The following is a 72,089-nucleotide window of genomic DNA, read 5'->3' as shown; positions in this document are numbered from 1 at the left end:
GGAGGCTTAGAGGTGAAGGCTGTGGGAGGGCGCCCGGGGGGTTTGATAAGCTGGGCCAACATCTGGAAGTTGGCGTGGTCGGCCTTTTGTTTTCGACGTTCTTTTTCCTCCTCCTGATTATGAAAAACCTTGAAGGCTTCTGACAGGATTTCAGTCTGAGGGGTTGCAGGACCTGCTCTAATTTTTTAAGTTTAGTTTTAATGTCGGGGTAGGATTGGGCCAGGAAATAGGTCATAAGGACATGCCGACCGTCTTCTGAGTTGGGGTCTAAGTTAGTGTATTGTTGAAAGGCCCGAGTTAATCTATTGAGGAACTTGGAGGGAGTTTCCTCCTTTTTTTGGACAATTTCTTGAATTTTTTGGAAATCGACGACCTTGCGAGCTGATTTTTTGAGGCCAATTATTAAGCAAGAGGCAAAACGGTCTCGAGCCTGGATTCCCTGGGCTGTGTTATAATCCCAATTAGGTTCCTGTTCTGGGACTGCTTGGGGGCCTGGCGGGTGATTCGGATTGGTACGATGGGTGTCAGTGGCATGGGTTTGGGCTGTATCCCAGACCCCGCGGCGTTCCTCGGGGAGGAGGGTATTGGCTAGGAGCATGAAGATGTCATGATGTGTGAGGCTGTAGGCCTGCAGGATCCATTGGAATTCTTTAATGTAGGTGGTAGGGTCGGTAGAGAAAGAGCCTAGTCTTTTTTCTAATTCTGTAAGGTCAGCTAGGGAAAAGGGAACATGGACCCTAACTACTCCTTCAGCCCCAGCTACCTCGCGTAGTGGGGCGATTGTTAAAGGGGTGGGGGGTGGTCCTCCGGAACGGGTGAAAGGGGGGCTTAGTGGGTCAGGAGTAGGGGAGAGTAAAGGCGGAGGAGGGGATGGTGCAGGAGGTGCAGAAGGTGACGTGGATGACGGGGGAGGAGGAGTGGGCACTGGAGGCACTGGGGGAGGAGGAGGTAGGTAGGGTGGGGGTTGATCAAGAGGGTCGAAGGTGGAAGAATCGAGGGGTGACTGTGAAGATGGTTTACAGGCTAAAAGGACTTGAGAGGGAGCACAGGAGGAGCAGAGGGTGGGGTTCTGAGCCAAGAGGCAAAAAGCCTCGATGTAAGGGATCTCCTTCCATTTTTTTAGGCGCTGGCAGTAGTTAAAGAGGTCTCGCAATTTGGTGAGGAGTTTGGGCTTAATATCCAGCCTGAGGGAAAGGTTGGTGAGGTGTTTTTCAGAAGGCATTGAAGTGGAGAGTTCCCTAGGGAGGAGGAGGAAGCGTCCATTCTGGTCTCTTAATGGGAATTTAGACAGAAATCGGACAGAGATTAGTGATAAGACAGATCCTTCGCCAGTTGGGAAAGGCGGGATCCTAGAGGGCGTCCCCAGTAGGTCACGTCAGTCCCGGCAGGTTCAGGTACGAACCAGGAAGAGAGAAGGGAGGTGTGGGTCGTCACTCAGACCTTCACTTCTCTAGGGCAAAAGCCCGGTGCCTGAAGGAATCTAGCACTAGGAATTTCTGGTCAGGTCCTGGACCCGGGAAGTGGAGAGAAGAGAGTGGTGGACAGGAGGGTGAAAGAGAGAAGGAGAGAACAGAATGGGGCTTTTAACCTCCAAAAATGAAAGTAAAAGTTTACCGGGGCTTTGAAACCTGTTATAGTTTGGGAATTTATGGTGGTCGTGAAGACCCTGGTGGGGTGGGTGTGGGTGTTAGGGGCTACCTGACGATCACGGCTAGACTCCCTGTGGTAGCCTGAAAAAGGGCTGGTGCCCTTTAGGAAAGGGGGCTTACCTAATGATGAGCCGGTGGTGAGCGGAAGGAACCAGCGCCGAAAAGAATGGACGAGGGTGGATCGTCAGTGGTGAGCGGTGGAAGGGAGGCCGGTCCTGGCAGGACGGAGTTCCCGAGGGGCGACTCGAAAAGTGCTGCTGCTGCGATTTGAAAAGTGTTGCCGCTGGAGGGAGCCCCGAGGGGCGACTTGGAAAGTGTTTCCACTGCGATCCGAAAAGTGTTGCTGCTCGAGGGAGCCCCGAGGGGTGACCCGGAAAGTGTTACCGCTGCAATCCGAAAAGTGTTGCAGCTTGAGGGGAACTCTGTCCCAGGTTTCGGCACCAAATGAAAAGGACCAGTCGACACCAGTTGACGATCCACCGGAGAGAGCTCGTTTATTAGGCAGCACACACACATATATATAGGGCTTTAAGGGAAAGCTGATTGGTTTAAAATACAATCCCTATTTAGCATACCACATGGGGCTTGGGGGGATCTGATTGGCGTGCGAGTCGTGCCGGTGGGAAGGAGAATGTGGAAGAGAAGGGCAACCAGCGCCATGATGGGGTGCGGCCAAGAAGGGCTTATGTGATCAGGGTGTGATCCTTTGGGGCATCTGGGTTCTTACAACTTGGAGTGAAATAAAAAGGATAATTTAGAGGACTGCTCACATAAAAGTTTCTGAAAATCACTACCAATTCTGAAATCCACAGAGAGTGAGTTAAGTTGGGAGTCCTGAGAGGCTTGTTACTCCTAGCCCTGCAAGCTCCCCTTTTTTGTACTTTTTCCACTCATACTTTCCCAGGCATCCAGAATTTTATCTCTTTATTCTTATTATCAAGGACCTTACTAGGGCTAGGAGTTCAATGTGATTGATTTGAAGGCAACTTATCTAGATCAGCTAAATAATGATCCAATGCATGTATGCAGGCATGGTCACAACCACGGCCAAAATTATTGTCTTCTCCACTGAGGTAAAGAGGCAATCCAAATATGTAAGGGAGATAGCTCAGAGAGCAACCAGTAGAATAAAATCAGACAGATGAAGGACATCTTCGATTTAAACAGTGGAATTGATGAAGTGTAAATTATGCTTGATCTTACAAGAGTTTTAGAATTCTGGCAGAGAGACTGGTGATGAATTAGTGATGGGTACATAGAAAACAGAATAGATGAGGCAATAATCAATGCCAGGAAAAACTCACAACCATTTATTAGACTATGCTTTTGCTAACAAAAGTGAAACATTTATCTTCTTTTCCCTGCCCTAACCCTTTCAGAACTCAGAAATCCTTTTGAGTATTCTTATTTTCATGGCAATATGGTGATTTGCATAAGTTCAGTAAGAATCTTCCCACCTTGTTAACAGGATAATTTTTAACACGGATTATGCCATCAAGGCCTTGCCTGAACTGTCATATTTAAAATGGTAGTCATTTACTGAGATATGACCTGATATGTTTAAGGACCTAGGTTGACTTTTAGAGCCAATGCTTACAAAGCCCCCTTGGGAAAACGATACCTGGCTTATATGCTCTTATAGGTAAACAAGGATGGCCACTTCCTGGCACTTTTAAGAAACTTGGCATATTTTGGGTACTTTGAGAAGAGAAGAATTCACACAAATTTGTGAGTATTGCTGATGAAATCTAATGGCAAGTTCTTGGCTTGGTTTCCAAGAAGATTTTAAAAGTCCAGTCAGAGATTCCTTATAGAAACGTCCAGTGAAGCAAACTTAAAAAGGCCTATATAGAAAGTTATTCTTTTCCGTGTATCTATGTAAATAATCAGGCCAAATCTAATGAGACCAGGCTGTATTCAATAATCTTGTGGTCAAGAATGACCCTTCCTTGAGTTATCTTTGATCAGAAGGAGGTGTGGCAGTAAATGTAAGATAAATTTTTTGTGTTTCAATGGAAAACTATAACATGTTTGCTTTGGTTTCCTAGGGATGCTGTAACAAAGTACCACACTATAGGCGTTTATTCTCTCACTGTCTGGAGGCCAGAAGTCTGAAATCAAGGTGTCAGCAGGCCATGCTCCCTGTGAGACTGAGAAAGATTCCTTTCTGCCTCTGTAGCTTCAGGTGGTTGCCAGCAACCCTTGGTTAGATACATCACTCCAATCTCTGCCCATCAACAGGTGGTCTTCTCCTCTGAGTGTGTGTGTGTACCCTGTATGTCCCTGCAAGTATTTGTGTTCAAATTTCCCTCTTATTCTAAGGACAATAGTCATTGGATTAAAGCCCACCCTAACCCACTATAACCTTACCTAAATTTGATTACATCTGCAAAGACCCTGTTTTAGACTAAATCACATCCCCCACCAAATTCTTATGTTGAAGCCTTAAACACCATTGGGGCTATATTTGGAGAAAGGATGTAATTAAGGTTAAAAGAGGTCATAATGGTGGGGCCTTGATCTGATGGTATTACTAGATGTTTAAGAAGAGATACCAGAGAAAGGACATGTGAGGATACAGTGAGAAAGCAAAATCTGCAAGTCACCGGGAGAGACTTCACTAGAAATTAAACTCTGCTGGGCCTTAATCTTGGACTCTCCAGAACTGTAAAAAATAAATTTTAAGCTACCCTCTCTGTTGTATTTTGTTATGAGAAGACCAGTACAGACCCTATTTCCAAATAGGGTGACATTCACAGGTACCAGAGTTTAGGATTTGAACATATCTTTTTGGGCACACAATTCAACACATAGCATCCTTCAGGAACATCAGATTCAGATCCTATTCATTGTCTTTAAACTAGTTTGCATGGCTTTGAAAATTGTAGATAGCAGTTGGATGTAAAAACTCTGTCTTGTCTGGTAAAGATATAACTGACTTCTTCTCCCACTGTGGAAAAACCAGTCTGTTGCCTACCTGTAAATTGCCCTGGATCCTGTCACCTTGTACAATCTTACCAAGTTTTCAGTTCTTCCAGTTTCCTTCAGTATCTGGCTTCAACCTCCCGACCAATGTTTCCAATTTCTCTCTCCCTTCTGACTTGGCTCCACTGAGAACTCAGCCTGGCTGCCCAGATCGCTGTCAGGGCTCGAGGCTATCTTGAAGCTGGCCTTTCCCCGGGCTGTAAATAAGCCCTGAGAGCAGAAGCTCAACAATGTGATGAGTCTGGAAGGACTCCTCACTGCTGCAAACTGTGCACGGGCCGGATCCCTCCCTGGACAAGTCGCTGTGTGGGCCACCTAGGCAGTCTGGTGAAACGTGGGCCATACAGAAAAAGCAACCAAGACTGTGGACAACATCACCAGAGCACTGGCATCTTCACTTGAAGAGACTCTGCAGCCAGTGCTGTGTAGTCAAAATATTTCCATCCACCAACCTTTTACAATCCGCTGGGCTGGATACCCTCAGAGTTCAACTTTCAGCTCTTTATTTTCTTACAACACTTCATAGTAATATGTCTTGTTTTACTGCAGACACCCCTCTCTTGAGAAGTCTGATTTGTAGGATTCTAAAACCATTGACCTCTGCCAGTGTGTTTCCACTGGTCCACTAGGGACAGTACTGAGGAAACACTGGCTCTGGGGACTGTTTCACTCCCTTGTCCCCTACTTCACATTCCCCTCATCCTTGAGTTGTTCAGGGACAGCCTCTCTGAGCCTGTATTGAACCTGAGGAGGGATGGACATGGCTGACCATACTTGACACTTGTGTGACCTCAGGCTGGCTCGACTAGGATGCTGGCCTCAACTGTATGTGAATTTCCCTCACCGTAAAACGTTTTTTGCTCTGTCTCAGGTACAGGCCTCTGTCCAGGTAGTTAAATGAAGATAAATATTCCCTGCCTTGACATTCCTGTGGTTGCAATATTTGACAGTTCCTTAAGTGCCAAGACCCTTCAGCAGTGTTTGGTGTTTCTCTTCCCATGACCATCCATCCCACAGCCTCTGCCTATAAAAGTTTGGCTCACCCTCCTCTTCCAGGAGAGGCTCCGCTTCAGGCTCTGAGCATCTCTCGGTTGCAATAATCCTTCCTAATGAAGTCTTCCCTTACTAACGTCCAGACGTGCATTTGTGTGTCTTTGACAGTACATGCAACTAAGAGTTCTCTTCCTAAGCTTGTAAGGTCTGTTGGGATGGAGGGGGGCAGGTGCTGGGAGAGGGGTGTCATGGGATGAATGTGTTAAATAACTTTCCAGGGCCTCAGGGCTAATAATTAGTTGGTACAGGATTTTCAACTAGATATATATGTCTCCAAAGCCCATCTCTTCTCAATATATCATGGTGCAGAAAGAGGAAGGAAGGAAGGAAGAGAAGGGGGACCTCTTTCTCTGGGCCATATGGTCTGCAGCCTCCCTGTAGTCTGCGTGAGCCCTGTCCTTGAGGTTCTGAGCAGCCAGCCTCACTGAGTTTGAAGCCATGAGTCTCTCCCATGAGTGACAATAGATTAACAATACCCCCTGTGTGAGTAGGCAGCAGGAGTCAGAAACCACAGCAGTAGTATTTTAACATTTTAATGTAAAGGATACTAACTAAATATGGAAGAATCACAGGCAAGTAAATAAATAAAAGAAAACACTGGGGTATTCAGGAAGTAGCAGTTGCAGGAAGCAGATACCGCTCTCAGGACTGGTAGAACACAGCCGGGGGTGGGGTGGGGGCAGGGGGTTGCATTATTAAAAGTCAGAAGCTTAGAGAAGCCTGGTAGAACAGCAGCCCAGGCCTCTGAGGAGGGCTGGCAGGTGCTGAAGTCTTTGAGGTTGGCCACGGGGCAGGTCTGCCAGTACTGGAAAAACTGCACACTGGTCCAGAAAGGTTCTCTCCTGAAGCAGGGAGAAAGGACTGCTGGGTCTGGCTCACAGCCTCAGAAGCATGTCCCTGCCCTTCCCTCCAGTTGGCCAGTGTTCCTCTGGTGCCCCCGTTGGAAGGGCCTGACAGGCAGCCAGCTGGCCACACAGCATGTGGCATGTAGAGTCCCAGCTCCCATGTCATAGCGCAGAGTAGGGAAAGGTGGGTGGGAGGCTGAGAAGTAAGACTGATAACAGGCACACCCTGTGTTGGTAGACAGCGGCTGGTGCTTCAGTCACCTGTGCTGTGCGGCAAACCATTCCCAGGGTGTAGCGAGTGGCCTCACACCGCTTGTCCTTCTCATGGTCTCTGAAGGCAGCTGGGGCAGTTCTGCTGGCCTAGCCTGGGGTCACTCATGTGGCTGACTGGGACACATGTGGCCTCATGCACACATGTAAACATCGGTGCTGCCATTGGTGAGGCCCTTGATGTTCCTCCTGTGGCCTCCCATCCTCCTGCGGGCCACCCTGGGCTTCTACACAGAACATGGAGGTCCACATGCTAGGAGGTCCCAACTAGACACCACAAGGACTCTGAGGCCTCCAGCCCAGCGTCACATGTCCCTCCCACAGTGTCCTGGCAGGGAAAGCTGGCCATAGGCCACCCCATCTGCAGGGGACAGAGAAGGAGCTTCCACCACCTACTGGGGAGGAGTGGCGACATCCCCTCGCAAGGAGCTCCAGACACAGGAGGGTGACTCTCTCGGAGCCACTCCCACAGCAGAGACCCCTTCTTTCCCACAGGTGTGGCTCATGTGGAGCTCAGGACTCAAGGAAAGAGCATCCCCTTTCCTGACTTAATGCTGTCAAGGATGCCCAGAACTGCTCCATCCAGCTCTCAGGATGTCCCCCTGCAGCAACCAGGGTCTTTCCTGCAGCTCCATCTTGTGGGACCTCCCACCTCCGTGGTGCAGTGGCTGCTGTGTGACACCTGTGAGGTGGTGCTGCTTACCAAGGATTGCGTCCAGTACATCTGGTCATGACTCACAGACCTTTGCTGTCTGAGGGCAATGGTCACCTCCATTTCCTGAGCACTTACTATACGTCTGGCTCGCGGCCAAACAGCTGATCAACTCACCCCCGCCTGCTGGACCTTCCCAGTGTTAGCACTGAGGGTCCTGATCCAGGCAGCCCTCATCCCCGGGCACAGCGGATGGTACCGATGGAGAGAAGAGCTATGGCCCCAGAGACTGACAGAGGCAGTGCTCGGCCCTTACTGCGGGTTAGTTTCGTTCCTTACTTTCTGAACTACAGTTTCCTCCCTTTGTAACATGAAGAGAACCATGCTGAACAGGTAGGTCGGCATGAAGACCAGAAGAGATGCTGCATCTAGGGACTGTTGCAGGGCCTGGGTTGTCATGAGCTCAGTTATTGTGGGGAGGGCTGAGGAAGGCTGTGTCCCCTGCAAACTCTCAGCACAGGTGCTCCGATGCTATTCGCACAGGGCATGGTAGTGAGGGGGGACACTCTTCACCCCTGGTTCCTAGAGCTGGGTGTCCTTGTCCTGGGGACACAGGGCCACATGGTGGGCTCTGATGGAACACACACCCTTCCTCATGATCATGGCCTGGGTCCTTGCAGGGAGCTGCTCTGGCTGGTGCTTCAGCACCACCTTCTGTGGCTGTCCCAGTGCTCACAAAGCGGCCACTGGTTCACAGGGGGCCCACGTGCCTCCTTCCATGTGAAGTGGAGTCCTTGGCCAGAGGCTACGTTGTGTGGATCCAACGCCTGTGGGTCAGGCATTCCATAAGCCCCTGGACAGTGCTGCTGGCTGAGGCTCTGTGGGTAATGCAGACAAATCCATAGTTACCTTTCCCTGTGAAGATGACCCACCAGCCCTTCCAGTGCAGACAACCAACCCCCATGTGGCCAGTTGCACTCCTCCAGAAACACTGGTCTCTCTTCCTGCAGGTGGGCATTCAGAGTAGGTGACAGCCAGATCAGCCTGGCGAGTGCACAGCAAGCTGGTGGCCTGTGCACAGCCTCCCTCTCTGCCACCCAAGCTCACTGCTCTTTGTGCCAGGTACAGGGAGGCTGGTAGTGAAAACTCAGTAACGTCCACTGGCTCGGTCACCTGCCTACTCAGTAGTTCAGTGCCTCATCCATGATGGAGGAGTTGTGCTGGGCGTGAACATGCTGTGCAAGCATCTTCACATTTTGTGCCACTTCTGCTTCCAGCCAGCCAGGCCACTGGCCAGGAACTGGTGTGCGTTGCATCTCCACTTGCTTTGACTTCTGCAGAGTGTAGGTGATCAGGTGCAGTCTTGTTTACAGGCTGCTCCTGAGTGTGGCTTTAAGCAGCCACTGGCCATGTTGGCTTGTGCCCACATTCAGAGATGAATCACTCATGAACCAAGCTGGGCTTGTCCTCGTGCTCCAGCTAGTGTAGAGGATCCTCTCCCCATGCCCACCTCACAGGGGGCCACAGGTGCATGCTGGGAAGGGTGGCCAATGCACCCGTGGTGATCGACAGCGTGGGGACCTTCTCATGCAGCTTACTCATGAATGCTGAGGATGAGCTTCAGCCAGGCCCTGAGATCCTAAAGACATGAGAGGCCGAAGAGACCCCCCTCACCCTCTGTAATCCAGGAAATGGCTGCTGAGAGGAAGCCTCTTCCCCTGGGAATTAGATGTGACTCCTGGACATGCTTCCTCCACATGGGATAAAGCCAGACTCAGATCTTTCAAATCCCCCTCTCTGTCTCGTAAGTGGTTAGATGAGCTATTAGTCACCTTGGTCAATCAGAACAAAATGCTTGACCAATCTCTGAACTGACAGACTTTAGTTAAGCTCCTGTCCTCCCCCAGGACCCTGGACTTTGGCCCACCCTCAGATGGAGTAGGCATCTGAATGCAGAATGGCCTCCCTTAACTTCTTCCAAACATCAGTTGGCTGAAAAGAGACAGTGCAGAGTCCCCATCCCAGCCTGGTTCTTTCTAGCCCTGTTGTTCCCCTGTAACATAACAGCCCTTCTTGGCTGACCTGTGAGGCACTTGGTAATCTCAGGTCCAGGCTTCTCCATGCTGCAACAGTCCTGCTCCCCTTCTGCCAGTAATCCCTTTGAGAAGAGGCTGTCCTTACCTAAGCTGGATTGCTCTTAACTGGATAGTGCCCTCTGGTTCTGTGCAGCCCTGATCTTGAATGTACCATCTCCAGCTTATGAAGGGATGCTGTGGGGCCCATCCGCTGGGACTTGGTGAGCGTGACAGGCCCGACCCACAGTGTTCACTTCCAGATGCGCGGTCACAAGCAGCCTGTAGTCAGGTGTTCCTTCCTCACTAAGGACAGTTTTCCCATAGGGAAGAATCCCCTGCCGCAGGGGCACGGCAGTGCTCCAAACCCCAGATGCTGTGCTGTGATTCTCCCACTTCATCAGATCCACTACTGACACCCCCGCCACAATGGAGTCTGTAGATGCTTTGGTCTATCACGTGACTGAGATGAGGAGTGTTAACATAATTTTGGGGCAAAACTGTCACTAATTATTGATTTCTCCACACAAACACAAATAAGGCCATTGTTCCGATCAAGAGATATAAAGAGCATATTCTCCAATTCAGTACCTCATGCCATGTGCCGAGGCAGTACTGATCAGCTCCAGCAACAACAGTGTGTCTGGAGCAGCAGCGGCCATCAGGGTGGCTACTTGGTTGAGCTAGAGGTGGTCTGCAGTCCTCCCTCAGGACACATCCTGCTTCTGAAGAGGCTGCACTGTGGAGCTGAAAGAAAGCATATAAGGACCACCCCCATGAGTTCCACCCAGCTGCAAGCATAAGGTCCTTAAAAGTGGCACTAATCTCAGCCATCCCACTGCAGTTCCACCCCTGCAAACATGCAACACTGTTATTGATTGGCTATCTAGGTTGGGGGGATGCAAGTCAGCAGCTTCCACTTGACACTCTTACTTCATAGGCCAAGGGCCCAATGTGGGGGCCACTCCGATTGCCAAGTAGATAAACAGTTATACATCCAGGGACTGGGAAAGGATCACTGGATGAGTCAGCAACATTTAGGTGGAATTTATTCAGGACTCTAGTTATTTCATAGCCCCATAAGCTTCCACTCTAATGGGGACCATGATGATACTTTGGGTCTTTCGGAATCAATGTCAGCTTAGACTCATGTCCAAAAGTCCTCAAAATGTCTAGATCAGGGGTCAGCAAACTTTTCCTATAAAGTGCTAGAGAGTGAACATTTTAGACTTTGCACACCGTAAGGTCTTGGCTGCAACTATGGACCCTGCAACTGTAGTGTAAAGGCCTCCATACACATTATGTAAATGAATGAATGTGGCTATGCTCAAATAAAACTTTATTCACAATAACAGGTGTCCAGCTCAATTTGGCCTGGAGGTTGTAGTTTGCTGGCCCTTGGTCCAGGTATTCTCTTTTCCAAGTGTACAATCACACAAGTAAATGGCCCTAAGTTCCTTGTGAAGAAGGGCTGGGTATGTACAGTACATCTTGAACACTGCAGGGGTTCAGAGTTCCTCTGTGATGAAAAAACAAATAAACCAAGCAAACCACCATGGACATATTTCTGAAAATTGTGACACCTTCTCAAGAAGAGCCTCAGGCAGCTCCTCCAGGAGGTATTCCAAAATAAGGCACTGCTATCATTGGAGATGACAGCTCCATGGGTGATATTGCCCCAGAGGACTTTCCAGAGGGATAAGTGTGGAGGCAAAGACAGTGATATTGATAATCCTGGCCCTGTGTAAGCCTACATTAATGTGTGTGTTTATGTTTTAGTTTTCAATAAAAAAGCTTAAAAAGTAAAAAAAAAAAAAAAAGAAAGAAAAATTTTAAAAATAGAAAAAAGCCTACAGAATAATAATATAAAGCAAGAAAATATTTTTGTACAGCCATACAATGTGTTTCTGTTTTAAGCCAAGTGTTATTACAAAACAGTCAAAAATTTGAAAAAGAATTGTTTATAAAGTAAAAAAGTTACATACAGTAAGCTAAGTTTAATTTATTATTGAAGAAAGAAAAATATTTTGCATAAGCTTAGTGTAGCCTAAGTGTACGGTGTTTATAGAGTCCACTGTGTGCACAGTAATGTCTGAGGCCCTCATGTTCACTCACCACTCACTCACTGACTTGCCCAGAGCAACTCCCAGTCCTGCAAACTCCATTCGTGGTAAGTGCCCTATACAGGTGTGCCATTTTCTACCTTTTATACCATATTTCTCTGTATGTCTTCTATATTTACATATGCTTGATTATAAAAACACTTACCATTGTATTACAATTGCCTACTGTGTTCCCTGGTATCCAAGGATGCTTTCTAATGCTGACCACAAGCTAACTGAACAGACACCTCAGAAACCACACCCAACAAATAATGGTCTTTACAAAAATTTCTCAAAAATTCACTAAACAAACAGCTAGAACCCATTGGAAACCAGCACAACAAATCCTGAAAAGGGAAATAATCTTATTTCCAGAGTTACAACATTGTAATACTTAAATGTCCACTTTTCAACAAAAGATTACAAAGCATGCAAAGGAACAAGTAAGTAGTGTCCATTCTTAAGAGAAATACACAAAAAGTGCCCCTGAAGGGTGCAGACATTAGACTTTCAGGGCACAGACTTTAAACTCTTAAATATGCTCAAAGATCTAGCAGAAATAATTGACAGAGAACCAAAGGAAATCAGGAATACAATCTCAAAATAAATAGAGAATATCAATAAAAATAGAAAAACATGAAAAAGAAAACAAATAAAAATTCTTGCACTTACAAGTACAATACTTGTACTCATGTCAGCAGCACATATATTAAAATTGGAACAATACAGAGAAGATTAGCATGGCCCCTGTGCAAGGATGACACGCAAATTTGTGAAGCATTCCATGGTTTTCAAAGAGACAATCTTAAAAGCAGCAAGAGAAAAGCACCATCACTTAGAAGGGAGCCCTCATCATACTAACAGCAGACTTCTCAACTGAAACTCTACAGGCAAAAAGAACATGGGATGACATATTCAAAATACTAAACAAAAAAACCTGCCAGCCAAGAATACTATACACAGCAAAGGCTCTCCTTCAGAAAGGAGGGTGAAATAGTATATTTCCCAGACAAAAACTGTGGGAGACCCTCACCACATGACTAACGCTGCAAGAAATTCTCAATAATCACTATCATGACTATACAAGTAAGAATAAAATCACTACTAAAACACAAATGCAAATAAGACAGATAAAAGACACTAAATCCTACCACCATAAAAACACCCAACAAACATTGAAGATCAATAGTCAAAGGAGAAGAAAGGAACTAAAGATACTTAAAATATCTAAAAGAAATGCAATAAAATGCCAGAAATAAGACAGTATCTCTCAGTAACAACTCTTAATGTAAATGGATTAAATTCCCCAATCAAAAGACACAGACTGATGGATCAGATCAAAAAACTACACCCAACTAAATGCTGTTTATGAGAGACTCATCTCACTGGAAAAGATGCACACAGACTAATACCGAAGGGATAGAAGAAGATATACCATGCAAATGGAAACCAAAAATGAGCAGGAGTAGCTAATCTTATATCAGATAAAATAGATTTTAAATGAAAAACCATAAACAGACACAAAGAAGGCCACTATATAATTATAAAGGGACCTATCCAGCAAGAAGAAATAATAACCATAAATATATATGCACCCAACACTGGAGCACTCAGAAATATAAAGCAAAGACTATTAGACCGAAAGAAAGAGACAGACCCAAATACAACAATAGTAGGGGACCTGAACACCCCTCTCTCTTCACTTGGCAGATGATCCAGGCAACAAATCAACAAAAACACACAGAATTTAAACCATACTTTAGGCCAATTGGACCTGGCAGGTATCTACAGAACATTTCACCCAACAACTACAGAATACACATTCTTCTCATCAGCACACAGAACATTCTCCAAGATAGACCACATACTGAGTCAGAAATTAAGTCTCAATAACTTTAAAAAAATCAAAATCATCTCAAGTAACTTTTTAGACAACAGTGGATTAACATGAGAAATTAATAACAAGTGAAACTCAGGAAATTATACAAATGCATGGAAATTAAACAACAGGCTCCTGAATGAACTATAGGCCCAAGAAGAAATGAAACAGGAAATCAAAAAATTCTAGAAAACAATGAAAATAAAAAGATATCATATCAAAACCTGTGGGATACTGCAAAAGCAGTACTAAATGGGAAGTTTGTAGCAATAAATGCCTACATCAAAAAAATTAGAAAGATTTCAAGTAAATGATCTAACCCTACACCTAAAAGAACTGAAAAAACAACAATCCAATTCCAAAGTTAGTAGACAGAAAGAAATAATTAAGATTAGAGCAGAACTAAACGATATGGAGACCCCCAAAATGACATGAAAGATCAATAATACAAAAAGTTGTTTTTTTGAGATGAACAAAATAGACAAACCATTAGCTAGGTTAACAACAACAAAAAAAAAAAAAAGAGAGAGAGAGAGAGAAAACCCAAATTAAAAAATCAGAAGTGAAAAAGGAGACATTACAGCTGATACCACAGACATACAAAAAATCATTACGGTCTATTATGAACAACTACATGCTAACAAATTTGAAAACCTGGAGGAAATGGGTAAATTTCTGGACACATACAAACTACCAAGACGGAACCAAGAAGAAATAGAAAACCTGAATAGAACAATAACAAGCAATGAGATTGAAGCAGCAATCAGCAGTCTCCCTATGAAGAAAAACCCAGGATTGGATGGCTTTACTGCTGAATTCTACCAGACTATAAAGAGGAATTAATACCAATCCTCTTCAAACTATTCCAAAAAAATTGAAGCATAGGCCACTCTCCCAAATTCATTCTATGAGGCTAGTGTTACCTTGATACCAAAACCATACAAAGAGAAAACAAAAAAGAAAACTACAGACCAATATCTCTGATGAAGGTTGATGCAAAAATCCTCAATAAAATATCTACAATTACAATACAGCAACATGTCAAAAAATTATACACCATGATCAAGCAGGATTCATCCCAGAGATGTAAGGATGGTTCAACATACACAAGTCAATAAATGTGGTACACCACCTCAACAAAGTCAAGGATAAAAACCATATGATTATCTCGATAGATGCAGAAAAAGCATTCACCAAAATTCAACATTGTTTCATGATAAAGACCCTCAGCAAATTAGATATAGAAAGAAAGTATCTCAACACAATAAAAGTCATCTGTGACAAGCCCTCTGCCAATGTCATTCTGAATGAGGAAAAACTTAAAGCTTTTCCTTTATGAACAGGAACAAGATAAGGATGTCAACTCTCACCACTTCTATTTAAGATAGTAGTGGAGGTACTAGCTAGAGCAATCAAGCAAGAGAATAAATAATGGCCATCCAGATTGGAAAAGATAAAGTCAAACTGTCCCTATCTATGGATGACATGATCCTATATATAGAAAAATGTATAGACTCTACCAGAAAACTCTTAGAGCTGATTAATAATTTCAATAATGTTGCAGGTTACAAAAATCAATGCTCTCAAATCAGTTGCATTTATATTCTCTGATAATGAACAAACAGAAAGAGAGATTAAGAAAGTAAGCCCATTTACAACAGTTGCAAAAAAAAAACAAAAACAAAAAACAAAAAAACCTAGGAATCAATTTAACCAAGGATATGAAAGATCTCTACAATGAGAACTACAAAACACTACTGAAAAAAGTTAAAGGGGACACACAAAAGTGGAAAGACATTCCATGCTCTTTCATGGAATGTCAACACTGTGAAATGTCAACACTGGGAAGAATCAACACTGTGAAAATATCCATACTACCCAAGGCAATCTATAGATTCAATGCAATCCCCATCAAAATACCAACGACATTCTTCACAGAAATTGAAAAAACAATCCTAACATTTGTATGGAACAACAAAAAGACCCTGAATAGCCAAAGCAATCCTGAGCCAATGTAAATAATTTTTTTTTTTTAAAAAGCTGGAGACATGCATGACACTACCCAATTTTCAATTATATTACAAAGCTATAGTAACCAAAAACAGTACAGTACCAGCATAAAAATAAAAACTCAGACCAGTGGATCAGAATAGAGAACCCAGAAATCAACCCACAGACTTACAGAAAACTGATCATTGAGAAAGGCAACAAAAGCATACATTGGGGAAAAGACTGCCTCTTCAATAAATGGTGTTGGAAAAACTGTACATCCATATGCAGAAGAATGAAACTAGACCTGCACCTCTCACCATATACCAAAATCAACTCAAAATGGATTAAAAACTTAAGTATGAAACCTGAAATCATAAAACTACTAAGGGAAAGTAAAGGGAAAACATTCCAGGAAGTAGGACTGGGCAAAGACTCTATGAATCAGAGCCCGAGATCACAAGCAACAAAATAAAAAATAAATAAATGGCATTATATTAAACAAAAAGCTTCTGCACAGAAAATGAAACAATCAAAAGTGTGAAACAACAATCTATGGAATGGGAGAAAATATTTGAAAACTGTACATCCAACAAGGGATTAATATCCAGAATATACAAGGAACTCAAACAATTACACAGTAAAAAAACAAATAACCCAATTAAAAAATGGTCAAAGGAGCTGAATAGAGATTTTTCAAAGGAAAACATACACATGGCCAATAGTTGCTTAAGAAAATGCTCAACATCACTAATCATCAGGGAAATGCAAATTAAAACCACATTGAGATATCATCTCTCCCCAGTTGTACTGGGCATAATCAAGAAGATAGAAAATAACAAATGCTGGTGAGGTTGTAGAGAGACAGAAATGTGCCTACACTGTTGGTAGGACTGTAATTTAGTACAACCATTATGGAAAACAGTCTGCAGGTTTCTCAAACAACTATAGATAGATCCACCATAGGATCCAGCAATCCCACTTCTAGGTATTTACCCAAAGAAGTGGAAATCATCATGTTGAAGGGATACCTGCACTCCCATGTTCATTGCAGCCCTATTTACAATAGCCAAGATATGGAACCAGCTGAAATGTCCATCAATGAATGACTGGATAAGGGAAATGTGGTATATATACACCATAGAATACTACTCTGCTATAAAAAGAAAAATGAAATTCTGCCATTCACAGCAACATGAATGAGTCTGGAGAAAATTTTGTTAAGTGAAATAAGCCAGGCACAGACAGAAAAATATTGCATGTCCTCAACTCATGAAGTGGGAGCAAAGAGAGTAAGAAGAAGGAAAGAAAGGCTACAGTGGTGTGTTGGACTTGCATAGGGAGAGAGCATACCTACGGCTGTGGGGGGTTGGGGTTGGAGAGAAGGAGGCAGGTCTAGGATTAACTGGGTGTCAGAAATGGGGAAGAGCAATTTTTGGTAATGGGCATGCTTATAGTATTGATCTAATCATCACATCTTGGGCACAGGTGGTGATGGTCAGCTTTGAACCCCATGAATATGCATAATCAATAAAAAATGTATAATACTAAAATTAAAATTTTGCCAAAGGTTTCCAGTGATAGATGTGAGATGTAAGAAGAATCAGTGAACTTGAAGATAGGTCAATTAAAATCACCCACTATGAGACGAAAAAAAGAAAACGAATGAAGAAAAATTCCTGAAGTCTAAAGGACTTGTAGGACAAATTAAGCAGTCCAGCATAACATAATAGGAGTCCTGCAAGAGGATGAGAGAGAAAGGAGACAAAAGAATATTTAAAGAAGTAATGGTAAAGAACTTCCCGAATTTTCTAAAAGACATGTGTCTACACATCCGTAAAGCTCAATGAACTACAAAAACAATAAAAACATAGAGATCCACAGTAAGACACATTGTAATCAAACAGACCTGTGGAATACTCTCTAGGATGGACCATATATTAGCTCAAACAAATGTCTCAATGAATTTAAAAGGCTGAAATCAGCCTGAGTCTTCAAACTCAGTGGAATAAAACTAGAAGTCAATAAATGAAGGAATACTGGCAAATTCATAAATATGTGGAAATTAATCAACACACTCTTGAACAACCAATGTGTGAAAGAAGAAATAACAGAGAAAATTAGAGAGTACTTTGAGACAAATAACAACAAATACAACATAAGAAAAACCTTATGGGATACAGTGAATACTGAGCCCAAATCCATCAAATTAATAATCTAATTTTACATTTAAGTGAACAAAAAATAAATAAATAAAAGGAAGAAGGAGAAGAACAACAACTACCCCAAGCCAGGAAAGGAATGAAATAACAATGTGATGAATGAAATAAGAATAGAAAACAATGGAGGGAAATCAGTGATGCCAAAGGTTGGTTCTTATCAAAAGGTCAACTAAATTGATAAACCATTAGCTAGATTGACTAATAAAAAAAGAAGACAAATTATTATAATCAGAAATAAAAGTGGGGCCATTGCTACTGATTTTAGAGAAATAAAAAGAATTATTAGATAATAATGTGAACAATTATACACCAACAATTAGATAACCTAGATAAAATGGACAAATTCCTAGAAACACACAATCTACCAAAACTGACTCAAGAAGAAATAGAAAACCTGAATTTATTTGTAACAATTAAGACTGAAACTGTAATCAGAAACCACCTTCCAACGAAGAAAAGGCTGGGGTCAGATAGCTTTACTGGTGAATTCAACCAAACATATAAGTAGGAATTAACATCAAGTGTTCCCAAACTCTTTGAAAAAATATAAGAAGAGGTAACTGTTCCTAACTCATCATGTGGGGCCAGCATCCATTTATGATTAAAAAAACTGTCAACAAAATAAGTACAGAAAGAACTCATGTCAACTCAATAAAGGCCATGTTATGAAAAGCCCACAGTTAACATCATAATCTATGAGGGAAATTGAAAGCTATTCTTCTGAGATCCAGTACAAAGCAATTCTATTTAACATAGCACTGGAAGTCTAGCCAGAGCAATTAGACAAGAAAAAGAAAAAAAGACATCATAATCAGAAAGAAAGAAGTAAAATTAAATCTGTTTGCAGATAACATAATCATACATGTAGAAAACCCTAAAGATAGCACCAGGAAAAAAAAATGTTAGAACTAACTTAGTAAAGTTACAGGATAAAAAGTCAGCATTCAAAATCAGTTCTGTTTGTATACACAAACAATCTCAAAAAAGTTAAGAAAATAATCCTATTTACCATACCAATAAAAAGAATAAAATACGTAGGAATCAAAGAGGTGTCTACTTTTACACTGAAAACCATAAAATATTAATGAAAGAAAATGAAGGAGACACAAATAAATGGAAAGATATTCCAAATTTATACAATGGAAGAATCAATATTGTCAAAATGTCTACACTATGCAAAGTGATCCACAGGTTCAATGCAGTACCTATCAAAATGCCCATTTCGGGCTGAGCCCATGGCGCACTCGGGAGAGTGCGGCGCTGGGAACGCAGCGACGCTCTCGCCGCGGGTTCGGATCCTATATAGGACTGGCCGGTGCACTCACTGGCTGAGTGCCGGTCACGAAAAAGACAAAAAAAAAAAAAAAAAAAAAAAAAAAAAAAAAATGCCCATTTCATTCTTTACAGGAATAGCAAAAACTATCCCAAAATTCATATGGGACCACAAAAGACTCCAAATAGCCAAAGCTGTCTTGAACAAAAAGAACAAAGCTTGAGGCATAACGCTGCCTGATTTCAAAATGTACTACAAAGGTACAGCAATCAAGACAGTATGGTACTGACATAAAAAGGGACATATAGACCAATGGAACAGAATAGAGAACCCGGAAATAAATCGACGCATCTGTTATTAAGCAATCTTTGACAAGAGTGCCAAGAACACACACAGGGAAAGAAATGCCTCTTCGATAAGTGGAGTTAGAAAAACTGTATATACAATTGGACCCTTATCTCACACCACATGCAAAAATAACTCAAATGAATTAAATGTTTAATATAAGACCCCAAACCATAAAGCTGGTAGAAAAAAATGTAGGGGAGAAGATTCTTGACATTGGCGTCGGCAATGATTTTTGAATATGACACCAAAAGCACATGCAAGAAAAGTGAAAATAGACATGTGGGATCGAACTAAACTACAAAGCTTCTGCACAACAGAAAAAATAATCAACAGAGTGAAACAGCAACTTGTAGGATGGAAGAAAAGATTTATAAGCCATATATCTCATAAAGTGTTATGCAAAATATAGGTTTGGCTGGTTAGCCCAGTTGGTCAGAATGCCATGTTATAACTCCAAGGTCAAGGTTTTGGATCCCCTTACTGGCCATTTGCCAAAAATATTTATATATGTATAATATACAGAGAACTCGTACAACTCTATAGCAAAAACAAAACCAAACAAAAAAGGCAATCTAATCAAAATTGTCAAAGAACCTAAATAAACAATTCTCAACAAAGGCATAGAAATGGCCAACAGGTATGTCAAAAGGTGTTCAAAATCACTAATCATTAGGTGTCTTAGTCTGTGCTGCTATAATAAGATATTTGAGACTGGGTAATCTATAAAGAAGGGACAAAAAGGAAAAGAGAATGCTCCCCTCTACGTCTAGTCCTTTCACAAGGCTGCTAATCCCATTCATGAGGATGGAGCCCTCATGACTTCATCACTTCCCAAAGGCCACACCTTTTAACAGTGTCACATTGGGGATTAAGTTTCAACATGAATTTTGGAGGGGACACCATCATTCAAACCACAGCATTAAGGAAATGCAAGTCAAAATCACGATGAGATATTACTTCACATCTGTTAGCATGGCTATTATCAAAAAGAAAAAAGGTAAATGCTGATAAGGACGTAGAGAAAAGAGAACCATTGTACACTGTTAGAGGGAATGTAAATTATGGGAAAGAATATGGAGGTTCCTCAGAAAATTGAAAATAGAACTATCTTATGTTCCAGCAATTACACTTCTGGATATATTTCAAAAGAAATGAAATCAGTATTTTGAAGTAATATCTATACTCCCAGTTCATTGCACAATACAAAGGTATGAAAACAGCTTAAATGTTTGCCAGTGGATGAGTGTATAAAGATATAGATATATAAAATGAAATATTATCCAGGCTTAAAAAAGGAAATCTTGCCATTCACAACACCATGGATGAACTTGGAAGACATTATGCTAAGTGAAATAAGCCAGATACAAAAAGCCATATACTGCATGATCTCGTTTATATGTGGACTTTAAAACACTCAAGTTCACAGAAGCAGAGATTAAAATGATGATTGCCAGGGCTAGGGGAAGGGGAAAATGGGGAGATGCTATGCAAAGGATACAAAATATCAGTTACACTTACTTACTTTCATGAATAAGTTCTGGAGACCTGAAGTACAGCAAGGTAACTATAACCAATAATACTGTATTGTACAAGTATTATTGTAATACAGTACTATATTGTATTACTAATATTGTACTGCACTGTAATAATACCTAAAATTTGATAATATGTAAGTTTTCTCGCCACATAAAAATAAAAAGAAAAGAAAGAAAATGATAACTGTGATATAATGGGTATGGTCATTAACTTTACTGTGGTGTCTATTTCACAGTGCATACATATATTAAAACATCATATTTTACACCTTAAATATACATAATTTTTGTCAACTACAACTTAATAAACCTGAAAAATGGATTAAAGACTTAAACTTAAGATAAAAGTATAAAACACCTGGAAGAAAACATAGGCGAAAAGCCTCATGACATTGGACTTGGCAATGATTTCTTGGATACGACACTAAAAGCACATGAAACTACAGCAAAAATAGCAAATGGGACTACATCAAGTCTAAAATCTTCAGTCCATCAAAGGGCATTTTCAACACAGTGAAAAGACAATTTATGGAATGGGAGAAAATATTTGTAAATCACATATCTGATAAGGAGGTAATATCTAAAAAATATAAAGAAGCCTTACAACTTCACGACAACCTCAAAAAAATTAGATATAGAACTACCATATGATCCAGCAATCACACTTCTGGGTATATAGCCAAAATAATTGAAAGCAGGATCTCAAAGAGACATTTGCACACTAATTAACATAGTAGTATTAGTTGCAAAAACCAAGAGGTGGAAGCAACCCAAATGTTCATCAAGGGATGAATGGATAAACAAAATGTGGTATAAATAATTAATAGAGTATTATTTAGTCTTAAAAACAAAGAAAATCCCATCACATGCTACAATATTGATGAATCTTGAGGATGTTAAGTGAAATAAGCCTATCACATATAGATAAACACTGTATGATTCCACTTATATGACATATTTAAAGTGGACAAGTTCATAGAAACAGATATTGTAGGTTTTATACAAATATTGTATGTTTCCACTTATGTGAAATATCCAGAATAGTTCGATTCCATAGGGACATAAGCAGATTGGTGTTTACCAGCAGCTGCAGGGAGGAGGGAATCAGGAGTGGCAGCATAACAGGAAAGGGATTTTCTTGTAGGGTGATAGAATGTTCTGGAACTAGATGCTTTGTGCAACATTGTAGAAAGTGCTAAATGTCATCAAATGGCACACTTAAAATGTTTGCTGCCAAGTTATGTGAATTTCAGTTTTTAAACCTTAATTTTTATTTTAAGTCTTAATTTAGGAGCTGGGTGGTTAGCTCAGTTGGTTAGAGTGTGGTGCTGATAACACCAAGGGAGTGTTTCATCCCTGTACCGGCCAGCTGCCAAAAAAAAAGAAAAGAAAAGAAATGAAAAACTTAATTTAAATTTAAAAAGCTTTTTACATTTAAAAAAGTTTTAATTTTTTAGGGAATTTAAAAATTAAAAGGAAAAGATGACATGATATATCCTGAAAAAGGTAAACAGGATCTCAACAAAAGTACATATTGTCCCTTGCAAACTCTATTTTTTTCTTTCCTCATAGTTTGTCCAAAATTCACTTTACCCCGAAGCTTATTGAGAAGTTAAAAAATAAACAAGCCCAATGTCATACCCATGTATGTATTTTTCTAACCAAACGGTGTCCAGTTGATCAATGGTAATGATCTGCAGAGGTCATGAAGGGAAGGGGCATTGGAAGCTCCGGGTGGGATGAGTAAGAGAAATGACACATGTCCAGTTGTGTCAAGAATATCACATTGCATACTCTGTTTCCCAGAAGTGTAAATTCCACAGGCAATAATAACTCTAGATAGATTTTTTTCCTAAAACTCAATTACATCATAAAATGTTTCCTAATATTTATAAGTGAAAAAAAAAAATGACTGATATGGAACAAAGAGCCTACTCTTCATGTGACAAAAAAAAAGGTAAAATATACTTATTACTTGGCATGGTTAAGATAATGGAATGTTCTCAATGTTCAATTACAAATGTTTCGAGCTGTTTATCTATGTGTATCCTGTTTTGTTTCAGTAAATTTGCTATGACTGAAAAATGTATCATGTGACACTACCCTCAATAGGGACAGGTTTGCATACGGTGTTGACAGACAATACTATCAGTAGGGACAATCTTGCATATATTATACATTTGGAGCTAAGAGAAAAGTCAATTTGAAATTGTCTATTTCTCAATTATTTGTAGATTTCTGCAGATTACAGTCATAAATCTAGATAGTACTAGACAAATCCATAAATTAAGTCTCTAAGTGTCAAACACATTCACAAAGGTTCAAGAAAAATTAACATTTTTATTAAATTTACAAAATTAACATTGTTTATATAATTTATTTGATTGACAGAATAAATTGAGAGAATATTAAATTATTCTCCAAACCATTACACAACTATTAAAACTAAAGCTTGAGGAATCTATGAGAAAAAAACCAAGTTTCCAAAACTGACGTATTAGAGATGCAATAAATTAGCAATTCTCAAAAACTAATTAATGTAGTCAATTTTGAAGATCCTATTTCCATTGCCTTCAGGAAAAGATTCCATCATTCTCTTTTTCTAATCTTCTAGTCCTTCATACCTTAGCCCTTCCTGTACACCATTAACTGAGCACAAATCAAGAGTTGAGGAAGATGAAGAATTCTCATTGTGTTTCAAGGTTAATCCGTTGAAGTCACTTTATTTTTTATTTTTTTGGAAGCTGGCCAGTATGGGGATCCAAACCCTTGACCTTGGTGTTACAAGGCTGTGATCTAACCAACTGAGCTAACCGGCCAGCCCCCGTAGTCACTTTATTTTTAAGGTAGAACTTTACAAGGAGGCTAATTTAAAAGAAATCTATATATCCTTTTAGACAAGTTAAGTTAGAGTCATAAGCACATAGAGACTAAACACATGATCGATGGCCAAAATCAACATCTTAAGATGAATATAACTTACAACTTTAAGTGAATATACACAGTTTTCAACAACTAATAATTTATCAGACATATTTCCTCATAACAAAAACATTATAATCAATAAAGTTTTCACAACAAACATACAAAAGCAAGTGTACTGGCTCATACACTCTCCCCACATGATGAAAGGAAAGGAAAGTCTGACAGGAGATAAACAGGCAGGTGCAGCAGCAAGATCAACAGTACCTCCTACAGGAGAAAGGTCTTGATCTTCCTCAGCAAACAGACCTGGGCAGAAACTCCACATTATGATGACAAGATACAGGATAAGCATAGAGATCTTTACATTGCTCTTAACACTTATATAACATTTACCTTTGTCTGTAGTGAGTGAACAGTTGCTAGTTCAGTGTTCGTAAGCTCAATGGCCCTGAGGTTGACCTGCACTAGCTCTTAACAACTGGATGTTAAAAGCTTGGCAGTGACCCTAAAACAGAACAGGATAGCCATGCCTTACAAGAGGAGGGGGGCACAGGACACAGCAACTGTGCAGATCCTGGGTGGTGATTGTGGATCCTAGGAGTCAAATGTCACTTGAACTTTGAGGACTTTGGAAAGGCTTTGAGTATGGATCTGTACCATCAGCAGCTACAACACGCAATAAGTTGAGCTTTGATCTCCCCATGTAGACCTCCTGACTCACATCCTCATGGGTGATGTACAGAATTCCCAGCAACTTCAAACCAAAGGCGCTGAGAAAGTGTTCTGGAAGCCCAACCAGCATGAGTTACAGCTTCACGTAACTCTGAAAGCCCCCTCTGTTATTGGAGGGGAGACAAAGAGACTGGCCTCCACCCTCAGGTGTGGAATGTATCCACACTGAGTTCACCACTGCTATGTCCACATATGCCAGGGAACACTCAGGTCATCAAAGACCAAGGTCAAGAAGTGGTTTGGTGGTAGGGAACATATATGATCCCACAGGGAATCTGAAGGAAAGGTAACACAGGAGACTTATCCATACATTAAACTGAAATAAGATACTAAAGGAGGCAGAAAGTATAACTAAAAAGGTAATTAAACAAGAAGTTTTTAAAATAAAGTACTGAGGTTGATATAATGTCAATATGACGAACACTAGAAAACAATATTTTTATCAAATTGCTTAAAGCTCTTTAAAGTAAATAAAATAATAAAATAAACGAAACATTACTGATTTAATTCAGGTTCCTTTTTTCCTCAAAAGTCAAAGGCTGGTTCTTTGGAATGATGAATGAAATTAAAAAACATCTTATAACATTGATCAATGACAATGCACAAATAAAAAAATTATTAGGAATGAAAGGGGATACATACAGCTCTTGGAAATAGTGAAAGGTAATGAAAAGACATGATAAACAAAGCTATGTCAGTATATTTGAAAATACATGCACGATGGACTAATTTCAGTTTATCAAAACTTTCCAAAACTAATTCAAGAACAAGTAGAAAACCCTGACTTAAAATAGGTTATGGAAGTCTCTATTTCCCCAGATTCTCATCAATATTTGACAATTATGTAAACATTTCAATTTTGCCAATTAAGAAATACAAAATAGTTTCACATTTTAAAAGTTCCATTTCCTTGATTACTAATGAAATTGAACATTTTTGCATATGTTATTTGGACATCAGGTGTTTGTTTTTTTTCTATGAATTGCTTGTTTATACATTTATTGATTCTTTTCATTATTTTACTTGTTTATAGAATTTCTTCATGTATTATAGGTACTGAGTTACGTATGTTCTAAACATATCTGCTTTTTTGACTATCACAACTGTTTAATATAGGAGAATATATATCTTTTCCTTTATTACATGTGGATTTTATATTTTGTTTGGTAAATTCTAACAAATAAAGGTATTTTCCTGTATTATGTCCTAACAGTTTTAAAGTTTTACTGTCTTTTACATTTAGATTTTTGGTTCTGGTTGGATTAAATTTACCTACTAAAGAGTCTCAACCAAATTCTTACAGCAAATATCATATGCAAGAACTCCAGATGCGTTCCCTTTAAGTTCAGAAGCAAGGTGAAGGAGGCCTGAAATGCACATGTTATCTGGATTGATTGAGTGAATAATACTTTTTTTTCAAGGCAAAACAAGGTGCTGAAGGGCCGAGCCCTTGGCGCACTCGGTAGCGTGCTGCCCTAGGAGCGCGGCGACGCTCCCGCCGCTGGTTCGGATCCTATATAGGAATGACTGGTGCACTCACTGGCTGAGTGCCGGTCACGAAAAAAAAAAAAAAAAAAACAAGGTGCTGAAGACTCTTAGTTATATTGGCTTAACATCAACTAGAAATACCAGAAATGTGGAGGATCTCAGGTGCTGTTCTAAGCCCTTTGAATTTGTTAAAATGGAAAAATGCTAAAATTGATCAAACCAAAAAAAAAAAAAAAAAAGAGGGTACACAGATATTAGGTCAAATTGTCAAATATGTGTAGTGAAGAGAAACCACAGGGAGGGACAGAGAGAAACAGGTGGATGAGGCACTCTGATGCTGGGTCCCAGCACACTAAGGCTCCCCCTCAAACAGGAGACAGGATGAAACAAAGGTGCACCTGTAGATGTGTTTGTGACGATGATGCACCTGCTCAAGTGGGCTCTACCAAGAACACCTCCAAATCCTCCCTGCACCAGCCCTCTTGCCTGGGCCAATTATCAGAATTGCTCTTGGCCTAGTTCTGTCATGACAGAATGACTGTAGGTCCCTGTTAAACCAGGACTGGATTTACTGCTGGGGAGGACATCAGCACCCAGGGGAAGCAGAATAAACCTGGCAGGTCCAAGTCCTCCCTCTGGTATCCACCCACTTCCATCTTTTAAGCCAGTCAGATACACTTCCCTACCCCACACCCTGCTCCTAGGCTTCAAAACTCTGCACAGACAGGAGCTGCCTCTCTGGCTGTGCTCTTCCTGGAGCACTGTCCCAAGGACCTGGCTCTGGGTTTTCAGGAATTGGTTTTGACTAAGGCCAGCGTGCTGCTTCCTCTGGTCCCTGAGTTGACAGGTAAGCCTTCCAGCTTTGGAAAGTCTCATTCTAGAGCCTGCCCACCACTAGGGCACAGGAAAGAAGGAGACAGTCAACTCTCATTAATCATATTTAAAAGAACAAGAAGACCTTAAGATTTGGTGTCTTCATTGGTGAGGACTATAAATAAAACCATTTATTTCACAGAGAATAGAAACTCAGGTAAGACATGGTGTGAAGGCCTCATGTACCTTCAGAGGGTCTCCTATCTGGGGAGGTAGCCTGTAAGGATGAATCTAACCCTGTTGAATGTGCCTGCCTAAGCGGCTGGAAGGATAAGAAGAGATGTGTAAGGTAGTTGTGTTTTGCAATTGTGTTTTGCTGTAGCAGCGGGCCAGAGCTGCTGCCAGCAGGAAGGGGGCCTCACTCCTCCAGAGAAGACCCTGCATAGCTGTTGAGAGCTGAACCTCCAGATACTGACAGGTCAGGGCTCTGACCTCAGCTTCGTCACTTTTTAGGTGAATGACTTACACCATCTAAGTCTCAGATGCATTTTCTGTCAAACAGGTGCCTGCTTGTAGTTATTGTAAGAATTAAAATAAGAAGTAGAGCACAGATACATCCTTTAATAAATGATAGCTATTGTGCAGTTTAAATCAGTAAGTGAAAAATACGGATTTTACAATTTATATTTATTAATTGACAAATAAAAATGTATAAATTTATGGGTAGAAGATAACGTTTTGAAATATGCATACATGTGGAATGGCTAAATTGAGCTAATTAACATATGCATTACCTCATATATCATTTCTGTAGTGAGAATACTTAAAATCTACTCTCCGCATAATTATTTCAAGCTAATTAACATATCTATCACCTCACTTACATATCATTATTATGTAGTGAGAACATTTATTTATTAATTTCTGTTATCAGAGACATATATCTTCCTTAACAGTGCTGTTTGTGGGGACAAAAAGGAACATGGAACATATATCTACAGATTTTTAAACAAATTATTGTATGATGTAATAATTAACCACAATTAATTCACACATGACCTACTTTCAACCTATCTTTCAAGTAATCAGATCTTTCCTAATAAATCATATCTTTTATTTCACATCATTTTTATTCAAGCAGCCCAACAAAGTTATTAATTTAATATTGAAATAGAAATGTATGTAACAAACACTGAGTCAATAAGGAAAGGTTTTCAGAATGATCCCGACTTGTCCAATCACCTCTTGCAGTCCTGGCAAAAAACCACTTGTTTATGATGCATTATCATCTTTTTTTATACACTGCTGGAGATACTTACTAAAATTTGCTTTATTTATTTATTTTATTATATTTTTAATTTTAACATCTCAATATACATTGTAGTTGACTGAGATGGCCATAAAAAGAGTGTGAACAAACCCTACGCTCCTCCATGACGCACACCCGATTCCCACCTTTCTCAGCACTGTCTGCCCTCCGTAGCACTTTATATCTCACTTCCAACATTTGTCACTTTGTAACTTGTCTTACAGATAGCTGTGTACACACATCTTTCCTCTTCTGGGCTGTGAGCATCTCTTGAGTGTGATTCCTATCTGATTTACTGTATATTCCTCAGAATGTCTAGACATCAGGTGAACAATAAAAATTTGTTGATTCTAAAAAAAAAAACTACTCTCAGCAATTTTCAAGATACAAAGCATTATTTTTAACTATAGTCACCACGTTATACCATGGATCTCATGAATTTATTTCTGCTATCTAACTGAAATTTTGTATTCTTTATCTCCCACCCCACCCACTCCCAGCCCCTGGTAACCACCATTCTACACTTTGTTTCTATGAGTTTAACTTTTTAAGTTCCATATACAAATAAGATAATGCCGTATGTATTTGTCTTTCTGTGCCTGGCTTATTTCAGTTAACACTGATTTGAGGAAGAAATTTCCATTGCTGCTGAAGATATCTATTACAAGGTCTTACCATCAGAGCAGTTGGGACACATGACAGCAGTAAAGAAGAGCTCGCTGCAGAGGCTGCCAGAGGTTCTCACACCAGCAGGGCTACTATAAATCTCAACATTCCCTCTACAGTAGCATGAGAAAACTCCTGAAGGAAAGATTAGATAGAGAAAATGCCCACAGAACAGGGCTGCATAATAACATTGGAACGTAATTGCTCTGAAGGGCTATTTCATAATTTGAGAGCAATTTCCAAAGTCACACACACTTCATTCATTAAAACAAACAAACCTTGGCCTCTGTTCTGTTTAACCTTTTCCTGGGAGTCCAGCTGGAGTTGTCCCTTGGTGCTGTGGATTGATTAAATTGTGTCCCCTAAAATTCATGTATTAGAAGCTTAATTTCCACTGTAACTGCTGAGGGTAGGAAATCCTATTATGGTAATTGAAAGCTGGGGCCTTGAAGATGTGCTTAGATTGTAGGAACATGCCATAGTGAATGGATTAATAATGGTGGTCATGGGTGTGGTTCTGAGGGCTTTAAAAGAAGAGAACATAAGTTCTTTCTCTCTGCTCAGCCATTTTTTGCCATATGAGACCCATGCATTACTGTAAAGCCACCACCAAAGAACACCCTCACCAGAGGTGTTTGCTGGACTTAGGACTTCCTAGGCTCTGAAACTGTAAGCAATAAATTTCATTTTCTTATAAATTACCCAGTTTCCAGGTATTTTGTTTTAAACAACAGAAATGGACTAATACACTTGCCCTGGCTCAGGACAGGCCAGCAGGGGTCCCAGCTCCAGTGCAGCCCAGGATAGGCACGGAGAATCAATACAGCAAGGGAAAGGTATTGCTCAACCTAGTCTCTGGGTCTCGAAGTGCCTCGGAGGAAGCACCCGCAGAAAGAGAGCCCTGTTCAGAGCAGAGTTTGGGCCTGGGGAGAGTAGATCTGACCCAGACAAGGACAGGGCTCTTGCAAGCTCTGAATTTGAAGATTCAGAGCTACAACACGGCCAGTCAATGCTTCAGGAGTCTCTGAGCCCAATGATGTGATTCCAACCATTGCTTTTAATTTTATTCAATGTGATAGTCGTATGTCTAATTATACAAAATAATATTTTGAAAATTATGAAGCAATATTTGAGACATTACTATTATTTTTTCTACTAATCCAACAGGTAATATGGTTGTTCAAACATGAACTAGGAGACAGTCTATTTGGGTGTCAATCTCATCTCCTACAATTATTGTTGTTTTTTGTTTATCAAATTATTTAATCTATAAGGACCTCAGCTTCCTCCTCTCAAAAGAAAAAATAATATAATTTACTTTATGAGGTTGCAGTGAGGTTTAAATCAATAGATACACAGAGTAACTTGTTAGCATGTTGAATATGTTAGCTTTAATTAATGTTAATTGTTATTCTAACCAACAGCAATATGTAAGTTGGTTACTTTTACTATGAGTCATAAAACCTAATATTTTCTTTTAAATAGGGTTGGCAATATCAATCCCAGATTCCCAATGGCACAGATTGAGAAGAATTCTCATACCCTGGAACAGAATTCAACAGTATTGAGCACTCTGGAAGTGGATGGAGTTCTTTTGCCAACACCATCAAGAGAACTGTGGGAAAAAATCTGCAACTTTCAAGCCAGGCCTGATGATCTTATTCTGGCAGCCTACCCAAAGTCTGGTAAGTGAATCGAAACTTATAAATAAGTTCCATATTGACCACAAAACTATTGATTAATCTGTATTGATTAGTGAAGCATCATTAGAATTTGGAGAGGAATAATTCTTTATTATGCAGATTGTTCTTAGTGCTGCAGGACATTTAGCATCTGTGGACCCTAAAGCAACAATTTTTGTTTCTTTTTTAAAAAATTTTATTTATTTATTTTTAATTTTTTAATTTATCAACATACAAAGTAGTTGGTTTTTGTGTCCCTTTACCGATTCCTCCTTTCCCCTCCTCCCTCTCCCCTTCTGCCAACTCATCAACATCATATCTGTTCATTTAACAAGTTCAAGAAATTGTTGTGATTTTTGTGTCTCCCCCCTTTGTTTGTATATTTATTTATTTACTTTTATTAACTCCCACAAATAACTGAGAACATGCTGTATTTCTCTTTCTGTGCCTGGCTTATTTCACTTAATATAATTTTCTATAAGTCTATCCATGTTGCTGGTAGTACTTCATTCTTTTCTACAGCAGAGTAGTATTCCATTGTGTACATATACCACATTTTCCTTATCCATTCATCTGATGATGGGCAGTTAGGCTGGTTCCAACTCTTGGCCACTGTAAATAGTGCTGTAAAAAACATGGGAGTGCAGATGTCTTTTCGACATGATGATTTTCATTCCTTTGGGTATATTCCCAGCAGTGGGATAGCTGGGTCATATGGTAGATCTATCTGTAGTTGTTTGAAGAATCTCCATACCATTTTCCATAATGACTACACCACTTTACAGTCCTACTAACAGTGTAGGAGGGTTCCCTTTTCTCTGCATCCTCGTCAGCATTTATTATTCTCAGTCTTTTGGATATTAGCCATACTAACTGAAGTGAAATCATGTCTCAAAGTGGTTTTGATTTGCATTTCCTGAATGCTGAGTGAAGTTGAGCATTTTTTCATGTGTCTGTTGGCCATTTGTATATCTTCCCTATCAAAACACATTACTTTTTTTTTTTTTTTAGTGGTAGGGACAAATCACCTCTAGGGTAAAGGCTACTCTAGACCCACTGTAATATAGAAAAGATGCCCTCAAATGATCAAGTTCATCCACAACTACCTTAACTGCCTAAGAGTTAACCGCCAACAATCTTTAAAGAAAGACAAAAAAATCTGTCATGCAAGTACCTAACATTGACAAAATCTGGCATCTAATATTACTCAAAAGCCCAAGGAGTAGAAAAATGTCACTCTTAACCAAGAGAAAAATCAGTAAATAGAATCAGACCCATAAATGACAGAGATGGTATTATTAGTTGACAAAGACTTTAAAACAGCTATTACATATATTTTCTTCAAATATTTAAAGGAAAAACATGAATCTGAGAATAGAAATGAGAGATAGTAAACACACACACACAGAACTTCTAGAGCTAAAATAATACAATATGAAAAATGAAATTTTTGGATGAAATTAGCTGATTATAAACACTGTGAGAGGAAAGATAAGATGTTTTAAAGATATAGCAAAAAAGAAACTCCCTGAACTGAAGGAATGAATTAAAAAAAAAAGAAGAGTGCTTCAGTGCCTTGTGGGAAAAATAAATTGAGCGTCTAATTGGAGTCCCATAAGATAAAGGAATGCAATAAGCATTTTAAAAATTAGTTTGCGGACCGGCCTGTGGCTCACTCGGGAGAGTGTGGTGCTGACAACACCAAGACAAGGGTTAAGATCCCCTTACCGGTCATGTTTTAAAAAATAAAAAATAAAAAAATAAAATAAAAATTAGTTTGCTAGGAACCTCCATACCATTTTCCATAAAGGCTGCACCATTTTGCAGCCCCACCAACAGTGAACATATGACCCAGCTATCCCACTGTTGGGAATATACCCAGAGGAATGGAAATCATCATGCCGAAGGGATACCTGTACTCTAATGCTTATTGCAGCTCTATTAACAATAGCCAAGAGCTGGAACCAGCCCAAATGTCCATCATCAGATGAGTGGATAAGGAAACTGTGGTATATCTACACAATGGAGTACTACTTTGCTATAAAAAAGAACAAAGTACCACCATTTGCAACAACATGATGGACTTAGAGAAAATTACATTAAGTGAAACAAGTCAGGCACAGAAAGAGAAATGCTACATGTTCTCACTTATTTGTGGGAGCTAAAAATAAATAAACAAATAAATAAACACACAAACAAATAAAGGGTGTGGGGAGGAAGAAGACACAACAATCACAAAAATTCCTTGAACTTTTAAAGTCAAGTGAACAGATATGATGTGGTGGGGGTGGGGAGGTTGTGGAGAGGAATGGGTAAAGGAGCATGAAATCAACTACAATGTATATTGAGAGTAAAGTAAATTAAAAAAAAAAAATTAGTGTCCTATAAGGGATCTTTCAGGAATCATGTAGAGATTCATCTTTTATCAACCTGTATGTGAAAACCTTTATGAATCACACTTTGAGTGAAATGGCTAGAAATATGTATGAAAAGAAATGTGAGACACTTGCTTCCAGAATTCCTAGTTTATAAACATAGACCTCTCTTCTAAGACAATGCAAACAAGGAGATGATGAATGACATCTCCAAAGTGGGGGGAAAAAACCTGTCAATCCAGACTGTCAACCCAAGGCGTTGGTGGTATAGTGGTTAGCATAGCTGCCTTCCAGACTGTCAACCCAGAATTGTGTATATCTAGTAAAATTATCTTTTAAAAATGAGGGTTAAACAAACACTTTTTTCAGATAACCAAAAGCTGAATGTGTTGCCAGCAGAGATGCACTAAAAGCATTGTTAAAGGAATTTCTTCAGTGTGAAAGAAAACAATAGTAGATAAAACTTGGATCTGATACACAAAGGAATAAAGAATGTCAGAAATGATAATAATGTGGGCAAACACAACATTTAAAAAATTTTTAAAGGATAATTTAAAAATTTTTAAAGGATAATTGACTAAAGTAAAATTTAAAACAATGTATTATACAGTTTATAACATATGCAGAAGTTGATTGAAGAAAATAAGACTCAAAACAGATGAGAAAATAAAAAATACTGTTGTAAAGTTCTTACATAATGAATGAAATGATACAATATTAATTCAACATAGACTGTGATAAAATAGAGATGCATACTAGAGTACATGCTGGAAAAATAAAACAAAGAGGTATTGCCAAAAAGCCAAATAAAATTCTCCCAGTCAATCCAAAATAATGCAGGATATAATCCCATTTCTTTATTTTTTCTTTTGCTGCTTGCGCTTTTGAGGTCTTATTCATGAAGTTTTTGCCCAATCCTACTTCCTGAAGTGTTCCCCTATGCTTTATTTTAGTAGTTTTATAATTTCAGGTCTTATTCTTAAGTCTTTAATCCATTTTGAGTTAATTTTGGTACACAGCAAGAGTACAGATCTAGCATCATTCTTCTGTACCTGGATTTCCAATTTTTACAGCATCATATATTGAAGAGGCAGTCTTTTCCACAATGTGTGTTCTTGTTGCCTATTTCAAAGATCAGTTGGCTGTGAGTATGTGTTGATTTCTGGATTTTGTATTCTGTTCTATTGGTCTGCAAGTCTGTTTTTATGCCAGTACCACGCTGTTTTGTTTATCATAGTTTTGTAGTATAATTTGAAGTCATGTAGTGTTATGCCTACAGCTTTACTTTTTGCTCAGGATTGCTTTGGCTCTTCTAGGGCTTTTGTTGTTCCATATGAATGTTAAGATTGTTTTTTCTATTTCTGAGAAGAATGTCTTTGGTATTTTGATGGGGATTGCATTGAATCTGTAGCTGACTTTGGGTAGTATGGGCATTTTCACAATGTTAATTCTTCCAATCTGAGAGCATGGAATGTCTTTCCACATTTTTGTATCCTCTTCATTTTCTTTCAGTAGTGTTTTGTAGCTCTTCTTGTGGAGATTTTACACCTCCTTGGTTACAACGATTCCTACATATTTTATTTTATTTTTTGGTGACCATTGTAAATGGGCTTGCTTTCCTGATTTCTTTTTCTGCTAGTTCATTATTGGAGTATAAAAATGATACTGAGTTTTGGGTTTTGATTTTGTATACTGCAACATTACTGTAATTGCTTATCATATCTAAGAGGTTTTTTTTTTGTAGTCTTTAGGTTTATATATATATATAAATACATACATACACACACACACACACACACATACACACACACACATATATGTATAGGATCATGCCACCTGCAAACAGGGACAGTTTGACTTTGTCCTTTCCAATCTGGATGCTCTTTATTTCTTTCTCTTGCCTGATTGCTCTGGCTAGTACCTCCAGTACTATGTTAAATAGGAATGGTGAGAGTGGGCATCCTTGTCTTGATCCTGTTCTTGTTCCTTGTTCCTTTTCAGGATGATAGTGATGCTGGGTTTGTCATATGTGGTTTTTAGTGTGTTGAGATGCTTTCCTTCTATATCTAATTTGCTGACAGCCTTTATCATGAAGGGATGTTGAATTTTGCTGAATACTTTTTCTGCATCAATTGAGGTAATCATATGGTTTTTTCCTTGATTTTATTAATGTGATGGATGTATTACATTTATTGACTTCTGTATGTTGAACTATCCTCTCATCCCTAGGATGAATCCCACTTGATCATGGTGTATAATTTTTTTGAAGTGTTGCTATATTCTGACTGCTAATATTTTGTTAAGAATTTTTGCATCTACGTTCATCAAAGATTTTGGCCTATAGTTTTTTTTTTTGTCGTTGTATGTTTGTCTGGTTTTGGTATCAGGGTGATATTGGCCTCACGGAATGAGGTTGGGAGTGTGGCCTCTATTTCAATTTTTTGGAATCGTTTGAAGAGAATTGGCATTAATTCCTGTTTAACAGTTTGGTACAATTCAGCAGGGAAGCCATCTAGTCCTGGGATTTTCTTTGTTGGGAGACTGCTGATTACTGCTTCAATCTTGATGTTTGTATCAAACTAAAAATCTTCTGCACAGCAAAGGAAACAATTAACAGAGCAGAAAGACAAACTATGGTATGGAAAAAAATATTTGCAAACTATACATCTGACAAGGGATTAATATCTAGAATACATAAGAAACTTAAACAACTTCACAGTAAAATATAAAAAATAATCCAATTAAAAAAATGGGCAAAGGAGCTAAATACACATTTTTCAAAGGAAGACATACAAATGGCCAGCAGCTACATGAAAAAATACTCAACATCATTAGTCATCAGGAAAATGCAAATCAAAACCAAATCGAGATATCATCTCACCCCAGTTAGATTGGACAGTATTACAAAGACTGAGAACAACAAATGCTGGTGAGGATGTGGAGAAAGGGGAAGTCTCCTACACTGTTTGTGGGACTGTAAAATAGTATAACCATTATGGAAAATAGTATGGAGATTTCTGAAACAAGTACAGATAGAACTACCCTATGATCCAGCAATCCCCCTTCTGGGTATATACCCAAAGCAATATAATTCTAAATAACATACAACTCTAAAAGAAATTAGAAAGTACTGTGAACTGAATAATAATGAAAGAAAAGCATGTCAAAATTTGTGAGAGGAAGCTAAAGTGGTGCTTAAAATGAAATCTTTTTATAAAAACTTTTACTTTATATATGTGTGTATGTGTATGTATGTGTGTGTGTAGATTTATGAAAGATATAAAAGTAAATAATCTAAACTACCACCAAAAAAACCTCAAAAAAGTAGAAAAAATTAAACCCAAGTTGGGAACTTCCTCAACATGATAAGAGACACCTAGAAAAATCCACATCATTTAATTATTTAATGAGAATATCATGCATGTGGAAAATACTAAAAAGTTTAATAGAAAACTATTAAACCTAATAAGTAAATTTCTTTTCTTTTCTTTTTTTTTTGTCTTTTTCGTGACCAGCACTCAGCCAGTGAGTGCACCGGCCAGTCCTATATAGGATCCGAACCCATGGCGGGAGCGTCACTGCGCTCCCAGCGCCGCACTCTCCCGAGTGCGCCACGGGCTCGGCCCCTAATAAGTAAATTTAATGAGGTCACAACAGGATACACAATGTACAAAATTCTGTTGTCTTTCAATATTCTAGCAACAAACAATAGAAACACAAAATTTTAAAAATAACATATACAGAAAGTAGCATTCAAAAACATAAAATATATAGAAATAAATTTAACAAACATCATGCAAGATTCTAACACAAAAACACTATTGAGAGAAAATTTTTAAAACTTAAATAAATAATGAGGCATACCATTTCTATGGATCAAAAGACTCAATATTGGTAGGATAATAGTTCTTCAGAAATTGACTGATAGATTCAATGCAATCTCTATCACAAACTAACAAACAGATTCTAAGATTTACATAAAAATACAATTGCCCTAGAATAGCCAAAGTATTTTTGATAAAGAGAAATATTTGAAGGAATTGTATTACCTGCTTTCAAGACTTTTTATTCAGCTTTAGCATTCAAAATAATGTGGCACTGTCATAAGGATAGACATGGAGGATTGACCCTTACCTTGTACCATACACCAAAAAAATTAAAGTGAAATATATCACAGATCTAAACATTAAAATTAATTCCATAAAATTTATAGAAGAAAGTCCTCAATCCTTAGATTAGGCAACCATATTCTAGATAAAACACAGAAAGTACTAATGATAAGTAAATTTTTATAAATTGGACTTCATCAAAATTAAAACTTGCGTTCCTCTAAAGACCCCATTAAGAAAATAAAAATATATGTCACAGACTAAGAAAATATTCACAGTATATATATCTTACCAAAAATTTTTAAAATTTCACAACTCAAATAAACAACTACATTTTTAAAAGTGGTCAAAAGTGTGGAAAAAAAAAAAAACTCTCCAAAAAAGCTATGGTAATGACCAATAAACAGAGAAAAAGATGCTCACCATCACTCATCATGAGAAAATGTAAATTAAAGTTACAATGAAACACCACTGCATGTCTATTAGAATGGCCAAAAGACTGAAAATACTAAGTGTTGGTGAAGAAATGGAGCAATCAATGGAAACTTCCACGCACTTTTTGGTGGGGATGAAAAAGGTAAAATCACTGTGTCAAACAGTTCAATGGCTTCTTGTAAAGTTAAACATCCACTTATACAAACCAGCATCTTCAATCTGAGGGATTCACCCCCCCAAAATAAAAACTATGTTTACCCAAATACTTGTACATAAATGTTCATAGCAGTTTTGTTCAAAATAGCACAGAACTGGAAACAACCACATTTCCATCAGCACATGAATGAATAAAGAAATTGCAGTATGACCATTACATTGAGTAGCAATAAAAAGGAATGAACCCCAGATACACACAGCAATATGGATGAATCCCAAAATTACATGTTGCATGAAAGAAATCTGACACGAGTATATATACTGTATGACTTCATTTATATAAAATTCCAGAATGTATAAACTAATTTGTGTGGACAGGAAGTAGATCAGTGGTTGCCTGGAGCCAGAAGTGGGAATGGGGATGACTGATTAGAAGTAGACCTTAGTTCTAACCTTGACTGTGGTCATGTTTTTACACGGTTGTACAGTTTTGTCAAAATTCATCAAACGATCCATTTAAGATGGGTTCATTCTAGTCTATATAATTTTTACCAAAATGAAGCAAACTTAATAAAAAAATAAAAGCCTGTGAGTTTACAATGGTGATAAAAGAAAAAAATTTATTTACCGCTATTGAAGAAAACTTTTATTCATCTCTTACTCTAAAAATAAATAATTAAGGAAGAAAGTTTAGAGGAATTGTATTTCTCCAGTTTATGACGGAAAGGTCTTCTTTGCATAAGATCTTCCTAATAAATAGATAAGAAATTATAAGATTAGAAAGTTAATAATTTCCCACCCACAATAAAAATGAGTTCAGGCAGAATCATCAATGGGTCCTAAAATAATCTGATAAAATATGAGGGGAACTGGATAGTCACATGGTGCCAAAATGTCACTATGCAGTTTAATTCCTAATGCAAATCGAGATACGCATGTGCACAATGAGAGATCTAGTGGCTACTTGCTTAACGGAATGACCAAAAGTAGTGTCACCAATAGTGGAGCAATCGACACAATGTACCTCTTGGTGTGATGCAAAAGGAACTACAAAAAATGGTTTTACTTGACGCTAATCAATATTAGGCTTTACAATCAGCTTAGCATAAGCACAGCCATGTTAACTGCTTCCTCACCCTGCCCCTTCCCCTTCCCTTTCTCTTAAGCAAAGTGCTTTCTGAGAAAAACCAAATTCTGTGCAAAACAGAATCTTGTGCAAAACAGGAAAGCTGAAGAGCTGTTGCAAAGTGCTGAATGCTCAGAATAGCTACCAAACCCTTTCCCCTAATTTAAATCCTACAAAACCACTATTAGTCTGTATGGGGGTGGGAATTCATCTTTCAGTCTCCCCTCCAGGTTCACGGGAAATAAACTCCTTGATGTGGTAAACATTTGACTTGGAGTCCTTTAATCCCTTTGTCTCACAGACCTAATAATCAAGACCTAATTTTCAGTCAACAAAAGATAGAGGAATAAGTTAAACATACTACGAGAAAACAATCAGACAAATCTGGAATGTGGGGTGTGCTGCAGGACAGCAGCTGATCCGTTCAAAAATCAGTGTCATGGAGAAAAAATATGGAAGGATGATTCTAGACTAAAAGACAAAAAGGACATCAAAACTAATGTAGTCCATGAACTTTAATAGGAAAAGATGCTATAAATGACATTATGAGGCAATTGAAGAAAATCTAATAGACACTGAGTATTTTATGATATTAAGAAATCATTAGAAATTAGGTGTGTTGAGAAACACTTAGGAAACATGGTAAAAGAGTGTCATTTTGGGACACACATGCCGGAGTGTTTAGGCATGAAGTGTCATGATATCAGAAACTTAATCTGAAATGGTTCAAAGATGGATAAATGAGAAAGATGAAAGAATGATAGATAGATAGAATAAAGCCAATACAGCAAAATGTTTTTACGAAATTAAATTTTTGTGTGCTCTTTATGTTTTCCAGTTTTCTGTATGTTTAAAATTTTTCATAATAAAAGTGGGAAGAAATGGTCCAAGTTTTGCCACAGGAAATTTTTTGATGACCTCATACCTAAAAAAGGGCATAATATAACTGAGGTTTTCCTTTCTGCCTCTGCAACATTAACCTAATTTGTGCTCTCATGTTGCTGCCTTCAAAATATTCAATTACTTAGGAAACGAGTTGACTGAAATTAAAGAACTATTTCTAATGTTTTCAGGCATGACCTGGACGCAAGAAATTTTAGACATGATTCAAAATGATGGTGATGTGGCGAAGTGCCAAAGAGCCACTTCTACAGATAGACACCCTTTCCTTGAAGTAGTGTTTTCCTATAAAAGAAAACCTGGTGAGTACCATGTAATGAGACAGAAGAGTCTTTGACTGCAGGATGCCAGGGCCGTGTGTGGGTCCTGGACAGGGCTTCCTACACTGAACTAGTCCATGACTTTCTTAAGGTCAACTTGTTCATGGGTCATGAAGCCAAACCCTAGATTTGGGTACTGGAGCCCCCTATGTTACTGACAGGTCAGGCTCAGCTTGCCCTCTCACCTTAAACAAATGACCTGAAAGTCCAAAAATTGATGCAAGGATTGGAAGGTTTATTCGGATTACCAGTACTCAACTAAATATCTAACCAAGCAAAGAAACAAAGGGAAAAGAGGAGCAGTGGGGTCCGGTGTAGCCTAGTCCCAATCAGCGGGGCCAACCTATTCCATTAACAGTAATTGATAAAAGCAGTTCTCCTCACTGTTTTCAGCATAAAGAAGAAAAGCATCAACTAGATTTAAATCAGAAAAACAAACCATAGCCGGGAGCCCTCCAGGGTACACCCACATATAGACGTGGATACAATCCAACTAAACAGAAGAGGGCTCAGAAAATCAGAGAAAGGTAAAGAGAATAAAGCATTGCCTTGCCAGAATTTAGGCCAGGGACTCCAGGAGAGATCTACCAGCAGCAGAGACATGGGAGCAAAATAGTCCCAGTGGCCACTTGCCTCTTGCAGCTAGAGTCTTTTCTGGTGTCCAAAGCTTTCCAATTTTTGCCAGTGATTAAAATAGGCTCTCGGATTCCAAAGCCATAGAAATAAACAATCTACCCAAATAGTAAAGCAAGCAACCTTTATTAAAAGAGGAGATAGACTTATGCATAAGGGGGGTAGCGACAGAAAAGCTAGCCCCCTGAGGGGAGCTTTTCAGGGTCTTTTATAGGGAAAGGAGTTAAGGGGTATAGACCAGTGTCACTGGAGGTGGTCCATTCAGTTCTTCCTGGTTGCATCATGGGTGCATGCTCAGTAGGCAATGGTGTTCATCATTGTCACCCCAGGAGGGTCATTGTAGCAGTCACCTTGATGCTTTGTGCACAGGTGGGAATTTCTAAAGGAGTCTTAAGGCTAATCTGTAACTTTTATAATTATAGTAAACAAGCCTTGGAGAGGGGTTTTGCAACTCAGTAAAATATCTGTTTCCTCTCTTATCTCAGTCTGTTTTGTCAGGGCAGCCCATGGGGTAATCATTTGCCCTGAGGGGTCTGGTGACTGAGGAGTGGAAAAGTAACAAAGTGTCCTCTTCAGGGAAAATGGAGTCAGTTTGGCTCACAGGCCTAGCCTTACTCTGTTTCACCTGGTGATCTTAGCTGGTGGCCTTTACCTTCCCACTGAGTTATTCTTTCCTTTTCTTGTCTTTCTACTTTGCAATGATCTGATGTAGAACACCCTCCTCCTTTTCTTTTTCTACTTCCTGTGTTTGTATGAGTGGAAGGGCCAGAAATTAGTGTTGAGTAAAGAAATGTGTATGATTTCTGAGGAGATGGAGAAGAAAAATTTGGAGTGGGATGTATTATGGACATTTGCAGAATTAATTGTGAGAGCTAAGAAACTTTCCTGAGTCTACATACCCAGAGAATAAGATGAAATAAAGAGAGGCCCACTAGAAGACCAGGAAGGAAGGATGCTTTCCCCATCCTTGTGAATACACAGCTCTGTCCATAGCTCCACAACCAACGGCAACAACAAAAACATTTAAAAATCACTCTTTAGACTAAGACACAAAGGTAAATTCAAAGATTTCCCAATGCTGACACTAATAAACGAGGAATATGAATTGTTTTTCTAGATTTGGAGATAGCTCTTGAAATGCCCTCACCACGGATGTTAAAAACTCACCTTCAATTACACCTTGTGCCACCATCTGTCTGGAAACAAAACTGCAAGGTAAAAAGAGTTGGCTTTTCAAAATTCTCTTACTTTGGTGATTATAAATTATGTAGCCAATAATGTCTTTCAAAATAATGTGTTTGCTATTTTTCTTAGACTTGAAGTCCTTACAATGAAGGATTACATATATTTGAAGTCTGTGGACATCTATGTTTTCTAATATTCTGTTATCTCTGATCCTATTTCATGTTAACTCCTTGGTCAAATTTTCCAAAATAGAATCTGTGGTGCTACAAATCAGAGAGTGGATGGGGAGCTAGAACAGAGGGAAACATATTCAAAAATAAGATCTTTTGCTTTGCTTTGCTGAAGTGCTAGAGGCTATTTCCCTGGCTCAAAAGGCAAAAGTACAGGACCTGCCTTTTGTCAAGGCTTGCCTATCTCTGAATCTTCCCAACAGGCTGAGTTCAAAATCTGCCATCACTTTTATCTCCCTTCTCCGTATCTGATCTCACAGAAGTCCAGTTGCTCCTTCAACAGCACTCTAATCTGTCCACCAAACCCTATCACCACCAGCTGGACCCAGGCGAGGCCACTGTTCCCTTCCACTTCCAACGTGCCCATCTGCCTAGAGTGTTGCCATCTCAGATCCTCCTCTTTGTAGCCGGTAATCTTTCTAAAACACAAATCTAACTAAGGCATTTCCCACTTTAAACATGTCCACAGGTGGATTGGAGACCATGTCCAAATTCTCTGTTGACTTCCAGGCCTCTGGCAGTGTGCACCCTGTTCATCTCCAGCCCGTCTCTTCACACCTCCGTTCTCACTACAGCAATCCTCAAAGTCCTGCAGATCTTCTCACACCCATGCTTCCTCACCCGGCCCCACACGTGCTCATATCACTCAATCTCTCTCCCATTTCTCTGGCTAACTCCTACTTATTCCTCTGGTCTTTGTATAGGTCACACCCACTTAGAAGCTTCCCGGACCCCATGGGGGGATGAGTTCCACGCATATGTGTGGGCACGCATACGCATGTGTCTGTCCCACTGGGTACTCATCACGCTGCAGTGTAATGTTCTCTCTGATAGACTGTGAGGTTCTCGAAGGAATGGCTGTGGTCTTGTCCAATTTTCTATTTTAAGCAGCGTCTTGGCACATAGCAGGGGCTTATGTGTCTGCTGTGTGTTTGTTGAATGAATGATTGTGAATGCCCGATCACCACATCACATGCCACTCTCCTTGATTCTCCTGCATCCCCAGAGAGAAGCCAAGAGCAGCCCAGCTGCAGAAAAATGTTACATATCAGCAAAACCAAACCACTTCAAAGTATACAATTAATCTCAGGGAAACACCGTCTGAGACATTGCTCAATAGAGTCTCACTCATATGCCCCAGCACTGCACATGTAATGGAGCAACCTCTGCACTCAGCGCCCCAGTTTCTATGTTCCAGGCCTGACCCTGTCATCTACTAACCATGTATTAGTGGAAAGTCCCTCAAGTTCTCTAAATTACAGATGCTCCATCATCAAAGAAGGATAGTGTCCCTTCTGTCCTTACTAACCCTGACATTTATGGGAATTTAATGAGATGGTATGTAGGAGATGCTTTCTCAATCTCCAATCTTTCCCAGTTGCTATGCTGGAGAATTCCCGTCCACCTGTTGAGACACAGCTGACACTGGGTGTCACAACTCCTGTCCTGTCTGCTCAGGAGTGCTCTGCCGCTTCTTCTGCCTGCAAGGACACAGCTTGTCATATTTCATGCTTATTTGCAGTATGGTCCTAACGTTTTGCTTGTCTTCTGCCATGATGTATCACCACTCTAAGGCTGGGGCTCTCTCGTTTGCCTTTGTATTTGCTGTGTCCACCAGAGTTGCAGAGCCAAAGAGGCACGGTTTATTCAATTACCATTTTAATTAATAAATAAATAATGTATAACGCATTATATACTTATCAGATGTAATTATTATTGTTCCAGAACATTCTTCTACAGTGTTTCTCTTCAGTCTTATTTTTCTTTTTCTGGCTTCTTTCCCCCTCCTGGATTTCAGATTATCTATGTGGCCAGAAATGCCAAAGATTGCCTGGTATCTTTCTACCACTTTCACAGGATGATCTCATTACTTCCTGACCCTCAGAGCTTCGACGAATTTTGTGAAAAGTTCATGTCAGGAGAAGGTGAGTGCAAACTGATTTTGTGGTGCCCTATTCAATAAGAGATTCTAATGATAAGCACCTCTAGAATCTGGTGGAGAACAGTACTGAATGTCATCCTGAGAGGCCAGGTTCTACCTTAGGGACCTGGGACTGGGGAAGCCAGGTAGAAGAGATATTTTCCCCAAATTGAATACAAATGTAAATTGAGGCCATCTGAGGGTGTAAGTGTAGGATGAAAGATAAAATCCCACAAATCCTGGATTTGAATCTTAAACAATAAGCTTCAAAAATAAGGAGAGGAGGAGACATGTACCGATGGAAAGACCTAGAGCAGTGGGAAGGTCATGAGATGATGTCCTGCTATTTTGATCTGACAGTGTTATTGCACCACAGGGCTGCCGTGTGCAGACACAAAAGTCGTACACTGCACAACCACAGAGTGCCTTTCCCATAGACCATAATGTACAGTCTTTGACTTCTTCTCTGGCAGAGTCTTCAAATTAGAATTTGCAGTCATGGCCCTTCATCCTCGTCCTAAAGACATCACATCTTCCAGGGCACCAGTCAACCTTTCAAAAAAGCATTTGACCAGAACAGAGCAGGCATCAAATCAGACTGGCAAGGACATCAAAACCTCCACAGAGGAAGAATACCTCAAGAAAACAGCAATGTATAGATGGAAGAAGAGACTAGAGGGTTACAGGGGGTGATTTAGGATGTGAGAACCATCTTCACATATTTGTAAGAGCTCTAATGTAGAAACGTGACTGTAGTTATTTTATTGTAACTGCAGTGGACAGAACACAGACAAATGGATGAAAATTACATGGTCTCTGCTCAATGAATATTTCTCAAATTACTAGAACGTTCATAAATACAATAACTGCATTGTGATGGTGAGAGCACTGAGTCCTTGAACAATCTGACTGTCCTTGAGCAAGTATCTGTCACAATGCTGGGCAAAAGGGCTGTCTCCAAGCAGGAAGTAGTCAGATGACAATGAACAGCTCTTCCTGACCCAAGACTAAACAGAGAGGGAAGACACGAAAAGCACACATTGCCGAAAAGTCAGGATAACAATATTTCAGAGCCATTGCTGACAATGTATTTATTTGATTAACTTTAATTCCCAAATCAAAAAGTATTTTGCAGGGCCCCCATGAATTCGTTGTATCCAAATCTGACCACAACATTCATATTCCCTTGAGAAAAACAAAGACCCAAATGAAATGACTTCCAAAATACAACCTGCTTAGAAACAGGACTCTGTGGAAAAGTCAGTAAGAAATAATCTCCATCAAGCATGTCCCTCAAGTGACTCAAGAAAGATACCTCTGCCAGAACAATTTCTCTAGAAACAAATGAGAAGAAAGAGGAGAGACAGATAATGATAAGGAACGTTAGTTACAGATCTAGAGAGGGCTCTAGGTGAATGGATTTCCTGATATCTGTAGAGGGGATTATTGGGAGCGCAAGGTGAGTGGGAGCAAGGGAAGCAGAAGCATCTAAGCCTCTACGATTCCCCTAGAGTCCTGTGCTGTGTTGGCTACTTTTACATGTCAACTTGGCTGGTCTGTAGTACCCAGTTATTTAATTAAACACCAATACAGGAGTTTCTGTGAAGGTATTTTATAGAGGTGATTAACACCTACAATCAGTTGACTTTAAGTAAAAGAGATTGCTCTCAATGACGTGGGGGGCCTCAGCCAATCTATGGAAGGTCTTAAGAGCAAAACCTGAGGTTTCCTAGGAGAGAAATTCTTCCCTAAGACTGCAACATTAAATCCTGCTTGATTTTCTACAGATTCCAAACTTGCCAGGCTCCACAATTGTAGGAGCCAATTCCGTAAAATACTCATACATGGTCAGGTACCACATAACGATATTTAGGTTAAAATGAACCACATGTCTGACAGTGGTCCCACAAGATTATAATGGCTACACCACACAGCCTAGGTTTGTAGTAGGCTATACCATCTAGGATGTGTGTAAGTACACTTTATGATGGTCCTACAACATCAAAATCACTTAACCACACATTTTTCAGGATGTATTTCCATCATTAAACAACATGTGACTGTATATATAACATACAAAGGTACCTCAAGAAGTTTAGTTTACAAAAAGTTTCACATTATCTTCCAATTCTATTTTTCGATGAACTTTTGGAAGTATATACACACACTTGTATATGTACCCGTTTATGTACACACACATATATATATACATGGATATGTTCTCCTGTTGGTTACTCCGTTGGTTCTGTTTCTCTGGAGAACCCTGACTAACACGTGTGTCAGTCAGCATGACACATGCCAGGGTTCAAGTCAACTGCAAACGCACATCTCTGCTCATACGCATTCAGCAGAGAACATTTCACCCACTTGCTTCCTTGGTCTGTGGACCTATCACCTGATGACAATGTTTTTTGTTATCCTTCAGAAAGTTTCATGTCCACTTTGCACAATGCTTGCAACATAGCAAACACTCAATAAAGATTACTACTGTGCTTATAATTACTCCCCAGAAGCAAACCACAGAGCTGCCATGAGTGCCAGTCTATCAGGGACACTAGATCATCACTGGAAGGAATAAAAATGTGGTACTGGCTAACTCAGGTCTCCACTCATTTCTTACCTACTGGTGAAAAGAAGATGTATCCCATGTTTGCCAAATAGACTTAGCCCATAAAGGGAACTAAAAGTTCTCCCTCGTGGCACCTCTATTTCTGCTGCTGCTGCGTCTTTCTGATTATGCACTTGCAAACTGGGTACACAGCTACGAGGTGAGGGCGGCAGGAGGTCTGCAGCCCTAACACTAAGCTGCCTGTGTCAGTAGTTGAATCTGGAACTAAGTACAAGGAACAGGTGAAGTATTTTATCACCTACATGGTTTCAGGTGAGTCCCAAGACATAGTCCAGGTGGGCAAAGTCACATATAATAAATGTATATTAAAAGTATTTGCTTTAAAGTGTAAAGATGGGCACCTTTTATTAACAGAAAATTACTTACCCATCACTAAATAAGCTGAATAAAAGATATGGAGGCTTATTTCAAAGAGATGCTAAATTATCACCTTGGGTTTGGCCCTGGTCCTGAGAACTAACAGCGCCCCTACCTCTTCCAGTGATGTATGGGTCCTGGTATGACCACGTGAAGGGGTGGTGGGCTGCAAAATACCAACACCGGATCCTCTACCTCTTCTATGAAGACATGAAAAAGGTAAGTGCTACCGAGCATTGTTGGTGAGACCCAGCAAAGCCTCCTTATGATTACATTCTGTACAATAAGCTGTCTCTTGAATTAGCCAATGTCTTCTCTCCACCCCACCCCCATAATGCCATTTTTTCCTGTGGTCAGAATCCAAAACGTGAGATCCACAAGATGCTGGAATTCTTAGAGAAAACCTTGTCAGAGGACGTTATAAATAAGATCGTCCACCATACCTCATTTGAAGTAATGAAGGAAAATCCCATGGCCAACCAAACTGCTGTTCCTTCCAACATATACAATCACACCATCTCGCCATTCATGAGGAAAGGTGGGTGATATTTATTTAACTAAGTTCTAAAAAATATTCTGCCCCATGAGCCAAAACAATTTTATAGTTAGTTTTCAGGAGCAAGTGATACATTTCAGTCCTATTACAGGTCTCTGCCCCCTTCACCCTGTCTGCTTATTGAAAACTGATGCCAGTGGTCCTAAAATATGTGTCCACATCACAGTCCCTGGAGGACCCCCTAAAGCACTGGTGGCTGGGCCCCACTCCCAGAGATTCTGACTGAGTGGGTCTGGGAGTGGCTCTAGAGTTCACCCTTCTCATGATTTCTCAGGTGGTGCTGATGCTGCTGGCCACTTTGAGGATCCCTGTTCTTTGCAAATATAAGACCCAGCACAACCAAAATCTCTTTCTCTTGCATCCTCTCAGCAGCCTTGGGGACCTTCTCCGTTGGTCCATCACTGTTTTGGTTCAGAGCTCTAGTTTAGCACTTAGCACCGAGCTTTGTAGCTGTTTATTTTCCTGTCTGTCTCCAGAGCAAGAATATAGATTGTCCAGAAGAGAATATCATGTTCAGTTTTGTCCACTAGTATCTAGTACAGGGCCTCATACCTTGTAGGAACTCAATAAATGCCTGTTGAGTGAGTGAATGAGCGAGTGTGTGGAAGGATTAATGAGACTTTGTTTATGTCTGTTCTCAGGAGGTTAACAGTCTAGATAGACAGAATAATAGATGCATAAAGTTAATGATAAGAAAGTACAGGGGGAGCTGTACTACTGGGTCCCAAATACCAGTCCACCTGAGTGCATCTAAATAATCTTTAAAAACCCAAACTCCCAGACCCCATACTTGAAGATTCTAATTCACTGGTTAAGTTAGAATTAAGAATTCACTATTGTTATCAAGCACTTCAGATTAATCTTCTTGCCAAGGGGTGGGAAACCAGCAGAAATAAACTAAAAGGAGAATTGGAGGAACAATTCATTAGTTCTGCAGTGGTTGACTGCCAAGATGCAACAGTTTGCAGAAGATCATTAATATCCAAATTTCACTTGTGCAGAAGGAAGTGTCTTTATTTATTTATTTATTTTTAAAATTTATTTATTTATTTATTTATATTTTATTTTGTCGATATACATTGTGGCTGATTATTGTTGCCCCTCACCAAAACCTCCCTCCCTCCTCCCCTCCCCCCACCGATGTCCCCTCTGTTTGCTTGTCGTGTCAACTTCAAGTAATTGTGGTTGTTATATCTTCTTCCCCACCCCCCCGTTTTGTGTGTGTGTGTGTGTGTGTGTGTGTGTGTGTGTGAACTTATATATTAATTTTTAGCTCCCACCAATAAGTGAGAACATGTGGTATTTCTCTTACTGTGCCTGACTCGTTTCAGTTAATATAATTCTCTCAAGGTCCATCCATGTTGTTGCAAATGGCAGTATTTCATTCGTTTATATAGCTGAGTAGTATTCCATTGTGTAGATGTACCACATTTTCTGTATCCACTCATCTGATGATGGACATTTGGGCTGGTTCCAACTCTTGGCTATTGTAAAGAGTGCTGCGATGAACATTGGGGAACAGGTATACCTTCGACTTGATGATTTCCATTCCTCTGGGTATATTCCCAACAGTGGGATAGCTGGGTCGTATGGTAGATCTATCTGCAATTGTTTGAGGAACCTCCATACCATTTTCCATAGAGGCTGCACCGTTTTGCAGTCCCACCAACAATGTATGAGAGTTCCTTTTTCTCTGCAACCTCGCCAGCATTAATTGTTCACAGTCTTTTGGATTTTAGCCAACCTAACTGGGGTTAGATGGTATCTCAATGTGGTTTTGATTTGCATTTCCTGGATGCTGAGTGATGTTGAGCATTTTTTCATATGTCTGTTGGCCATTTGTATATCTTCCTTAGAGAAATGCCTACTTAGCTCTTTTGCCCATTTTTTAATTGGGTTGCTTGTTTTTTTCTTGTAAAGTTGTTTGAGTTCCTTATATATTCTGGATATTAATCCTTTGTCAGATGTATATTTTGCAAATATTTTCTCCCACTCTGTTGGTTGTCTTTTAACTCTGTTAATTGTTTCTTTTGCTGTGCAGAAGCTTTTTAGTTTGATATAATCCCATTTGTTTATTTTTCCTTTGGTTGCCCGTGCTTTTGGGGCCATATTCATGAAGTCTGTGTCCAGTCCTATTTCCTGAAGTGTTTCTCCTATGTTTTCTTTAAGAAGTTTTATTGTTTCAGGGTGTATATTTAAATCCTTAATCCATTTTGAGTTGGTTTTAGTATATGGTGAGAGGTATGGATCTAGTTTCATTCTCCTGCATATGGATATCCAGTTATCCCAGCACCACTTGCTGAAGAGGCAGTCCCTTCCCCAGTGAATAGGCTTGGTGTCTTTGTCAAAGATCAGATGGCAGTAAGTGTGTGGGTTGATTTCTGGATTCTCTATTCTATTCCATTGACCAGTGTGTCTGTTTTTATGCCAGTACCATACTGTTTTGGTTATTATAGCTTTGTAGTATAGCTTAAAGTCAGGTAGTGTTATGCCTCCAGCTTTATTTTTTTGCTCAGCATTGCTTTGGCAACGCATGGTGTTTTATTATTCCATGTAAGTGTCTGGATAGTTCTTTCCATTTCTGAGAAAAATGTCTTTGGAATTTTGATGGGGATTGCATTGAATTTGTATATCACTTTGGGTAGTATGGACATTTTCACTATGTTGATTCTTCCAATCCAAGAGCATGGGATATCTTTCCATCTTCTTGTATCCTCTCTAATTTCTCTCAGCAGTGGTTTGTAGTTCTCATTATAGAGATTTTTCACATCCTTGATTAACTCAATTTCTAAGTATTTTATTATTTGGTGGCTATTGTAAATGGGCAGGCTTTCTTAATTTCTCGTTCTGCATGTTCATTATTGGAGAAAAGAAATGCTACTGATTTTTGTGTGTTGATTTTGTATCCTGCTACTGTGCTGAAATCATTTATCAATTCCAAGAGTTTTTTTGTAGAGGTTTTAGGCTGTTCGATATATAGGATCATGTCATCTGCAAACAGGGACAGTTTGACTTCATCTTTTCCAATCTGGATGCCCTTTATTTCCTTCTCTTTTCTGATTGCTCTGGCTAGTACTTCCAACACTATGTTGAATAGGAGTGGTGAGAGTGAGTGTCCTTGTCTAGTTCCTGTTCTTAATGGAAAAGCTTTCAGCTTTTCCCCATTCAGGATGATATCGGCAGTGGGTTTGCCATATATGGCTTTAATTATGTTGAGATACTTTCCCTCTATACCTAACTTATAGAGGGTCTTTGTCATGAATGAGTGTTGAACTTTATCAAATGCTTTTTCAGCATCTATGGAGATGATCATATGGTTCTTGTGTTTGACTTTATTAATATGGTGTATCACATTTATTGATTTGCGTATGTTGAACCAACCTTGCATCCCTGGGATGAATCCCACTTGATTGTGGTGAATAATTTTACATATGTGTTGCTGTATTCTGTTTGCTGGTATTTTAGTGAGGATTTTTGCATCTATATTCATCAAGGATATTGGCCTGTAGTTTTCTTTTTTGGTTACATCTTTACCTGGTTTTGGTATCAGGATTACGTTTGCTTCATAGAATGAGTTGGGGAGATTTGCGTCTGTTTCAATCTTTTGGAATAGTTTGTAAAGAATCGGTGTCAATTCCTCTTTGAATGTTTGGTAAAATTCTGCTGTGAATCCATCTGGTCCTGGGCTTTTCTTTGTTGGGAGCCTTCTGATAACAGCTTCAATCTCCTTTATTGTTATTGGTCTGTTCAAATTTTCTATGTCTTCATGGTTCAGTTTTGGGAGCTTGTGTGTGTCCAGAAATTTATCCATTTCCTCCAGATTTTCAAATTTGTTGGCGTATAGTTGTTTATAGTAGTCTCGAATGATTCCTTGTATTTCAGATGAATCAGTTGTAATATCGCCTTTTTCATTTCTAATTTTTGTTATTTGAGTCTTCTCTCTTCTTTTTTTTGTTAGCCATGCTAATGGTGTGTCAATTTTATTTATCTTTTCAAAAAACCAACTTTTTGATTCATTGATCTCTTGTATTGTTTTTTGGGTTTCAATTTCATTAAGTTCTGCTCTGATCTTAATGATTTCTTTCCGTCTGCTAACTTTAGGTTTGGATTGTTCTTGTTTTTCTAGTTCTTTAAGGTGAAGTGTTAGGTTGTTCACTTGCCATCTTTCCATTCTTCTGAGGTGAGCATTTAATGCAATAAATTTCCCCCTTAATACTGCTTTTGCAGTATCCCACAGGTTTTGGTATGAGGTATCATTATTTTCATTAGTTTCAATAAATATTTTGATTTCCTGCTTGATGTCTTCTTGGACCCATATGTAATTACGTAGAATGCTGTTTAATTTCCATGTGTTTGTATAGTTTCCAGAGTTTCTTTTGTTATTAATTTCTAGTTTTAATCCATTGTGGTCTGAGAAAATACATGGGATAATTCCAATTTTTTTGAATTTATTGAGACTTGATTTGTGACCTAATATGTGATCTATCCTGGAGAATGATCCATGTGCTGATGAGAAGAATGAATATTCTGAGGTTGTTGGATGGAATGTTCTGTAGATATCTGCCAATTCCAATTGGTCTAGAGTCTTGTTTAGATCTTGTGTTTCTCTACTGATTCTTTGCCTAGATGACCTGTCTAATATTGACAGTGGGGTGTTCAGGTCCCCTGCTATTATGGTATTAGTGTCTATTTCCTTCTTTAGGTCTAATAGAGTTTGTTTTATAAATCTGGCTGCTCCAACATTGGGTGCGTACATATTTCTGATTGTTATGTCTTCTTGATGGATCAGTCCTTTTATCATTGAGTAGTGTCCCTCATTGTCTCTTTTTTATGGTTTTCAGTTTAAAGTCTATTTTGTCAGATATAAGAATAGCTACTCCTGCTCGTTTTTCTTTTCTGTTTGCATGGTAAATCTTTTTCCATCCTTTCACTCTTAGTCTATGTGAATCTTTATCGGTGAGGTGGGTGTGTTGTAGGCAGCATATAGTTGGGTCCTCCTTTTTGATTCAGTCAGCCAGTCTGTGTCTTTTGATTGGGGAATTTAAGCCTTTTACATTAAGAGTTGTTATTGAAAGGTGTTGATTTATTCCTAGCATTTTATTGGTTGTTTGGTTGTCTTAGGTGTCTTTTGTTCCTTGCTTTCTGATTTACTGTTTGGTTTCGGTGTTTGTTGGTTCCTTAGGTTGTAGATAGCGTTTTTCTTTGTTTGTTTTCCCTTCATGAATGCCATTTTTATTATACTAGTGGGTTTTGATTTTTCTTGGGTTTTTATGGCAGTGGTAGTTATTTTTCAGGAACCAAACCCAGTGCTCCCTTGAGGATTTCTTGTAAGGGTGGTCGTGTGGTAGTGAACTCCCGCAGTTTTTGTTTGTCTGAGAAATATACTATTTGCCCTTCATTTCGGAAGGATAGCCTTGCAGTTTCGAGTATTCTTGGCTGGCCATCTTTGTCTTTTAGTATTTTGAATATATCATCCCATTCCTTTCTAGCTTTTAGGGTTTGTGATGAAAAGTCTGATGTTAGCCTGATTGGGGCTCCCTTATAGGTGATTTGACGCTTCTCTCTTGCAGCTTTTAAGATTCTCTCTTTGTCTCTGAGTTTTGCCAATTTGACTATAACATGTCTTGGAGAAGGCCTTTTTGGGTTGAATATGTTTGGAGATCATTGAGCTTCCTGGATCTGAAGATCTGTGATTTTTCCTATACCTGGGAGGTTTTCTGCCACTATTTTGTTGAATATGTTTTCAATGCAATCTCTGTTTTCCTCCCCTTCTGGAATACCCATGACTCGGATATTTGAGCACTTAAGGTTGTCTGATATCTCTCTCAGATTTTCTTCAATGTCTTTGACTCTTTTTTCTTTCTTTTTGTCTGCTTGTGTTATTTCAAACAGCCCATCTTCAAGTTCAGAGGTTCTGTCTTCAACTTCAACGAGTCTGCTGGTTAAACTCTCCGTTGTGTTTTTTATTTCGCTGAATAACTTCTTCAGTTCAGCAAGTTCTGCTACATTTTTTTTCAGGACATTGATTTCCTTGTACATTTCCTCTTTCAGGTCCTGTATACTTTTCCTCATTTCATCATGATGTCTAGCTGAGTTTTCTTGTATCTCATTCAGTTTCCCTAGAATTATCACTCGAAATTCCTTGTCAGTCATTTCAAGGGCTTCTTGTTCTATAGGATCTAGAGTTTGAGATTTATTAACTTTTGGTGGTGTACTTTCTTGATTTTTTGTATTTCTGGTATCTTTTTTTTGATGTTTATTCATTGTTGCAGGGGGTTTCACAGTCTACTGGTTTGAGACTATTGACTAACTAAGATGTTGCTCTGGTTGCCAATTTCGTATGGCTACCTCCGTGACTGCTCAGTTGGCCTCTAGTGCCTTGTGTGTATGGTTGCCTCGGGTCTTGGGCCTCTCCGGGGAGCCACCTCTCTGGTCAGCTTGGACTCTCCTGGGCTGCTGGATCACATACAACAGGGTGTGCGATCTCTGCTGAGCTTCCACTTCCCGTGCAGGACTTCTCCCTGTTCCGTGCGCTCTGGCCCAGGCTGTTGGATCGTGCAGTGGCGACCCCACATGGTGTGTGGTTTCTGTTGAGTCTCCACCTCCCTAGCTGGACGTCTGCCCGCTGTGTGCGCACTGGGCTGGGTGGGGACGTGTCTTCTGCAACCCTCGTGTATCAGCTGGGCCTTCAAGACCCTGCTCGGTACCGCCTCGCCCAGGAAGTCTACCAGGTTTCTGCTAGGCACAGACGACCGGTCGCTCTGGGTGACTTTGTAGCACTGTGTAGATCTTTCTCGGGACTTATCACCTTCCTCCTGGTATCGCGGTTATTTGTGTACTTGTCTTATCTCCCACACCAGAGCGTGAGCTCCTCGGGGGAGGAGCCCGCAGCACACGGTTCACCTTTGTATCCCCCCGGCGTGGACCGAGTCCGGTGCCCGCCTGCAGTCAGCTCTCCGGCAGGTTCAAGCGGACTTGGGAACTCTCTAACCACACTATTCCTAACCAGAAATTGGTTAGGAATTTTTCCAAACTGGTGGCCGCAGAGACAGTATCTGCCTCCCAGTAACAGGATGTTTACTGGGGGCGGAGCCCAGGGTGCGGTGGAGTGACAGTCGGCCCCGCCCGTACTTCCCCGCCCGTACTTCCTTGCCCTCCCGACGCTGGCCGGGACGCCTCACGCCACCAGCCCCGCCAGAGAACCACGGAGGGAGTGGGAGGGGAGGCCGGCCTGCAGGCCCCGGGAAGCCCCGTGCTGGGGCAAGCAAGTGGGAAGGCTCAGTGAGGAGCCAAGCCAGGCGAGGAGGACAGGCTTGGCTGAGCCAGGCTGCAGCTGCCACCACCTGAGAAAATGGAGGCAGCCCCGGGGGCAGTGAGTGGCCCGGTGATGCAGGCGGAAGCCGGGCGGGCATCTGCCCCCTGAGCAGGGCCGGGTCGGGGGTCACTCACAGGGCTGTGCCAGGTCGGGCGCTCCCTCTCTGCCTCTGGTTTTTCGCCTTCCCCGTTCTTGGCTCCCGCCACCTCGGACTGCTTGCTCAGTCCCGCCGCGTGGCTCGGGCGCTCCCAGGAACCTTCTTTTATGCCGGCCTGAAACCTCGAATCATGAATAGGGCAGCTGGCCGCCTTCAGCACGGCCCCGGCCTCCAGGATCCTGGCTGTGTTCCCTGTTTAGAGACTCGCTTTTGCAGCTGAGAAACAGTTCTTTTCCTGCTCCGTACTTCAAAGCTGTTGCCTGTAAACGAGGCAGCCTCTCCTGCCAAGGGCAAAGTGGCGGTCAGCCCCCACAACTGGCCACCAGCAGTGGTCCTCCCTTAAGAGACGGCAAGAGGAAGGTCCACAAGTTTCCCAGCTGCCTAAGGCCCAGTGGCCGCCTTTTCCACCTCGGCTACTCCGCGCCAACCGCCACAGCCACCGCCATCTTGAAACTCAGAATGAAGTGTCTTTAATTCTCCCCAATAAGAAAGATCTTATCCACTGAGGAAACTGTTGCCTTGTAAGATGTTTCACTGTGCCTGAGGAAATGATACAGGAAGTGCTTGAGGAGGTCCATGACGGTAACCAGTTCTGGACATTAGGCTGGATGCCCCAGAGCCAATCACGAACAGGGGGCACAACAAGGCAACACAGGCAGAGCTCTCAGGGGAGCCTGTGGAATTTGAAGAAGGGAGCATGAGAGTGACATGTGTCTTGTGAAGGGAAATTCAGGTGGATGGGGTTAGGGACCATCAGTGGGAGGAAGGTAGGTGAGTGGAACTGAGGGACCCATCAGTCGTGGCAAGGTAGGTGGATGTTGCTGAGGGACCATCAGGGGTGAGAAGTAGGTCAATGGGGCCACAGGACCAAGTGGTGGGAGGGAAGGAGGATCGAGCTGAGGGTCCATTAGTGATGCGAAGATAGGAGGATGGGGCTGAGGTTCCATCAGTAGTGGTAAGAAAGGTGGATGGGGCTGAGGGTCCATTGGGTTGGTAGGTGGAGAGACTAAAGGGCCACTCATGAACTTTTTGATGCCCTACAGGAATGCCTGGAGACTGGAAATACCATTTCACTGTGGCTATGAATGAGAAATTTGATGAGCATTATAAGAAGAAAATGGCAGGGACCACACTGACCTTCTGCACAGAGATCTAAGAAAAGAAAAAAAAAGGAGAATATGCCAAGTGCCTTTTATTGTATGGGGCAGGGAGTTGAGGCTCAGTGTGAAGCTTATTAGCATTCAGTTTCTGTCTTCCAGGGGCTTGGCTAGACTGCTATAGAAGTAAAACATGATTTAAAATATTGACCAACATGCTACTACAGTAAATAAAATAAGTGCATTGGAAAGCAGTGGCTGGGCTCCATGGAGACTTTTAAATGCAAGTGTGTTTTTTTGTGCATAATTGGTAAGGCAAGAACAAACAATTGCATGTTGCATTCACGTGTGTAACCTAACATGGATTTCACAGCAAACAAGAGATCAGTATTATGAACCTATCACTAAGAGAAGAGACTATGGCTAGGCGTGGAGCTTTATCTATAAGTAATTACTTGTAATAGAGAAGAGCTGATAAGTAGGGTTCAGTCATAATTGATCTAATATGGAGATATGCAACTAAATTGCCTCTGAAAAAATAAATCAATGAGAAAGCAAGGTTACTTTTCTCAAATTTGATTAGTACCCAGTTTTTTAAGCAAAAGAGCTTGAATTCAAGAAATCAAGCAGCGAGTACTGAAAAATCTTTCCTTAATGTAAATGCATCTGCTCTATGTACCTGATCTGTAAACCAAGATTTGGGACAAAAGCACCATGACTGTGTTGCCATTTCTCTTGACAGTCTCCCTTGAATCAATTCAACAAGCATGATCTCAGATTTATTATAAATTTAGGGCTTCAGCTATGCTCCACTAAAGCCCTGGCTTTTTATATGACTGAACACAACTGTCTCTTTAGGAGGGAGTAGTCCTGAGAGGCTTTGGTATTGTGGGTAGTGCCACCTGGGCAGATGGCCTCAGAAAGGTGACTATCCAGTGGAGACCAGGGCTGCACCTACCTGTCCGCTAGAGAGCAAGGCATGTGCCAGAAAGGGGGAGAATTTGGAGATGTTAAACTCAGAAGTAAAATGAGAGCAACTGAAGATGTCTCAGTTACCATCTCGACAGGTGGTGAGGAACAGCATACAGAGGTCCTAATGCACAGAACAAAGTAACCTCTCAGTGGTTGTGATTATTGTCCCTACCTCACTGTGGAAATAAGGCGGTGATATTTCCCCGAGGCAAAGGAGAAATTCTATCCATGCTCTGGCAAAGTTATACAGTAGATAATGAGATATTTAAATAAGAAAGGAAAGCAGCTAGTCCCTAGAGCCTGCTGTAAGGAAGGAGGACAGAGATGGTACATCAGCTGAGAGGTGTCCCTGGGGTGAAGTTTCCCAGGCTGCCACCATCCAACCCGGTAGCCCAACTACCTAGAATAGAACCTTCATGTTGTGCTGATGATCCAGGGGGAGAGATTTCCACCACTGCTCCTTAAAGGCATAGGAAGAATAAAAGAGATTCTTTGATCACCACGGAATTATTGGTGCACTTAAAGGACCGGTGTGCTTCGCAATTTGAGAGGAGAAAAGACATAACAAATAGTGAGTTCTGGGACCCAAGGTATTGTCCAAGTCCAAAGTAGGCCTCAGAAGTGGAGCAGGGAGACAAAAGGAAAAGTGAGCCTTGTTTTCCTACTTGGAAGTGATTCTCTATTGATTGAAAAGCAATTGAATGGTGTGAATAAAGACATTTCCTCTGCCACCCTTTGGACTTGAGTGTTCATGACCAACTAATACAAAGATCATTTTCTGTATGCGATGGATTGTACCTGCATGCCCTTGCAAGAATTAAGGGGCACGATGCTGAGATTCCAGGTGTATAACAGAGGCTGATGTGTTTGGGGCAAAGCATTTTGTCTGTATGAATATAATGCTGAGAATTGGGAAAGGGTTGGGAACCCTTTGATGAAAGATCATAGAAAGTAGGAACAAAGTAGACATGTGCTTCTTCCCTAAGGGTCTGAGCTGTTCCTCATCCTTCAGACCCACGTCTTGCTGCAGGTTGCTGAGAGCTGATTCAGGTGACATATGTGGAGTGCCTGATGGCTCCTATAGAGGTTTCCCCAGGAGTGCACCCTCCCAGAGGAGTGGATGAGAACACATTTTCTCAGTCCTTTCCCAGCAATGGATATTATCATTGTTATTTAATTTTTGCTAATCTGAAACCCCAAATTTTTTTCTCATTTTTATTTTGTGTTTTGTTTCGTTGGTGTTATTGTGTATCATTCATGGTTTGGAATTTCTGCATGTGTGTGTGTGCACGTGTGTGTGTGTGTGTGAGACTTATCTGTTCGTGGGTTCTGTCTACTTTTTTGAGGCATTCATCTTTTTTCTTTCTGTTTTATAAAGTACAGATGTGTTTATACAATATATATTTGTGTGTGTATGCATTTACTTTCCTCCAAACTTCTTTATTTATATTTTAACTTTGTTTATGCTCTATTTTTTCAGGCAGATACTCTTCTCGTTTCTCAAGTTTGTAGGATTTGTAATCAGATCCTACAAAATTATTTTCTTTAATGGCCTCTGATATTTAGACACTTGTGGTTTAAATTTTCAATTCCTTCATAATCATATATAGGATGATCAAGGGATTTAACTATTTTTCCAATTTTTCCAGTAACACTAATCAAATAACACCATACTTCCCACCAATTTGGGATTCTAGTTTTATTCTTTCTAAAGCTATGAATACACGTATTTTGTTCCACTAAGCTACTTATCCATGACAATGACAACTTTTAAATAAAATGTTTCCTTCTTCCCTTATTTTTCTTTTTCAAGTTGATTTTTATTTAGTTTAAAAAATACATTTTACATGAATATTAAAATATTTGTCAAGATTAAAAAAGAAATCAAAATTTGGTTGAAATTACATTATAATATTTTTCTAGGTTATAGAATAATTTTATATTCTTAAAACATTTACAACATTAAATGTTTACTTCAAGAAAAATGTAAATTATTGTATATATTTATATTTTATAAAATTTATTTCCTCTAATAATTTTTTTCCTACTGATATAAACATATTTTGTTAATTTTTATTTTTTATTTTTATTGAATCACAAAAGTAATCTTTTTTCCTTATTCATATTATCCATCTTTGTTCTTTAATACCAGCATCAAGGAAAGTTATTTGATTATAAGTGTTTATTTTCTGTGTATGTATGTATACACACCCACACACATATATGTACATGTATATATAGTGACCACATTACCAAACTCCTTCATTAGTTCCAATAGTATTCAGTTACTTTTCTCAGGTTTTCTTTGCACATAAGGGTCTTCATTTGGGCCCTCCCCAAATTGGTACAGCCATTGTGGAATACAGTATGGAGGTACCTCAGTGAACAAAAAATTTAACTACCCTATAACCCAACAATCCCACTACTGGGCATATACCCAAAGGAAATGAAATCAATATATGGAAGAGACACCTGCACACCCATGTTCATTGCAACACTATTCACAATAGCCGAGAGAGGTAATCAACCTAAATGTCCATCAATGGGTGAATGAATAAAAAAAAAACAACAACAACTGTGGCATATATACCCAATGGAATACTATTCAGCTATAAAAGAAATGAAATTATGTTATTTTTAGCAACAGGGATGGAACTGGAGAAGTGAAGTAACTTGGGCACAGAAAGGCAAATACCACATGGTCTCACTCACATGTGGAGTCTGAAAAAGTAAATAAATAAATAAAAAGTGGTTCTTACAGAAGTGGAGAGTAGAACAATGGTTACCAGAGGAGGGAGGGGACAGAAAGGGGGAGTTTAACAGTACGAAGCTGTGCTGTCTACCTAAGTCAATCAATGTACAGAATACGCATGTATGGAAACAACACACTGTACCACACACATATGTATAAGTAAATGTTAAAGAAAAAAAGGAATATATGGGCATTTAACTCCAAAAATATCACTCCAAGCCTTTGGGGCTTATGTTTTAAATTACCCAACTAGAGATGTACTCCGTTTAGCTAAGACATTTTCTCCTCTTCAAAAACCCACTTCTTTTGAGCTGGTAATGGAACCCTCAGCAGTTATGAGCAACTTACTATAAATTCACAAGATCCTTAGTGAAGGCAATCATTGGACACTGTCATGAGCTGAATTATGTCCCCTAAAATTCATGTGTTGAAGACTCAACCCCCGGTACCTCAGAAACCCTGTTTGGACATAGGGCCTTTAAAGAGGAGATTAAGTTAAAACGAGGTCACCAGGGTGGGCCCTAATCCAATGTGACTGGTGTGATAAAAAGAGGAAATGTGGACACACAGAGAGACCACAGGGATGTGCATGCACAGAGGGATGAACATGTGAGGAGGTGATCATCGAAGAGGGGGTGGCGGCTCCCAAAGTGGATCTGTCTCAAAATCCCATCAGGCACCAACTCCGTGTGGGTGTTCACAGCAGAGGGTTGGTCAGGTCTCACAGGCTGGGGGGCTGCAGCGTGGAGACCTTTCTCCTCTCATCCTCATCCTGCCTGTTTGAGGCTGGCAGGGTGCACACACAGCACACTGGTGGCCCCTCACAACCCACCCGCTGGAGGCCAGTTGAGGGCAGGAGGCAGGAAGATGCTGGAGGTAGAAGAAAGCTGTGCCTGCCCTGAGCTGGAGTCTGCAGAATTACAGAGATGACGGCACATACTGGGCTCTAACAAAACATCACAGGGACATGTCTGGGTTTGGTCTCCAATAAACTCATAAAGGTCTTCTCCACCCTATACTCGGGCATCTTGGTCTCAGCTTTTTGGTCTCAGCTTTCTGGCCTCGGCTGCTGGCAACCAGCAGAGGTGGGAATCCCCTGCCTCCTACACAGCCAAAGGCATCTCGGCTGTGCTTTCAGGCGTCTCTTCTAGCAGCACTGGACATAATCCTGGATAAGTCTACCAACCAGAGTGCATCCAGTTCTTCAAACAAAGAAAACACTGGAAGCAGCGGTTATGAGAAAAGTTTCACACCTGGGAACAGGCTGTGAGCCTGCATGGCAAGGCTGTGGTAGCAGATCTGGACTGGAAAGCCAGGCTGGGTTAGAGGGAAGCCACCGTGAGTGCACTCACCTTGGTTCGAGGACTCGAGTACCTGTTTTCTCTCAAAAACTGTATTAGTACAAGTGAATAACATAACCACACTGAGGGGAGTGGGAAGGAAAGAATTAACTAAGTGATGGTAGAAAGCAGTCTGGCTTGGATATTGTGGGAATAAAGACCAAAAGAACCGTACAGTAATGCAGTATGCTAATCAGTAAATATGTTTCTCATAGGACTGTGGGTTAGCAAACCCGAAACTAATTCACATGTATACTAAACTTGAGCAAATGAGGAATATTTTCTAGATAATGAGAAGCAGGTTTCTCACTGTTAGAAAAAGAAGTTACAAACAAGGAAAGTGAGAAAGCTAAACAGACCCCGTGCTGTTGGACTGGAATCTGAACTATCGGTGTAACATAGTTTTCATTGATAGATGGAAATAGAGATAGATTAATAGAGAGATACAGCTATAGACACAGACACACAAGTAAATAGATACAGAAGTGTGGGTCAGTGTGCATGCACAGTGCCCTGACTGTCTGCTGAGAGGGTGGAAATAACAATGTCCAGGAGTGATGAACACACACTGTGCTCAGGTCTTGTTTCTAAACATCTGTTACCAATACAAGGAACCAGGGCTTTTTGAGAAGTGGCTGGTTCCAGGGCTAGAGTGGGAGAAATACAAGATGAGCCTGAAGCATCTTGTGGTGCCGGAAAGTAAGGAATTGTTCAAAAAAGATGAAAGTTTGTAGAAAGACTACAGGAGCTCACCTAAAAGAGATCCTAGTGCACGACTGGAACAATTGAGAAACAAAACGGGTAATGACTTGATTGGATTAGAACACATTGCCTTAAATAAATATCTATGAGTAGTTACAGATACAAATTTTAAAAACTAATCTCATAAATAAATAAATGGAGAAGAAAGAGCTCATCCCTAAGGTTGAATTCCAATTAATAAGCGTAGAAAGAAAGAGGAAAATAGAAATTACTGTGAGGCAAACACCACAGTAATAATTGTTGCAGAAAAGATCCACTGCTGGATGCTAAAACTCATGGGCAAAGGTTTCAGAAGAAACAAGATTTGCAATAGTCTGTATCTTCCCCAAATTATTTACAACTGCGAAGGGAACAACCTTGCAATGGAGAAACCCCAGCAGAAATCACCTCCACCAAGTGGTCAAGGTCAACATCACCAGGAATTAGGCATGTTGACATCTAGAACCGGGGATGTGATACACTGAGAAGGACACAGCTTCATTCTGTGGTATTCTTCAATAACCTCAGGCCAATCAGGAGAAAATGCCAGACAAGCCCAAATGGAGGCACATTCACAAAATAACCCACCCAAACTCTTCCAAAGTGTCAAGATCATGAAAGACAGGAACAATTGAGGAATCCAGATTGCAAAAAAATAAGAAAAAATAAAATCCAAATGCAATGTGGGTTCCTGGGGAGGATTCTGGAAAAGATGATGAAATTAGCATAAAGTCTTCACTATGTTAACAGTATTGCACTACTGTTAGTTTCCTGATTTTAATTATTGTGCTCTTAACATTAGAGGAAGTTGGGTGAGAGATATATGGAAACTCTGTATTATTTACACTTTTATGCAAGGTTAAAATTAGTTCAAAAGTACAAGTTTTTTTAAAAAGTAAATTCAATGTCCACTGAGTGGACAGCTGCAATGAATTACTCTGCGTCCATACAGGAGCCACTCTTAGCTTGTTCGTTTCAAATTCTAGCTTGAAATCCAACTTCATATAGTCCTAATGGAAATGATTTTCCAGTACATAGTCAGGGTCCTGAATAAGAGAACACTGAAATGTCTACACTCTCGCAATTTCCTCTTCGGCCATCACACCGCTACCACCCACCTCCGTTTGCTCAATTTACCATATGCTCCGCTATCTCCTACTTTTGTGAAATATGTTCTGTGCTCTGTGTTTTATTGGACTTTAATTTTGCAGTAGGTTGAAAGGCTAAACCTCATTTTATGGCCTGCCTGACAGGGTAGTGATGGTTTCTTTTCCACTGCCTAATTCTAAACAATCACACAACACCAAGTTTCTTCTATAAGCTGAAGTCAGGGCAGAGGTAATTCTTTGCCAGAAAGTCAGAGATCGAAGCAGTTCAGGGGTATGAGCTGCCATGAATCAGATAGTCACTCTACAGGATTGAGAGCAGTCCATACCCACAGTCTTTACCACAGGGAGCTGACCTGGAGCTGCTCTCTGGATGGAAATCACCTTAGTCTGACATTTCTGACAAAACTCCATGATGCTTTTGGGAATAGAGGGGATGAGGAATCACAGGACAAAGGAAAGAGGAATATAAATTTGAAGAAAACAGATGTCTGCACAATTAGCTTGCATATAGCTTTAATTTTACCAAGTATATTCCAACCTATTATCTCATCCCATACAGCAAAACTTTGCAATGTATCAAAGTTCTTAGCCCTTCAGAAAACTTAGAGAGCATTTCAGAGACCTGCTCAGAATAAGGAGCAAGTTAATAGGAAGCCAGGACCAGCATCTGTGTTGATACAGTCTTGCATTTTTCTACACAAACTCCTATTGTTTTCTTTCCTGAAGAAGCCATCTCCATCTTCACAGGGTAAGATCAAGGTGCCCAAGATGCTGCTCTCTTTGCAGGAGAAGCCATCTCCGACTGCCCTGTAGGAGGGAGCTGCATGCTCAATAGCTAAGCTCTCCCGGGTGAGGTGAATGGCTGGCCACATGCCTGGAAGTGCCACACAGTCGGGAGCAGAGTTGAAAGGAACCAGTGTGGAACATTGGCAAAGGGGATGCAGACGGGCTTTGTGATTGCTGTTGACTAATGTTACTGTCACATACAAATATGAATTGCCAAACCATACCATTCTCATCAGTCAAATGTTTGTGGCCTCCAAAACCAAAAAGTCCTGTGCCCATGCCATCCCTCATGCACTTGGATTTTGCCTTTGGGGGCAAAAAGGAGAGCTTTGCATGGAGGCTGTAAAGCCCATGTGATTTAGCGGTCACATCCGCAGCTCTAACTACAGGGGAAGGAGCAGGGGAAGTAAGGTGCTGGCTGTGGATCATGTTTGAGAAATGAGGCACAGATGTCCAAACATCAAAGAGCAAAAGCTCTGGATTTAAACAGCTGAACCTACACCCTCACCCCAGGGGACTGTCCTGTGCTCAAGCCTTTCTCCTCCAAGGCTCTTCCTTCCTCTAGAGAGTTATGATGAGGCTTAAAGGAGATAATTCACACACAAAAAAGCATTATTTGGGCTTAAACCATTAGCATATGCTCATTCTTACTAGACCTTGTTCCCCCAAATTATATGTTTGGTAAGTGTTTGAGTAGAGCCAACACCAGTGCACGTGCACAGGAGGAGCTGTGAGACATACAGACAAAAAATGTTGCTCTTTATTCCTTCCTACTGCAGACTATAAAATGGGATGTCTCAGCTTGATTCTTATGATCAAGCCAGCAGCTAAAGCAATGACTATGTCTTACACATGCTGTTGTCAGGACTCACTGTGAAATTCTTCCAATTTGAAAGCACAAATGAAAACAGGTGTGCTGTAAGTAGAAACGCATGCTCTCCACGGAATCCAAAAAGCATTGTGCCCTTCTTTCCTCCAGCAGTTGTCTCTGCTGCATCTCTCCCCACAGGCTGGGCAGGCTTGACCATTCACAATGAGGATACTGGTCACTTCCAGTGTGAATACTAATGACACCTGATTCGATTTTGACTTTGATTTGAAAATTTGTGTACAAATAAGTATATACATCACAGGGAAAGGAATGCAAGATACATTTGAAATTTTTTATTTTAGTAATTACTAAACAAAGGTATTCTTTCTCATATGTGTGGTGATATACAAGCTCATACTCCTTTAGAGCTGGGGACAAACAGGATGCTAGAGAATTTAAAAACTTGAAATCAGAAAATATAGGAAACTGTTCATGAAATTAGCAAATTTTTTTTAGGTAATACTCGGTGATGAGGAATGAAATGAAATAAGCAGGCTCACACCTTGCTAGCAGGACTGTAAGCTGGGGCAACCTTTCAGGAGCGCAGCTTGGCAGTGTACCTCAGGACCCTTAAAATGGCTCTTACTCTGTAGTCAAGTAACTTCTATTCAGGAAATATTCTAGATACATAATCCTAAATATGGTGAAAGGCTCCACAAAAAAATGGGGCTCATAGCAATATTCATTATAATAGTGGAATATTAGAAATGATTCTGCAATTACAGGGAAATCAGTGAGTAAATGTTGGCATCCCGATGGAATACTATGCATTCTTTCCAATTGTGTTTATTAAAAGCTTTGTAGTAACATCAGAAAAGAATTATAAAGAGCATAGCAATGGAATCAACAGATATAACATTTTTCTTTACTTTACAGATATGTAAAATAAATCTCAAGATAGATGCAAAGCCATGAAGAGTTTTAATCAACAGCTAAAAGCACTTGCATATCCTAAAATAGATGATGCTGTTGTTAGTTTATGGAATTTAAAACTACCAAAACATTTTTAATATAATTGATATGCTAAGAGAGGAGAGAAAATGGAATCATATAAAATGTTCAATTAAAAAAAAAAAAGCAGAAAAGGGGTGTAAGACAGAAAAAAGAAAAAATACAAAGGCAATGAATAGAAAACAGTTAGAAATATAGTAAATTTCAATCCAACAACATCAATAATCATCTTAAATGTGAATGTTCTAAATATGCCAATTAGAAGATGAAAGTAAAGAAAACAAGATCCAAATATATATTGTGTACAAGAAGCCCACCTTAAACCACCTTAAATATAAAGACACAGATAGATTAAAAGCAGAGAGATTGAGACAAACATGCCATGATAACACTAATCAGAAGAAAGGGGAGTAGATGATTCAATTTCAGACAAAGCACACTTCAGAGCAAAGAAAATTATCAGTAATAAAGAGGTGCATTACATAATGATAAAGGATCAATTCTCTAAAAAGACACAACAATCCTTAATGAGTATGTGCTTAACAACAGAGCATCGAAATACATGAGGCAAAAACTGATAGAACTGGAAGGAGAAATAACTAAATCTACTATTATAGGTCAGAGATTTCAATACCCCTCTATCAGTAATTGACAGATTCAGCAGGCAGAAAATCAGTAAAGATACAGTTGAGTTGCACAGCACCATCAATCAACTGGATCTAATTGACATTTACAGAATACTCTATACACTAACAGCAAAATATACATTCTCCTCAAGCCCACATGGGACATTTACCAAGACAGACCACATTCCAGATGATAAAATGCACATTTACAAATTTAAAAGAATAGACACCATGCAAAGTATGCTCTCAGACCACAGTGGGGTTAGACTAGAAATCAATAACAGGAAGATAGCTTTAAAAAACCCCAAGTTTGGATATTAAACAACACATGATCAGAGAAGTCACAAGAGAAATTTAAAAATAGTTTAAACTAAATGAAAACGAAAACACAACCTGTCAAAATTTGTGAGATGCAGTAGAAGAAAAATTATAACCCTGAATGCTGCATATATTAGAATAGAAGAAAGATCTAAAATCAGTAACTGAAGCTTTCATTTAGGAAACTATAAAAGTAAGAGCAAATTATATCCAAAGTGAGTGAAAGAAAAGAAATAAAAATCACAACAGAAATAATTGAAATTGAAAACATAAAAATAATGAAGAGAATCAATGAAAATAAAACCCCTCTAGCCATGCTAACCACGAAAATAATGAGAAAACATAAACTAACAGTATCCAAAATAAAAGAGAGGCCATCACTACTGACCTGATGAGCATTACAGGAATAACAAAAATACTATGAATGACTATATATCCACAAATTTGATAATCTAAGTGAAATAAACCTATTTCTTAAAAGATACAACCTACCAAATTCACCCAGGAGAAATAGATAAACCTGAAAAGGCCTATATCTACTACAGAAATTGAATCAATAATTAATAACCTTACAAAATAGAAAGCAACAGGCCCAGATGTGTTCATGGTGAATTCTACCAAACATTTTAGGAAGAAATTGTACACATTCTTTAAAACCTGCTCAAGAAAATGGAAGCAGAGGGAATACTTTCTAATGCATTTAATGAGGCCAGCATCACCCTCATATCAAAACAAAGACATACAATAAAAGAAAACAACAGGCAAGTATTTCTCATGAACACATGCACAAAATATTCAATAAAATATTAGCGTATTGAATATAAAAATATATAAAAAGGACGATACACTACAAACAAGTGGGATTTATTCCAGGTAAGCAAGTCCGGTTCGACATTTGAAAACCAATTAATCTAATCCATCACATCAACAGGATAAAGGAGAAAATCACATGGTCATATCAATAGATGCAGAAAAGGTATTTGGTAATTATCTATCCATCCATTTGATAATTGAACATAATTAAACATAATTAGGTAATTAAATAATCTAACATCCATTTGATAATTAAAAATTCTCAGCAAACTTGGAATAGAGAACTTCCCAAGTTGATAAAGCACATCTACAAAAAATCTACAGCTAACTTTTTTGGTTTTGTTATTTTAATTTTATCATTATACAACGTAAACATTTTTTGTGGCCCTTTACCAGTTTCTCCCTAGCCCTCTCTCCCCCTCCCCCTTTCCTATCTCTGGTGTCCTTGGTTCCATTCTCTCCCTTCTGCTATTCACAGCAACATGGATGAACTCAGAGAAAATTAAGTTAAGTGAGATAAGCCAGGTACAGAAACAGAAATACCACATGTCCTCACTCATAAGTGGGAGCTGAAAAACAAAAAGTAAAAAAAAAAAAAAAAAAAAAGAAAGAAAGAAAGAAAGATACAACAATCTCAATAATTCCTTGAACTCTCAAAGGGAGAGTACTGCTAATGTTTTAATGGTGAGAAACTAGATACTTTCCTACTAAGATCAAGGCAAGAATAACCTCTTTCACCACAACTAAGATTGTACTAGAAGTCCAAGCTAGTGCAACAAATACGAAAACAAAATAAAAGGTGTACAGATTGAGAAGGCAGAAATAAAACTTTATTTGCACATGGCATAAACTGTTCATATAGAAAATTCCCAAGAATCATGAAAGATCTACTGAAACTACAATCAATTATAGCAAGGTTGCAGAGTACAATGTTAATATACAAGTCAATTGTTTTCCTATGTGCCAGAAATGAACACTTGGAATTTGAAACTTAAAACACCATTTAGATTAGCACCAACAAACATAAAATAAATAGGTATAAATCCAACAACATATGTGTTCATGAGAAATACTAGTCTGTTGTTTTCTTTTCTTGTTATGTCTTTGTTTTGTTATGAGGGTGATGCTGGCCTCATAGAAAGAGTGAAAGTATTCCCTCTGCTTTTATTTTCTTGAGCAGGTTGTAAAGAATGGGTGTAATTTCTTCCTTAAATGTTTGGTAGAATTCTCCATGAACACATTTGCGCCTGTTGCTTTCTGTCTTGGAAAGTTATTAATTATTGGTTTAATTTCTGTAATAAATACAGGACTTTTCAGGTTTATCTATTTCTCCTGAGTGAGTTCAGTAATTTTAACTATATTTTCTTATTTTTTGTACTTGTATTCTTGATGCTTTGGCATCTGGGGTATCTCTGACCAGGGAAGATCTGCCCTTTCCAGGGTTAGCTAATTCCTAGAGATAGCAAAAAACTACCTTGCCCAGGAGCATGCATTACATATGCAAACTAACCAATCCAAAGCCCATATCCCCCACCCCTACCTCCTCTGTACACTCTCACACTCAGGGCCAATATTCCCTTGCCCTAATCACCACAGGGCAAGGTACCAGAAAACTCGAGATAGACCTTACAGCCCCAAGCCTGCTAAATTATTCAAACTGGCCAATCCTAAACTTGCTGAGCCTGCCTCACCCATTTCTTCCCATGGAAACCACAATAAAGGTTCTTGTCATAGTTTCCTACCACTCTTCTCCTGACCAACCCTTGTGCATCCCCTAGTGGTGTCCCACAGTGGGGGGTACTCCCTTATTTGGGGCACTGTGAGTAACAAACTCTCTTTTCAATGTCAGTTATCTCCTGATCTGTTATCCTCATCATACCTGAATAATAATAAAACCCACATTTTAATTTATTTTTCCCCAGCCTTATTAAGGTATAATTGACAAATGAAAATTATATATATTTTCAGTATATGATGTGATGTTTTGATATATATATAGTGAAATTATTAAATCAATCTAATTAACATATCCACCACCTCCCATACTTACCTTTTCTTGTGGTGAATACATTTAAAATCTACTCTCCTAGCAATTTTCAAGTGTTTAATACATTATTATTAAGTATTACACTGTGCTGTAAATAGATCTCCTGAACTTTTTAATTCTAACTGAAACTTCGTAACCTCTAACATCTCTCCATTTCTTACCCACAAAACCTAGCAACCAGCATTTTACTCTCTGCTTCTGTGAATTCAACATTTTTAGATTCCACGTATAACTGAAATCATGCAGTATCTGTCTTTCTGTGCCCATTTCATTTAGCATAATGCTTTTCATATTCTTACAAATGACAGGATTTCCTTTTTTAAGGCTGAATAGTATTCCATTTTGTGTGTGTGTGTGTGTGTGTGTGTGTGTGTGTGTGTGTGTGTGTCACATTTTTTCCCCCCTAGGTACTTACACTTTATTTTCTTGGGCAACAGAGAAAATAGTTATAAAAGAGGCTTCTGATTGGTGTGTGTTTTTTAAATTTTATATATTTATTTTCTAAAAGGGAAATTTGTTGAATGTAAACGTGTACATTAATAGAAAGATCTCATATCAACAATAACCTTTGTACCTTAAGAAACTAGACAATGAAGAGCAAACTAAGCCCAGATCTAGCAAAGAAACTAAATAATAAAAATTAGAGCATAGATAAGTAAAAAATAGAAAATAGAAAAAAAAAAGAGAAAATCAATGAAATCAAAAGTTGGTGCTTTGATGAGATCCACAAAATTGAAAAATATTTACCTAGATGGACTAAGAGAAAAGAGAGAAAAATAAAATCAGAAATGAAGACCAAATTTACAGAAATCAAAAGGGTTATAAGAGAATACTATGAATAATTGTTGGCCAACAAATTAGATCATCTAGGTGAAATGAATAAATTCCTAGAAACATGCCACCTACTAAGACCAAATTATAAAGAAACAGAGACTTTGAACAGAACTATAGCTAGTAAGATGAGTCATTATCATTTTTCAGATTCCTGATGCAGGACCCCCTTGAGCATTTCTTACAGGCCTGGTTGTGTGGTGGTGAACTTCTACAGTTTTTGTTTGCCTTCAAAATACACTATTTCCCCCTCATTCCTGAAGGATAGCATTTCTTGGTATAGTATTCTTGGCTGGCAGGTGTTTTTTCTTTTAGTATTTTGAACATATCATCTTATTTTCTTCTTTGTCTTTGAGCTTTGCCAGTTTGACTATAATTACAAAAATTAACTCAAAATGGATTGTATACCTAAATATAAAACATAAAACTAAAATTTCTGGAAGATAACATAGGAGATAATCTAGGTGATCTTGGGTTTGGTAATGACTTTTCAGATACAACACCAAAAGCACAATTCATAAAATAAAATATTGATAAGTTGGACTTCATCAAAATTTAAGACTTCTGCTCTGTGAAAGACACTGTTAAGAGAATGAGAAGACAATTCACAGTCTGAGAGAAAATATATGCAAAACAGATATCTGGTAAAAGATTTTTTATATTTTATCCAAAATATAAAAAGAAGTCTTAAAACTCAATAATAAGAAAACAATACAATTACATAAGTGGTCAAAAGAGGTGGAGAGGCACCTCATCAAGAGAAGATACACAGATGGCAATAAGAATATGAAAGATGCTCAACATCATATGTCATCAGGAAATTATAAATTGAAACAATAATGAGATAACTATTACCTACCTTTATGAATGGCTAAAATTCAGAGAACTGACAACACCAAATACTGCCAAAGATATGGAGTAATAGGCATTCTCATTCAGTGCTGGTAGGAATGCAAAATGGGAGAATCCCTTAGAACACAATTTGGTAGTTTCTTACAAGACTAAACATGATCTTAAGCATATGATCCAGCAATCACTCTCTTTAGTATATACCCAAATGAGTTGAAAACTTACGTCCACAACAAAACTGCCACATGAATGCTTACAGTATCTGTATTCATAATTGCCAAAACTTGTAAGAAACCAAAATGTCCTTCAGTAGGTGAATGGATAAACAAAGCATGGTCGATTCATACAACAGAATATTACTAAGTGATAAAAAAAGAAATGAGATATCAGGCCACTGGAAGACATGGAAGAATCTTAAACACATAATGCAAAATAAAATTAGCCAATCTGAAAAGACTACGTATTATATGATTCCAGCTATAGGGCATTCTGGAAAAGGCAAAACTATGTAAACAGTAGAAAGATTAGTGTTTGCCAAGGGTTGAGGGTGGGAGGTGGAAAGGAATGAATGAGTGAGGCACGGGAGATTCTTTAGGGCAGTGAAACCACTCTGTATGATACTGTAATGGTGGATACATGACCTTATATGCTTGTCAAAACCTACAGAATGTACAACACAAAGAGTGAACCCTATGTAAATTATGGACTTTAATTAATAATCATATTTTAATATTGGTTCATCAAGTGTAACAAATGTACCACACCAAGGCAACATGTTAATAACAGGGGAAACTGGCAGGGTAGGGACAGGGTGCCTGGGAAATTGCAACTTTCTGTAAACCTAAAACTGCTCCAAAAAATAAAGTCTACAATTTGTAAACAACTGGTAAGGTGACAAAGTCAAATCTGAAGAGTAATGAGCTGGCCGAGTGTAAATAAATATCAATTCCACTGGAAGAGGCACAAGGAGAGGTGCCATCTTCCCGCAGGTCTAGCAGGTGGCTATTGCCCAGGCAGCCTTCGTCCTTGGGAGGAGTGGCTACCACCCTGCCACATGCACCCTTTGTGAGCTGCATCTCCAAGCCTCTACTTC

At 39.6% G+C, this 72,089-nt stretch overlaps 1 protein-coding gene and 1 non-coding gene across 2 annotated transcripts; both read left to right on the top strand.

Moving 5' to 3' along the window:
• Positions 1-12,313: 12,313 nt before the first annotated feature.
• LOC134371291 (U6 spliceosomal RNA) lies at positions 12,314-12,420 on the top strand. Its single transcript, XR_010022732.1, has one exon. It is a non-coding gene; the product is annotated as a U6 spliceosomal RNA (small nuclear RNA).
• A 14,356-nt stretch (positions 12,421-26,776) lies between these two features.
• LOC134369726 (sulfotransferase 1C3-like) lies at positions 26,777-57,683 on the top strand. Its single transcript, XM_063086398.1, has 8 exons — positions 26,777-26,866; positions 30,293-30,492; positions 39,764-39,892; positions 41,661-41,758; positions 43,757-43,883; positions 46,990-47,084; positions 47,223-47,403; positions 55,937-57,683. The coding sequence occupies exons 2-8, from the start codon at positions 30,321-30,323 to the stop codon at positions 56,047-56,049; spliced, it is 915 nt and encodes a 304-aa protein (XP_062942468.1). The 5' UTR covers positions 26,777-26,866; positions 30,293-30,320; the 3' UTR covers positions 56,050-57,683.
• Positions 57,684-72,089: the final 14,406 nt, after the last annotated feature.

The sequence above is a fragment of the Cynocephalus volans genome, chromosome 2 (genome assembly GCF_027409185.1).
Source record: "Cynocephalus volans isolate mCynVol1 chromosome 2, mCynVol1.pri, whole genome shotgun sequence".
Lineage (NCBI taxonomy): Eukaryota > Metazoa > Chordata > Mammalia > Dermoptera > Cynocephalidae > Cynocephalus > Cynocephalus volans.
The sequence above is the reverse complement of the archived record's forward strand: the minus strand, read 5'-3'. Positions and strand labels throughout refer to the sequence as shown.

What these genes read in the sequence shown, in the direction of transcription:
- LOC134369726 (XM_063086398.1), top strand. Translation starts at nt 30,321, where the DNA reads ATGGCACAGATTGAGAAGAATTCTCATACCCTGGAACAGAATTCAACA. An exon ending in AAAGTTCATGTCAGGAGAAG is followed by an intron (nt 43,884 to 46,989) that starts GTGAGTGCAAAC and finishes TACCTCTTCCAG; the next exon opens with TGATGTATGGGTCCTGGTAT. An exon ending in TCTATGAAGACATGAAAAAG is followed by an intron (nt 47,085 to 47,222) that starts GTAAGTGCTACC and finishes TCCTGTGGTCAG; the next exon opens with AATCCAAAACGTGAGATCCA.